The 70801-nt window shown below is 44.7% G+C and overlaps 2 protein-coding genes and 2 long non-coding RNA genes across 6 annotated transcripts in view; 3 read left to right on the top strand and 1 right to left on the bottom strand.

Annotated features, from left to right (window-relative positions):
• Positions 1-10190: 10190 nt before the first annotated feature.
• On the bottom strand, positions 10191-31072 carry MTPAP (mitochondrial poly(A) polymerase). The gene is given in 10 exon segments (XM_054191345.1): positions 10191-16476; positions 16479-16791; positions 19366-19439; positions 19573-19665; positions 20902-21128; positions 23113-23324; positions 27080-27304; positions 27637-27870; positions 28417-28589; positions 30888-31072. Coding segments are annotated over 10 exon segments (1761 nt in total). The 5' UTR covers positions 31051-31072; the 3' UTR covers positions 10191-16429.
• A 27-nt stretch (positions 31073-31099) lies between these two features.
• On the top strand, positions 31100-33334 carry LOC128905349 (uncharacterized). Of its 2 annotated transcripts, none has more exons than XR_008464851.1 (3): positions 31100-31410; positions 32468-32577; positions 32974-33334. It is a non-coding gene; the product is annotated as an uncharacterized LOC128905349 (long non-coding RNA). The 2 variants fall into 2 exon arrangements; XR_008464850.1 differs by having other exon boundaries at positions 31100-31657.
• A 517-nt stretch (positions 33335-33851) lies between these two features.
• Positions 33852-54283, top strand: MAP3K8 (mitogen-activated protein kinase kinase kinase 8). Of its 2 annotated transcripts, XM_054192925.1 has the most exons (9): positions 33852-34037; positions 37140-37264; positions 38189-38549; positions 41312-41476; positions 42987-43248; positions 45776-45882; positions 50050-50202; positions 50840-51086; positions 52620-54283. In XM_054192925.1, exons 2-9 carry the CDS (start codon positions 37230-37232, stop codon positions 52751-52753), a joined length of 1464 nt encoding a protein of 487 aa, XP_054048900.1. In that variant the 5' UTR covers positions 33852-34037; positions 37140-37229; the 3' UTR covers positions 52754-54283. The 2 variants fall into 2 exon arrangements, with proteins under 2 accessions (XP_054048900.1, XP_054048901.1); XM_054192926.1 differs by lacking the exon at positions 33852-34037 and having other exon boundaries at positions 34614-37264; positions 38320-38549.
• Positions 54284-63471: 9188 nt separating this feature from the next.
• The window catches only part of LOC128906335 (uncharacterized), an 8522-nt gene continuing 1192 nt past the window's right edge, over positions 63472-70801 (top strand). The window contains exons 1-3 of the long non-coding RNA XR_008465139.1: positions 63472-63688; positions 68861-69166; positions 69383-70801. The exon at positions 69383-70801 is cut by the window's right edge and continues 1192 nt beyond it. This is a non-coding gene — a long non-coding RNA (uncharacterized LOC128906335). The remainder of the gene's footprint in view (positions 63689-68860; positions 69167-69382) is intronic.

The following is a 70801-nucleotide window of genomic DNA, read 5'->3' as shown; positions in this document are numbered from 1 at the left end:
GCACCCTGTGCCACCCTCTGACAGCTAAAAGCTGCTCTCGCCTGCCATTAGCACATTTTAAAGTCATTAATCTTTCAGGAAAATCCTGCAGTATTCTAAAGCACACCCTGGGTAGCAAGTTAAATTTGTATGTTTAAACAGCGCCATTTCACCTTTTCACTGCGAAGATGCGGCAATGGTACCCCTTGCTGGGGATTTGACGGTGTCAGCGCCGGGACTGGGATGAGGTTAATGGAAAACCTTCACCAGAGCTCTCCTCTTCTGGAAAATGAAACTGAAATTTTCAAGTATACACCACAGGGGTTTAAGCGGACAACCCTTGTGCCCCTTACACAGAGCGGGAAAGGTGAGCCCATGGCCATGCTGCAAAGCCCATCTCCTCCTGCAGGCACTGAGGAAGGAGGAGGACCTAGAAATAAGGAGCTGGAGGTGAGGAGGAGGAAAAGGGAGGGAGGGAGGGAGGGAGGGAGGGAAGGTAGATAGATAGAGGTTATAATTACACGAAAATATTGCTGCTGAGGTCATCTTATCTGTAGAATACAGTAGAACTGAATGGGGAAAAACCCAACATGCTGTGAGAGCTGCAGAGAATTAACAGAAAATTACATCCTTGCTACAGGATGCTATGGACTCCCCTGACATCAGGGGGGAAATCAGGAGCAAGGAAGACTTACCCTCAGTGGAAGTGGATCAGGTTAGGGAACATCTAAACAAACTGGAGTTACACAGGCCCATGGGACCTCATGAGATGTGCACCCACAAGTGCTGAGGGGCTCGCCAATGTCACTGTGAGGCCATTCTCTATAATCTTTGAAAGGTCATGGCAATCAGGAGAGATTCCTGAAGACTGGAAGAAAGCAAATGTTCCTCCTTCTTCAGGAAGGGCAATAAAAAGATTGGGGGAACTTTGGCAAATACCAATAGTACCCTGGGCTGCATCAGACAGAGCATTGCCAGCAGGTCGAGGGAGGTGATCCTTCCCCCTCTGCTCAGCACTGGTGAGGACACACCTGGAGTGTTGTGTCCAGTTCTGGGCTCCCCAGTACAAGAGAGACATGGACATACTGGAGTGTCCAACCAAAGGCCACAAAGATGATTAAGGGACTGGAGCATCTCTTAAAGAGGGGAAGCTGAGAGAGCTGAGAGTGTTCAGCCTGGAGAAAAGAAGACTCAGAGAGGATCTCACCATTATGTTCTACCTGATGGGAGGGTTTAAGCAAGATGGAGCCAAGCTCTTTTCAGTGGTGCCCAGTGGCAGGACAAGAGACAATGAGCACAAGCTGAAATGCAAGAAATTCTATTTCAACACAATAACAAACTGCTTTACTCTGAGGGTAGTCAAACACCAGATCAGGTTGCCCAGAGAGGTAGCAGAGGCCCCGTCTTTGGAGACATTCAACATGAACTGGACATCCTGGGCAACCTGCTCTAGCTGACCCTGCTTTGAGCAGGAGGTTGGACTGGATGATCTCCAGAGGTCCCTGCCAAGCTCATCCAGCCATATCAGCCTGTGATTCCAATGTTACACAGCTTTTTGTTAGTAAGAAGCATCTGATTGATAAACCGGTCTTGATCAAATCTCAGCCCAAAGAAAAAAGCCCTCACAGGGATTAATGAATGTAGCTACTTCATCTAAATAACAGGGTTTGAAAGAATTACCCTGGAATAATGAGAATTTTGTTGGAAAATGCCACAGAACAAATGACATTGTTATTCTGGTTCATGCTTACAAGAGTATGAACCTTCTGGGAAGACTCTTTTTCAAGTTCAGTTTTAGAGGAATCTGTGGAGGGATGGGGAAGGTTTCCCAGCCCGCCTGGGACTTCAGCAAAGCCCCTTCTACTCGGTGGCCCCATGCTCCAGCCTCGGGAGTGAAGGCCAGGCAGGTTGGTTCAGAGCTTGCAAGGAGTGCTTTGGTGCCTTTGATGTTTGCTCCTGCAGAAGCAGCTATTCCATGGTAAAAATACGTAATTTTTGCACAGCAGCTCGCAGCGTCACATTGCGAGAAAGAAGCTGAGCCGAGGGAAGGAGGTCCGATGCCGCAAGGTCAGTGGCAGCAGAACAGATGCATCATTTCATCCTGAAAGAAAACACCTCCTCATACGCGCTGCCCCTGTTATCCCTCCCACCACTCACTACTGGTGGCATTTGCCTTTCTGGAAAGTGAGCCCACCGCAGAGAAAAAGTAATTTATCTTCTTCTTTTAGGAGATGTTTTTGCTGGCAGAGCCAGACACCAGTGAACACATGCCAGTGAAGCCCATCAACACAGTTGTTGCCTGTCTGGGAGCACACAGCCCAGCAGGGAGATGTGTTGGGCTGCGGCAGCCGCTTGCACCTCAGCTGGTGGATTGCCATGTACCCGACGGCGGGACAGCCGGCGCCCCGTGGCACCACGTGTGACTTCATGGAGCAGCGAGGAGGAGGCTCGGCTGTGGTTCAGCTAAGCAGCAAATGTTTTTTGACAGGGAACAGCAGTGTGAAGTTTAGTCTGCTGTGCTGGGCTGAAGTCATCCAAAATTATAATCTGCAGCATCTCCCCACCCACCGAGTTGCTGCTCCTGGGAGCAGACCACCCAATCTGTCTTCCTCTGCATACCACAGGCTACTGCAAGGCCAAGTCCACGTGTCGTCCCTATGCACTACGGGATGAAGAGCTTTCCAACTGATTACCTTCACCATCATCAGGGACTGGTTATGGTTAAATTCCATGCAGATATTTTTTTTTTTTATTAATGCTGGGGATAAACCCAAAATCAAGATAGGAGGTGGTGTTTTGCTGTCTCCTGACAGGATCTGCCTTTCTACCGTCTGTTGAACATGCAGAAGAGGGACAACATTTGTCCGGGACATGGACTTAATACCAGAAAGGTGTAAGTGATGCAGCAGCCCATCACTGAATAAGCTGGTAGGTGAGAGGGAAAGCAGACAGAGAGCAGAAATTATTTATCACAATAAAGAACCCACCCAGGGCTTGTCCCAGCACAAGGGACAGGGGAGGGGAGGGACAAGGGGACAAGGGAGAGCGGAGAGTAAGGTTCAGAGGCAGGTGTGAGGAGACCAGAGGAGGGGGGAATGGCACACAGCCCAGACCCTGACTTGTGTGCTTTTATCATGGTGAAAAGCATGACGCAAAAGGCAAAGAAGCAGAGGGGATCGCAGGGCAGTGCCTGCCTTGGGCTGCCACCAGGCACCCCATCTCTCAGGAGGCACCTTCTGCAGAGCAGCTCAGAGCAGGATGCTCTGCCCTGACCACAGGGGAAGCCACAGATGCACCCAACCATTCGGCATATCCCTACCTCCCTGCTGGGCTCCCATAAAACAAGTGGCAGGTGTGTACGGGGCGGTGGGGGCTTGCAGGGACACTGCCAGCAGAGGCTGAATGGCACGGGGCAGCCGACGCGCTAAGGTGGGCACTCGCTTGTGTAGGCACCACATGTGGGGTACAGATGTGGCAACATCTGCTTGAAACGTCACCGGTCCGTGCACACAGGGCAGAGCAGGAACGGTATGGAGAAGGAGAGAGCTGCTGGAGACCCTGAGGACCTCGGCCCGGGGGGAGCAGGGCTCCAGCTTGCCAAGCACTGGCATCTCAGGTGGGTGATGGATAAATGGCCTGTGTTTATCCAGTATGAATCTCATTACTTCCAAAGATTAAGCTTCACATTTACACGCCTCAATCTCACAAACCTCCCCTTTGAGTCTCGTGGGATCAAAAAAAGAGCCCCTCTGAAAGGCAGAGGGGGTTTGCTCTTTTCAGCCGTCCCGCAGCACATTCACAAAGAAACTATTTTCCACAATGGAAAAATTTCTCCTGTTTTGAACTGGATGACCAGAAAGTTAAATCACTGCAACCTGTTTTGAGCCCCAGGTGCTGGTAGCAAGTTGGTCCTCACGCCGCGTCCATCAGCCGTCCCCGCTTTCAGGCACACGGCTCTCTTCGGCTCGCTGCGGTACGGAGTCACTCGGGGGCTGGCAGCAACCACCCGCCTGCCTTTGCTCACTGGTTTTGAAATACAGACGAAATTTCTTCAAGCTGTGCAAATGCCTTAAAAGGAAGAAAACAGAATTAGCACACTTCTCATGCGGTCCGTGTAGGAAGGGACTTCTCCCTCCAGTGTTATACCAAGAGAAAACGTGCTCTGTGTTGTATCCCGAACAGGGCTGAGCAGCACAGGAACACTCTCATGGACTTTGCAGGGGAGACAGGCAAAGGAAGGAGTCAGTCCCTTTCCATGTTAATAGATCTATTCACTTCCCTGGGCCAGAATTTCCATTTCCAGAGAGAAATGGATCACTTTAGCCTAGTGTTTTGGAATTGGAGCTAAACCCAGGAGCATCACAGCAATCAGAATTTTCTCTCTCCCTTACTGGAAAGTCGGGGGTGATGTTCTCTGCCAAGAGAAAGCAGGGCAGCCAGCTCCCCCACCCCCAGGGACTTTGGATGATTTGGGGAATGCTTCTGTCCAGGGGGTCCCCCAGGGAGGGACACGGGGGGAGGATGCTGAGATGGTCTCTGTGAGATACGGCACGTACCCTACAACTTCCCAATAGAGCACGAGACATTTCAAAATTCCCCAACCAGAGCTGCAGCTTAGTCGACCAGCGAAGCGTAATTGCTCCCAGCTCTGAAGTCACGTTGGGCGAGGACAGAGCTTTCCACGTTACCTCTTCTCCAGCTAGAAAAGCGAAAGCTGCAAGGTCCACCCGGTTGCACAAGAAGGGCTCGCTTACGCAGGGGGATTTCCCGAGGAGGAGAGCAGCTTGCTGAGCCCAGCCCTGCAAGACAGACGCTCTCTGCGTCACGGGATGCTGTGTGGGCACGAGGCATGGTACCGCGGTGGTGGGGGCGGTTGCCTTGGGAATAAAGCCCACGTCAGTCTTTTTTCTGGTGATTACAACATAAAGAGAACATAAGTTATTAGAAGCTGCTCTGATACTTAGTGCTGACAGGCTGCAAGAGCTCATAAAAGCAGAAGAACCATAGAATCATAGAATGGTTTGGGTTAGAAGGGACCTTAAAGATCATCTAGTTCCAACCCCCTGCCCTGGGCAGGGACACCTCCCGTAGACCAGGCTGCTCAAAGCCCCATCCAGCCTGGCCTTGAACACTTCCAGGGATGGGGCATTGACATCTTCCCTGGGCAACCTGTGCCAGTGCCTCACCACCCTCACAGTAAAGAATTTCTTCCTAATGTAGCTTCCTATGCTCATGAAACAGGCGGAGGAGCGGGGGGAACTGGGGGCTTTGTTGGGGGTCACCTTTAGGGCCCCTCTTCCATGGGTGACAGCTGTGTGGCTGCGCGAGTGCCTGTGCCCACACACGAGGGCAATGCAGGAGCAGGGACTGGGTGGCAGCCGCAGCTGAAAGGGGGTGCAAAACTCAGCCGAAGGGTGTGCAAAGCTGCCGCCTTCCAGCAGGAGCTCAGGAAAGCACTGCACAAGTTTCTTTGCCGAGACAGGGGAAAATCCAACAGTTTCCACGATTTTCTTGTCTCAGCCTGTGCTGAGCCACCACAGCACGTATGTGTTTTGCTGTCGACATTTTCACTAGAGGTTGAAGTGGTGTAGCCACAGTCACTCCCTGGTACCGCTAGAATCCAATTCCACAGCAGAATTTAATCCAAATTGTTTTACTTTTAATGACTGAGGGTAAATTGCCCTACTCTGCCTCCACTGATTGCCTATGCCAAAAAAATGAGACTGATTTTTCCTTCTGTCAGCGCGGTAAATATACTAAAAAAAGGCTTTCAGTCGACTTACATGACTATTGTCACATCTGATCCACATTAATCTTTTAACAGCCTTAAGCTTGCTCTTGATTCAACACCAGACCTCGCGAGGGAGGAAAGCGCTACTCTCCCCCTGAGTTATAACAGAGTGATTTTGCAAATCTCAATACATTTTGCTCGTTAAAAACAGGAGCTTGTTTCTGCAAACTGTACCAGTAGGGACAGGCTGTTATAGCCCAACAAGAAGCTTTCACGCTGATGTGTATAAAATGCCTTAGAACTGTGAGGGAGGAACAAGAAAACTTTCATGAACAACCGAGAAATCCACCCTTGAACTATGGGGGGTTTTGAGCATCTTGTCAGCTGCATCCTTAGTGCTGATGGAGAAAATCAAGGTGGGGGGGGCCTTGTTTCTCTTAATTTTTATAGGTATCAGACCAAACCCAACACTTTTTAAAAGTAGCTTTATTTAAATTAGTGCATTAAATAGATGCATATAAAAATGGCCTAATATGACAGTAATTATTACACCATACAAATCTAAATATAATCTTTAAGCCTGACAGTCAAAGGGTATTATCAAAAGGTGTTTTTTCATCCTGTCATGCTACTCCTTATCCTGGTGTTACAGATATTTAAATGGGAAGATTAAAGTGTGTCTCAGGATCTATACTCCTTTTTTTCTGCTTCTTTCAGCAACGAACAGTAGTGTCAGTGTTAAACGACGTTATAATATCTTGTTTAGTTAAAAACATCACCATTATTTGAGCATTTGAAATAGTCAGCTATGCTTTTATCACAGCATCAACTGAGCTATTTGTTGGATCAGTTGGATCAAGTTTCCAGACGACTTCCCATTCTTCCAGATACACACTGGCTCATTTACAGAAACAAAGACTGGACTGGAAGGGATGACTGGCTCACCAGACCTACTGACCGTTCATCACAGCGTGATGCTTCAACAGAAGACATGCTCCGTTTCTTCTTCCCAGCATAAACTGCTGTGTAATTGATTTTTCAGTAATTTTTCAAAGATGCCGAAAAGATTTGGGATTCAGCATAGAAGCCCTTTAAAAATTCAAGTTGCGTTTACACACAGATGGTTCTCTGTATCAGAACGTGGTGTTCTGCCCTGTGTTTGCATGCATTTCACGTATGAGCGCAGTAGCGGAAATCAAAAACCCCTTCCTTTATTATTCTTTATGCCTTTATTCATAACCAAGAACAATCAAGATCCTCAGCCTTCTGTTGAAGGCTTTCAACTTCTGTTGAAAGCCATTAAGCTACAGACATATACACAAACACTAGCTAGGGCTTCAACCCTGACTAGAAGAAAAATCTGACCTTTGGGCAGGTAGACAGAATATCCCTGGCTTTTTTTTTTTTTAAATTAATCTTCACCAGCAATAAAATATATAGATCAAATCAAATCCTCGTGATGAGGCTGAAATAAAAATATCAGTGTTACCACCTGCTTCCCTCCTGAATTGTGTTGCAACTTAAAATCTTTGATAGCACAAATCATTAATTCAAATTTATTATCGCCTGACTTGATAGCTTTCCTGTATGAAGCAGGTTTTCATAAGATAATTAACTGAACCTCAGAGAAAAGAATTGCTATAAATGGTTAGGAGTGATAGAAGGAGGAGAACAGTCTCACAGAAGTCCACATTCTTCTAATAAACATGCCAAGAAAAAATACAATCATTAGACAACATCATGTCCAGCCATCAGGATTTATTTCCTTCTTTCCAGAGGAAAAAAAAGGGTACATGATCTGATCTTGGAACACGGCCTCCAACTGCTTCAAAAATATATTCAGCTCTCAAGATATGGGACAAAGAAAGTAAATTTTTCCTTGAATGTGTGTGGTATGGAACCTAAAAAATTATGGGTTTGGCTGTAATGTTTGCCATAACATGTATTCGATCGATGCTGTAAGGCATCACACGTTCTCCCACTGGTATGAGAAGAAGCTGACAGTCAGTTTCAAGAAGATGCATCATTTGGGAATGAGTTATTCTCCCAAAAATAGCAAGGTGTGATACACGCCTCAGCTTCTCCTGGCTATAGAGCCGCATTAGCTCTAGTGCTGCACTTTATGTAGATAATGGTAACAGAGGATCAGAGGGACAACCCTTGAAACTAAAGCTGACGTGCTTGCATGGGCACATGCAGAGACAGGCCATGGTCTGAAGAGTGCATGGTAACATCCAAACCTACCAAACAAAAGCAGTCCCACATCCCACCCTTTCCAGGTCCTGGGAAAGAGACACAAGCTTGGGTCTTCATCCTCAACAAGCAGAGGCTTTCCTGGAAGGAGGAGACATCAGGGGAGAGCTGGTAGACTCCCACAAGAAGACACATCGTCATGATGTGCAATGGGGTGTCCAATAAAATGTTGTAAAGCTTTACACAAAATTATGTCCCCAACAACTTCATCTCTTGCCAATTTGCAAAGCCCGTGTTGAATGAATAGGCAAAACCCAAACTGACAGGTGAACAAGTTTCCGAAACGCTATTGCAGATGCCATTACAGACATTAAAAAGGCGCAGGGCTGTAAGAAAAGTCCCGAGCTAACCACGTTACCTGCCAATTTCCCCTGACTCTTAAGTACATGAAATACCTACATGAACATAAACTGCTGTCAGGAACTCATGCTGCAACAGCGTGACTGAGCATTTCTAAGGACCTTCCCCTTGACACAGACCCAGACTTTAATCGCAGAGCTTGGGTAAAGAGTAAACGAGCTGTTCAAGCTGAAAAATTAAACCTCCTCATCTACAGACAGCGTCCAGCCATGCCAGCTAGACAGCAAGTATTTGACGGCAAGCTGTTTATAGCCTACCTCTGCCAGGGGAACAATTTGAGTAGTATCAGAATAGGGTTTTTCCTGTCGTGCTTCCCATTCCCAGACTTCTTTGTAAAGTCTGCAAACAGAGATGCCAACATACCCCATTCTGACCTATATAGCAAACAATTGGACGTGTGTTCCCGCTGCGTTATCACCGAAATGAATCATTGTCGCGACTCCTCCACGGCCTGGCAGGACGGAGAGTTTTCTGCTGGGAAGCGTCAGTTGAATCCCGCACCTACTGCTCTCATGACACCAACCGCATATTTTGTGTTTATCGCAGAAAAGAAAAACACACAGCAGAAAAAGGCTCAGCTTTAAATTCTGCTCTTTGCCAGGACAAACATGGGAGCAAGTGAAGCACAAGTCTGAAAGCTCGAGCTTATTGAGCTCCAGGGAAAAAAATTAAAATAATTTCATCAATCTTTTTTGGAAAACAGAATAAAGATGTTAGATAAAAATGTCCATCTCCCCCAACAACATAAATTGCACAAATCTGAGGAATAGAAATGGCCATGCTATAACGTCGTTGACCACTCTTTCTGTATTGGAGAAGAATTTTAGGGTTGTGTCCTGCTGTTATGGGAATCAGGAGGGAAAAAACTTGCTGGGAATGGGGCATGGGGATGACAAACTGTTCTTTGCCTTCTCAGGCTTCACAAATCCCTGGGCTGGCTTGGCAATGGAAGGTCCCCACTGAATCAGAAAAATTAACTTCAGGGGAAGGCATCCCTACTGGGAGCGAGCAGCTGGCAGTAGTTAATATTTATAGTCTTCTGCCGCAATGGTGGGTGGGGTCTAAAAAAGTGTAGGAGATTTGGACTAGGTGTCTTTGAATCAAGCCTGCATTAACCTATGTGATCTGAAGCTTCTCTCTTACCAGCATTTGGAGCATAAAATCCTATCACTTATGCCTAACTGCCACATACCTGTAACCCTGTACATGTGGGATAAAATTAAATCAAGACAAACTGAGACACCCTTATTCTCTCTTTATAATTTATAAGGATAAAAGGCGAGTTTTTTGCCAGGGCAGGGTTCGGGAACTTTAGATATCCTGCTAGAAAAAATTTCTTCTCTCCCCATTAAGACATATCTTTCAGAGTTTGTCAGACATCCAAAATATTACTTCTTCTCTCTTCATTAGAAACCATGTTTCGTAAGCGACAGAGACATACTCTTCACAGACCACCATTTACTTAAACAAATTATTCATCATAAAGTGATGCTGGAATGCAAGAAATGCTACGTCTCTGACCATGACTCAACAGCAGTTGGTTTGACCTTTGTTTTGTTTGGAAAATTCCCAAAGCTAAAGACCTCTGTTGGGTGAATTTAAGCTGGCTGACAATCAGGTTGGCTTTCTCAGGGTTTTGTTTTCTTGCCTTTTTTTTTTTTTTTTGGTGAGCTCTACAGACATAGTTCCCCGGGTGCTGAGGGGCTCAGAGGTCAACAGTTCAAAACCGTTGCTCTACGAAATGCATCGTCATTTCGGTATGCAACAAACCCCTGCCCGCACAGCAGGAAGGAAAGCGCCAGGTATCTTATTCTTTATCTTGTCAAAGACTTCAACAGCACAACGGAACAGCAACTTACTGAACAAATACAGAGGAGATATTTTACTTTATTATTTATCCCCTAGAAGAAATATACAATTACTTGCTGCAAAACATTTCAAAGATTTAAAATACTGTCTACAGTAAAAAGGGGAACTAAAATCATCCAGCCCAAGTGGGAGAAGTGTGAAAGTCCGTTGCTATCCGTAAGCATTTGCATTTTTAGGATAACTGAAAATGATAATATTCCACATTACTAAGCCAACTGCAATGCAAACCCTCTTAAACATGAATTTTAGTGCAGAACTGTAATAGCTAAGGTCCTTAGTGTCACAGCAAAACAGATCGTGGTCATTTCAAATGAGACCTTACTTTGCAAGCTCAGATACCAAGTAATTATAGCAAAGCCTCTTTTGATGGGTGTCCAAAGATAATTTTCAAAAGGAAGAAGTATGAATTACATAAAGATCCACAAAACAATTCTCTATATTGTATTTTTGGAGTCACAAAATCTCTGAATCTCATTTCACAATGGAGTCAGTAATGCTTCATTTTTATTTACTGTTGTGGCTAAATACGCATCCTCCCGTGTATTGGATACTGTAATTTCCATTTAGTACGCTCTCCCAAATCCCGCCCTTTTTTAAAAAGTAGCGCACCACTGGGAGGATGACAGAAAATTAAGGGAGGAAAATTGGTTCACAGAGACAAGGCAGCGTTCCTTGTTATTGCCAGATTGTTACATGTACTACTTTCCACTATACAATTATTTTTGATATTTAATCTAATAGTAATTACCATTTATCTAATTACTTGAAATATGAAGCCTCTATGGATTCTCCCAGTTCTTTCTCTCATCCTGAAAATCTCCAGTAATAGCTCCTAGAGGAGGACTTCAGAAAACCAAAGTTAAGCTGTAAATATTCAGGAAGTATTTTAATTAAAACTGTTTTTCAGCCTAACAATCCAACTTCTAACATATGTACCCTTTCTTCTGCAGGATAGCACAGTTTTGCCTGTGTTCAATATGAGAAAAAGCAATTCAGAATTACGGGAATTGTTCCATCCCGTGGAGTCAGTAACACAAATGGGAGGTTATGCCTTAGTAATTCATGGGGCCTTTACCTCCCCTGTCGGGCTGCGAGGATAAAACCTAGAAGACATATTCTGGGAGTTGTTCCATGCAAGATTCCTGTGCAGGGCTGCACTGTTTACATTGACTACAAATCTGTATGCACAAGAGAGCTCAGCATGGGAACAAAAACCTATCTCTGAAGTCTTTCTGTGAAACAAATTGAACATCGTTTTCTCCATAACGACAGAGGAAAACAGAAATAATTTTGAGGGGTAAAGCGTCTCTCAAAAAAATTTGCAGGGAATTTCTGCTTTCTAATCCTGCAGACTGTGTTAAACAAGTCTCTTAAGTGAACAGAGTTCCGAAAAATACATGGTTAGTATAGGTGAGGCCAATCATGTCCAGCTAATTGATCCCTCTACAAGCTAGGGAAAAGGCAGTATGGAGACTCATAGAATCATAGAATGGTTCGGGTTGGAAGGGACCTTAAAGATCATCTAGTTCCAACCCCCTGCCATAGGCAGGGACACCTCCTGCTAGAATCAATCTACACAAGAAATTTAGCAGTTGAAAAAAGTTGCATTGCAATGTGAGAGCCACAGTTTAAAAACTATTCGTGTCTTGAATGCAGCTGTATTCACTGTTGCTCCACAAAATACTCCGGGCCAAATGAAATACTATTTTTTACAGGCCAGATCAATCAGATATGATGAAAAGACAATGGGGAAGGGGGAAAGAAGCAGGAAGGTCCTGCAAAAGAAAGCAAACCAACCCTCTACTTAACGAAAGGACAAGAAACAAGTCTGCAAAAGCAGTGGATCAAGACTTTCAATTCAGAAGACTTATGGAGGAAGAGATTTTATCTCCAGGCAGAGGTTAGCCTTGTATAAATCCTAACCCTTGTTTTAGACAAACTGACCCCAAATTACCCGTGACGTTTAGAAGAATTTTGTACTAGAAGAGAACCTTGGTGGTAATTTTGCGGTAAGCAAGACAAAGCATTTGGAAGAGAGAGCTTTCCAGTGAACAGGATGATTTCACTTCGAAAATCTTCCGAATTGTTGATTCATCAGATCTCCAAAGCAGCCCAGGCTGGAAATCCTAAACTTGCTTCAGTTAAAATTGGCATGGACCTTTAACTAGTCTGTTGGCAAAATTATTTAAATAAAGGTTCTTTGTCTATCTTTCCTTTTCCCAAAGGTACAAAATTGCATCAAGTAAAAACATAGCCCGTGCCCCCCAGAGAGTATAAACTAAATTGGACTTAGAAATAAATCTGCAAGAAGGCAGACATGCTGTTGTAAGAACACCTTTCCTCAACGACCACAGACCCAGCACGAGCGTGGAGTACAGCTACGCTGCACCCGAGAACCCAACTGCTCTGGACCCACAAGTAAGAGAGCATCAGCCACGTGCCAAATCCAAGCTGACAAGCTCTGCTGGGCAGCAAAGTCCTCTTCCACACCTGCACGAGTGTCATGTCATGGGACCTCATGAACAATAAAAAAGGATGAACAGATACACACCTCAAATGTGCAGATACAAATGTGGCCAGCCGGGGAACAAGGAGGAACTAGAGCTCCACATGCCACTACTACAGCACTGTTGGAATAACAGATACAGTGGGAGAGCTCACGTGTGGTGGGAGCAGTGCGACAGTCGGATACAAGCTCCTCGGGAAGACAGGGAAGGAAGAAGGGAAAGACTGGAGGGGGCTCTTTACAGGAAAGAGCAGCTTGTTATGGATGGCAGTCTGATTGAGAGTGCGGGTCAGGATCGGAAAAGAAGCGGGTATGAGTGATGAGGACGTGGCAGTGTATCACAGACCAGCCCTTCAGGGTGATGAGGACAGTCAAGCACTGGAACAGGTTGTCCAGAGAGGCTGTGCAGTCTCCATCCTTGGAGATTTTCAAGGCCTGATTAGCTAAAGCCCTGAGGAACCTGGTCTAATCTCACAGCTGATCTTGCTTGTGCAGAAGGCTTGACTAGGACCAGAGGTCTCTCCCAACCTGAATTATACTACGATCCAAAGTCCAAAGGACAGAATCCCCAGGCAGGAACTATAGTTTTGAAATAGAGGCAGAGGAATACAGCATTTGCTGCCAGCCAAGAAGTCTCAATTTTGTGACTGTCTTAGCCATGAGTATCACACATAGGCACTCACCCAGCAGCTAACTAGAGACCAAGGCTGCAGATTCCCAGGAAGCTACAGAGTGATGATGGAGGAGTAGCACTGCAGCAGAACCCATCCCTGCAACTCTTGTGAACATCAAATATCTGGGAAAAATAAAAAATAAAAAATAATCCCTGGCAACAAATGTTAACTTGAAGTTAATGTCCCAAAGAGCATTTTCTCAGAGCAAGGAACTTCTAAGTGTCTGCAGTTTCCCTAACCAGTTAAGAGACAGGGAATGTGAGACTGCACTAAAACGCATTCCCAGTGAGGGGAAGGGGCAGGGGGGCAAAAACGTGTTTAATTCACTGATGTTCCTTACATGCGTCTTCCCCAACAATCTGACTCTACAATATAGCACCAAGTTTGAGAAGTAACTTAAAACTTACTGCCTTACTTTTGCCAAGACACTGTTTACATGCTTTTGGATGAGATAAACAAGCTCTCATTTACAGACTGTCACTACGGTCCTTTCTTGACAAATATCTAACCCTTGTTTTCACTGACAGAACCACGTGGATTGTTTCTAACCATCTTCAATGTGATAAGGCTGCTGCCCTCAAGAAATCAGAATCACGCCATCTCTCTTGATTTGCGAAATACACCCCCTCAAATCTTGGTCCTCCTCTTCTCTGTCTGGTTCTCTTCCCACAGGTGGCTTCAGTTCCACCAGTGTCACACAGCTTTTCTCCCAGACGCTGCGCGTGCTCTAGGGAAGCTCACGGTCGGCTCTGCATCCCCAGCTAGCAGCCTCCTCTATGAAACCTGCCAGTCGGGCTTATTTATTTCACCAATGATAGCTGCTCCTTGAAGTCTCCAGGCTTCACTCAGCATCTGGTCTCCAGCTCCCTGGACTTGCAGACATCTGAAACAATCACCTGCGTGTTTCCATTGCTACAACGCTGCTTTTGGCTTCTTTCTGTTCTTTTCAGAAATTGGCCTGTAGCCATGACAAGGGTTCAGAACTATTCCCAAAAGGGACAAGCAATCTAAACAGAAAAGTGATGCTGAAAGGCGCTGCGTGTACAGTAACCACTTTCTGCTCTGCATTTTAAGGAATACTAAGCAGCTCGAATGCCTATATGCATTTACAGCGTGGCTCGACTGTATAACCAAATTACAAAGTTCATTGGTATTTGCCTATAAGTGTCCTGTGTCTGTGTGTCAAAATTCTTATAAAATCTTTCCTGTCTATGTCAGAGTGAACTACTGTGAATATAATGACACAGTTCTCTGCTGTATGCTTCTGTCCCTGATAAGCCATTTTCTTATTATTGCACAGCAGTATTACCTGTTTTGTTTAGCTGGAAAAAAGAAAAATCGCAAGTACTCAAGTAGTGCCCTAATCTTCTTCAAAGTCTATTGCTGGAGGAACAGCAGAAAATGTACCTCTAGGTTCCATAAAGATTAAAGTAGCAACAAACTCCTTACAGAATCAGTGCCAAGCTTGCTATCAAAGGCTTTAGGTGAGCACCAATAACAAGTTACAATAAACTTCATACCAGCCTCCAAAAAGAAGTCCACACACTAGCACCAGGATGACTACATGAGTCATTATTCGAGAAAACATCAATGAATCAGAAACGGACACATATGAATAATATTTTAAATTCCAAATAAATTAACATGGAATTGATCTGTAAGTGGGTCTTCCTGCCACTCAAGGTCTAACCCTTTACCAACTGCTGGAAAATGCTTTTCCTTGCCCAGTTCTTACAAGTACTTTGGAAGTATGCATTACAGCCCACAGTATTTCCAACAAATAATACCTCAGGGAAAAGAGAAAACATACTTTTTAACCGTTCAGACTACGCCGTTAGAAAGGAAGTCTACACAAAATCATATACCACTGCAAAGAATCTAAAAATACTGAAAATGAAACAGTAATCATCAGCATCGATGTTGCATCTGTATGATAATCTCTTCAGTTACAGTAATTTCTTGTATGGCATTTCTGTTAAGAATAAAGACAACAGTCTGTAGAGCTCTTACGACCATTGCCATTTAGTTTTAATGCACGTGAGGCTCTCAAAGTAGACAGGTAGAATACTCACAAATGTACCTGGAAAAATCTATCTGACATTTATCTGTCCCTGTTCTGTTGAATATCTGAAAAACAGGAGAAGAATAGGAACTCGACTCTAGCACGATACATGATTCCCTACAGACTGCTGCAAAGAACAACAGATCCCTCTGCAAGGAAGAGAGAGATAAAGGCTTTGGTGTTGTCAAGTAGGCAGCAACTTTGAGGAGAATGATGAGGCAAGAAGGGCATGCAAAAGCCCCTGCCTGAACCTGAAATACAGGTTTAAAGTGAAGTTGAAGGCAAAATGAGAAACATAAGTGTGTATATAAATGTGGGTGGGAACCAGTCCTGTGGGTACAGAAAACAAAAGAGAGTTGACTGAAAAAAATTGAGATCAGGTGGCAAACACAAGAACAAACCCACTTCTCCAACACAAACTAGATGCGCTACCCTTGGAGAGCAATGCTTTATGAAACTGCAAACCTTACTATCTAATTCCATTCTCTTTATTTTGTCTTGGCACTATCTACATGAATGGAAAACAACTGCAAAAACAGATACATGCACTTTGGTTTTACTGGCTTCCAGAACACGACTGGAATGGAAGCAACGGTTCTAACAATCATCTTCTTTTAAACTGTGGTTTCACTGAAAGGTGGTTGTTTCTTGAGCTGTTACTTAGCATATCATTTGTATGTTAGCAAACAGAATTCCCAAAGGCTTTTTCCCATGCTGATCCTGTTAGTCTTTTTCTTTTTTTTTTTTTCCAAAGCATGCCCAACTGAAGGCTAATTCCAAAATCTATCTGTTGCACTTGAATGCTCTTCATTCATAAAACACATGGAGAAGTAAAGAGTAAGGAGAAAAAAGTAGAGAAAGAAAGCAGACCTGTACAAAAAGCATCACGATGGAAAACAAAGGTCATTTGACTCTCCATTTCACCATAATAGAAATATTAAAAGTAATGTTCTTTGGACTCTGTGTCACATTCAATTCCTAAAACAGAATATCAGCTACTGTGTTTCTGTGCTGAAAGTCACTTTCCCACCGCTTTTTGTAGACTGTTTGCATTATTTAACTTTAAAGAGTCCAAGAGGCTTCTGATTGTTTCACTTCCCATTCCTTTCATCCTATTCTTCATCTTGCTGGGATTACTTTTTCCAAATGGTATCAGTAGGGCTGCCAGTCCCCAAGGCTCTTTATTGATCGTTCGCTGAGTTTTCTCTTCCTTCTGCAAAATCCAAGCACTTTCTCTGGCCATAGCTACAAATTTCTCCAGCTGCGGCTGATTAACATTCTTGCTGATATTAAGGTCTTGTTCAAAGGGATTCCAGATATAAAGAGGAGACGACTCAGGTTTATTTACTTCCTTTCCCTGCAGACAGTATAAAGAAAAAGCCAAAGTTGCATACATGCATTATAGGCTAAGCAAATAACAAATCACTTGAGTTATTATGTTAGCATTAAAAGTATTTTGACCTAGTAGAGAACTTTTTCTGGAAAAAAATAAAGTTGTCACTATTAATCAAGTTAATTTTGCTGTTAACTTGACTGTATGACTCCTGTTCTCTGAATCCTCTGAGTGGTGGTTTTCCTTGCAACATTCAGCTTAGATTTCCTTCAAGGCAAAGAACACACAACTACAGCTTAGCCTGGCTTTTTGGCCACTCTCCCATTTGTTTTTCCACAAGTCTCAGACTTCCCACATTGCAACCGCCTACTCCTATCTCCGTTTGTGTATGTGCAGCATAAGTGTGTCATATTAACCTGTATAGCCCAGTCTGATAAACTACTACAAGCACTTAAACTGTTCAAACCACTGCTCTCAGTGCTCATTAAGAGCTAGTATAACAAAACAAGATTACTCACTTGGCTGAAATTCCTCACGGTTCAGCCTGTCTTATAAGTACAGAACTATTCAGGTCATGGTCCACTTTTGGACACTTGGTATAGTCCAACACAAGTTGTTGACAACTATGTAGTTTGCTATTTAAATGCACTTCCATTTCAGTGCTTACCATGCTCCTTAGGTGACCTGCTCTGTATTACAGAACCTCAGCAAGCCTTCCACTGCAAGCTCCAGCAGGAACCTACCAGCTAATGCTAGTCCAGCAAGCGTCCACGTACATGCTACATACTCTTTCCCCAGAGGCAAGAGGACTGACTGGCTAGTTAAACAGAAAAACATCAGACATTTGCCGTGACTAGCTCAGGCTCCAACATGTGCATGCTTTTACTTGCCTTTTTTAAGGCTTAATGGCAAACAAAAGTTCTGCAGCTTAATGAATAAGTTTCTAGGATCAACCTGCAGTGGCAGAGAGAGCTCTTATGCCAGTAATCCATAGTGCCCAAGAAGGAAACAGAACACAAACAAGAGTGTCCACACAGCAACATGGCACTGAAACCCCAATCCTGTAAGCAGCCTGGCAGGAGCAGGTGCTGGTTAAGGTAGTTACATTTATATATATTTCTATTATGTGTGCATGCATATACACACGTATCAATAAATAGCATGACTTAAACACGCAAAGTAAAGCAAAGTGATAGTGCAGACCTCTCGGCAAGCCCAGAATGATCATGTTATCTGTCATGCTTACTGAGATGTAAGTATGCTTACTGTAGGCTGATGCAAACTGCAGCAGGAAACCCAAGTACCAAAAGCCAATTTCAGAACTCAGTTTTAAGTTTTAATGCAGACATTGTTTGGGTCTCGATTCCCAACTTTAAATGCAAAGCCTGTTGGTGTACAGGGTTTGTCATAGACTTTTGCTATGACATACACCAAGGCATTTAAAAAGTTTTCCTCTTGCTGAAGCAAAATAGCTTCTACTTTTTAAAAATGCCACTTTTACTGCAGGGTTGTCAAGAAAAATCATACAGGCTTAGCATCAGAGTTTGTGCTTGCCAACATCTCTAAGTAATGACACTATAATGTTCTTAATGGTGCTGTAAGTGATCTGGATCTGAGAGGAAAACTCTCTTTCACAGAAAGGACTCAGTTTCTGGATACAAACAATTTATATGTACATTGTATATACAATTAAAAATGACAGAAATTGTTGCTTAGCATATGTAGTTTGTCAGACTAATTCAGGCAGGCAGACAGAAATTCAATTGATCATAGAATCATAGGGTTGGAAGGGACCTCTGGAGATCATCTAGTCCAACCCCCCTGCCACAGCAGGGTCATCTAGAGCAGGTTGCACAGGAACACATCCAGGCGGGTTTTGAATGTCTCCAGAGCTGGAGACTCCACCACCTCTCTGGGCAGCCTGTGCCAGTGCTCTGCCACCCTCAAAGTAAAGAAGTTCCTCCTCATGTTTAGGTGGAACTTCCTATGCTCAAGTTTGTGCCCATTACCTCTTGTCCTGTCCCCGGGCACCACTGAAAAGAGCCTGGCCCCATCCTCCTGACACCCACCCTTTAAGTATTTATAAGCGTTGATAAGATCCCCCCTCAGCTGTCTTTCTTCCAGACTGAAGAGACCCGAATCCCTCAGCCTTTCTTCCTAAGAGAGGTGTTCCAGTCCCCTAATCATCTTGGTAGCCCTTTGCTGTACCCTCTCCAGCAGTTCCCTGTCCTTCTTGAACCGGGGAGCCCAGAACTGGACACACTACTCCAGGTGCGGCCTCACCAAGGCAGAGTAGAGGGGGAGGATGACCTCCCTCGACCTGCTGGCCACACTCTTCTTGATGCACCCCAGGATGCCATTGGCCTTTTTGGCCACAAGGGCACATTGCTGGCTCATGGTCATCCTGTTGTCCACCAGGACTCCCAGGTCTCTTTCAGCTGAGCTGCTCTCCAGCAGGTCAGCCCCCAACCTGTACTGGTGCATGGGGTTATTCCTCCCCAGGTGCAGCACCCTACACTTGCCCTTATTGAATTTCATAAGGTTCCTCTTTGCCCAGATCTCCAACCTGATAATGACGACAGATTAAAATTCATTTACCTTTCGAAGATTTATGGAATTCTTTCTGAAATCAAAGTTTCCAAAATATTCAAAAAAGTCACTCAGCAATGCATCTAAGGCAAAGAAAAACAATGGCCATCAGTAACATTAAGGAAAAGTTTATTTTCAATATGGTCATAAAAATAAAAAAGTTGGTATTTAAAAATTAATTTTTTTAAAAAGTTGATATTTAAAAAGATTACCCACCCAGTGTTTCTGTATTTTTTGTAGGTTTAATCTTGCTTAAATCACTAACAAATGAGCAATCATATCCTCCAATTATATGCTTGTCTTTTTCATCTGAAACAAAAATCACAGACATATTTAGAAGTGATAAACAATAAAACACTATTGTATTTAGTAAAATTCAGGTAACAGACATGACTGAAATCAGTGAATGCCACCATATTGAGTAAATCAAATTGGGAGTTAACAAGTGAACTTTCAGGTTTAAGATTCAACTTAAGTGGTCAAAGATTTAAAAAAAAGTCTACAGATAGGCAAAGGAAGAGAAACATGAGTAAATGGAATATTTTCAAAAGCTTACAGGAATAAGTTATATGACATCTTTGTATTTCTGAAGTTCCTTCTTTTAAGTAACAAACCTGATATCTCTGCAAACACAGCCTTATTATATACTAAACAGCACAAATCTCTGAGGTAAATACCTATACAAAGGTTTTAAAAAAAACCCAACCAAACAAACAAAAAACAACAAAAAAAAAAAACCCAAACAAAACAGACCCAAAGCTTCCACTGGCTTTTTCTGGAAAACTTAACAGAACTAGGAATATTCTTGTAAAATTTCAGGACAGGTGTTTTATGTTTTAAAATTCTATAGAATTCTGATTGAAATGCTTAAACTGATTTTAAAGCAACTGAACATAGCCTTTTTTCTCCAATTAAAGCACTCAAAGCTTCCAAGTAAGCATGTCAATAAGCAGAAGGTATTAGCGAGGAATCAAGAACCTGGGGTGTCATTCTCTATGCTTTCATTAGATTTACTGAAGATAATACACCCTACAAGCTATGTATGAAACAGGCAGAACAGCTTGTTTGCTAAGATATAAGAATTATTTGCAGATGGGCTGAACAGTCTCAAGGATATTACAAATTGTAAGGGAAAAATATAACCTTTCTTTTAAACATTTGGTTTCTGTAAAACAATACACATCATATCAAGCTGCACAAAACTCTTATCAACTGCAGAAATTTGAGACCTTACAAGTCTTCTAAAAACCAAAATACAAAATAAACAAAAAACAGCCAGCACGGGAGCACAGAGCAAATAAATGACTTTTAATTATCTCTAAGTAGAATTTAGTATTGTATTGAAAATTATTTATTTTGCCCTTAAAAATGCATTATTTTCACACACAAAAATTCAAGTAAAACTTGCATATTCCCTCAAACTTAAGGCATACATAATATGCATTAGTATTTGAGAAAATAAATAAATTGCTTGGGTTTATTGATCACTTCAGAGAAAACAAATGTGAAAGTCACTTCAATAAACACATGAACAACTGTCCTTACCTGCCAGTTCTTTAAGTTGGTCTAGTGTTGGAATGATAGGTGGTGATCTCTTTTGCAGAAAAAACATGACCATCATGGTCAGAGAGAAGTTTGTAATCCAGGTACCAGGAACACTATTTGTAAGTCCATGAACACGGGCCCAACATCGTACAGTGAACACTAGCGCTCTTACACGGGGATCAAGACAGCCATAGATATACAGGAGTTCTGAACTTTTTATAGCAATGCTGAAGAAGAAATGAAAAGTAAAAGACATGTAAATAATAAGAGAATTGTGAAGTCCCAGATGCAATGTTTGTTGTTCAGTCCTAGAGCGTCAGTTACATGGGAAGAGGGTATCCATAAAAAAAACATTTAACTTCTATGCTTTTGAAAAATGTGAAGAGAATGCCTGAAACTGTTCAGGATGAAATAGCTGGTAGTTTTCCAAAGTAAGAAGCATACAAGTATGGGTAAATAATAATACTGCATTTGCACCGTTTCCTTTTTTCACACCACAGTGGGAGAAAAACAAAAATAAACAAAAATAAGAAAAACATCATCAAGTACACAGGAGTGAAACTACGCAGAATCAAGGCAAAAAAGCACAATTTAGTCACAATTGCCTTTGAAGTACATTAGATAATATCTCTACCCCAATACATAACAAAAAACAACTGGAACTTCTTTTACAACTTTAATCTAAATAAAGTAATAAAATAATGCACTTAAAAATACATGAAGTGCAAAGACACAATGAAATCTGCAAAACAAGTCTATTTGGTAATTTTCAGACGACTAATTTTTGGTCCTGATGAGAAAACAACTAATCTGGAAGGATGAGGATTTTCATACGGATCAGTTTTTGATCTGCTTCATGATATGGTTGTACAAACATCATGTAGTGTACAAACGGGAGGGCAAGAAAAAGCAGGAAAAAAAAATGGAAGCACAATGTGAGAACAAAACTTACTTTGGGGTCAGTTTTAGTCGAAAGTGCTTGCTGAACTACAGTTGCAGGAGTTTCTACTCACAATCTTGCACTGAATTCTTCTAAAAATCCATGGCATTTTGGGGAAGTTTACCATACCAAAGTTTTGTAACACTTGGACTTCTAAAATTTCAACTGTGAAGTGCTTCCTTGCGTCCACAGAGGTTTGTTATTGCTCCAAACAATAAGAGGACAACACACACAGTCCCAAACAGCCAAATCATCAGCAGAAAATTACAAGGAAGCTTGCACAGAACTCCATGCTGACTTTCATGGTGGCTGCATATACAAGAGTAATTTTATTCTAAGACATTTACTTAGTACTGCCTTAGCATACTTAGAATATGCAGTACTCCTGCATATTCTGAAGCAGAACTTTGGAAAATTCAGAAAATTCAGTCTAGGATCTGACTGTATCTGATATAGAGAAATCACAAAATCTGCACTGAAAGCCATATCAAAAGTATTCTGAAAGATAATTACTCATACTTTACTATTCCCTAACAACAATGAAAAAGGTTAGTAACTCATTTTCGATTACATACCCTTATTCTGGGGCTACAGATGTACACTGGATTAAGGTGGGTATTTCTTAATAAAATAAGTGTCAGTAAAACAAATTATATCCTTTACTGTCAACCAAATGAGAGCAAGCTGGAAGAGGAAAAATACACGCAGAGAGAGGTATTTCTAAGAAGCCTGCTCCCTCTGTTGGGCACTGCTGTGAAAGGTCATTAAAGGCAGAAACACTTCAGACTCCGTTTTCTGATGCAGTGAGTTAATTTAGCATTCAAGATACCTTGCCAGCAAACAGGTGCATGCAGGCCCTTAAGAAGAAAAAAAGGACACCAAAATAAGTAGAAGACCAATTGCTAAAAATTAACACAACGGAGCTGCTTAAAAAAGCAATCAAAAGGCTGCTGTGCATATACGCATATACAGGAAGGGAAGTAATGACTAACGAACACTGCCTTCTTTCAATTCCTTATAAGCTGACTTTATTGTATAGAGTGGCTTTCAGGTCTTCGGTTTCAGCTAGCAAGTATTTCCTATGCTGGAGAAAGATATTAAGCACATTAAAACCTAAGCTCTAGAAGTCAAGAATATCCTTTTTACTTTCAGAGTCAGCATTGACATTTGTTAAGAACACAGAAACGAGCAGGCTGAACAGTATTCATTACAGGTTTTCAGAACATAAGTACAGTAGCATTCTTGCTATACTTTTTAAAACCAGGCCTCACCTGTTGCTCACTGACAGATCACACTGGAATCCTGTTGGTTGATGGGAAAACTTCACCAGCGGGCAGCGAGCATTGAGTATTTTCTGTACGCTCACATATCCAGGACCAAAATTATCAAGGCAATCACCAATCACAGAAAGAATTTTCTGAGTTGCTAATCTTTCAGATGGTAATCTTTTCATCTGATACTCCATTTCGAAAGGACCTTTTTTCTAACACAAAATTTTAAAAGTAAACTGTTAGTTCTGGAACCAAAGAGACATTTAAGAATACTTCTGAAAGACTACACCAATTTGCAAAGGAGTGTGTAGAATGACAGACTGAAGGACAAGAATTATTCAAAGCAGCGCACAGAACTTAAAAAAGGTAAAAACATATTGCTTTCTCTGTTATTTTCTTTTTCAGTGATTCAACTTTTCCAGGTTAATAATGACCAACTTACTGTAAAGTGACTTGTTCAGATGAGGGTGTAATACTGCTATACTCACTAATGCCTAAAACAAGTAATTCTGGAATTTCTGAGAGAGAATTTATGCTCTGACTGAAGAGAGGAACATACAACTAAATAAAAAGAGGACCATAACACAACCAATCCATTTAATTTCAAACCACCAGTAATTCCATTTCAAATCCTCAAAGAACAACGCATTATTAGTGAATCAAGTAGCAGTGTAAAGGAAAAGGTCTTTTTCATTTAAAAAAAAAAAAGTTAGCATGCAAATTACTTAATCCTTCAAAATGAAGGTAAGTTTCTGTAAGACTTAAAATAATCACTTCACATCAGACACGTTTTTTCTGACAAAAAAAAAAGCGTAGACGCATTTTGACAACATCAGACATGAACTTTCCTATAGGTCTTTGTATTTTGAATTATCATATTTGTAGTTTATACCTCAATAAAATAACTTCATACGTATTAAATCTCTGTTGTCTTTATAGTCTCTCTCGGCTTTTAAGCCTCAGCTGATTTTGCTTGTTAATCCAATACTCGACACTGACTTAGCCTCCCCGTTGGAACATGTCATGGGTGAAACGCATACTATATAAACAGCATTGTGCAGTGACTCAACTAGTCCTCTGAGACACAGAGGCGGCTACTTTTGTTGTCACCAGGTTGGTGCAAAGAAAACAAGCACTCACAGAGAGGCGAAACAATTTAGGAGTGATGAACCTTGCCACCTTTCCCACAAACTCATTTTAGGTGCTGAATTCTGAGTCGCTCTGGCAATCACCAAGGTGATTGTTCCTGCTCACCTCTTGCCAACAGTTCTCCAGCCAGCTCGTGTGTTTGAACATACCAGGACAGAAGTCCCTAATCCCATTTGGCTGCTTAGCTGCAGGCTACAGCAGGGCTGGCTCAAAGTGAAAGGAGCCTCTAAATATCAACACCAAGGTAGGTAACAGGAAAGAAAAAGACGGGGACTTGGCTGACATGTAGGTGTGCTGGTGTTTGGACCTTTAAGTTTGTGACAAAAAATCACAATGTGCCTTCCCAGAGAGCAGCTCAATACCTCTCAAAAGCTGAATGAAGACTCTTTTGTAATGGTAAAACAGACACTCTTAATAATTGAAGTACCTTCATATATAGCTTTGGTGCCGGTTGGGGGGATGATACACTTTCCCCAACCCTGTGGTTCTCCTATTCTTGCCATGTTGCTCAAAACAGCTAATATAAACTATTACTTTGAGGTAAATTGATAAAGTATGCTAAGCAAGATGCATAACTGTTTCAACACAAAAAACTGTTACTCTAACAATATCACAGAACTCTGTTTTAAGTCATTCACTGATGTCCCAAACTGCCTGCACATTAAAAACACCTTATCTGTGGTCAAACACTATACTAATAATACACTCTTGGTAATACTCCCACTTTTGCTGCTTTTTTAATTCCCAATTAGTAATCAGTTTGCCATAAGACTCAAAAAGTGTTATTTATTGTAAACAGGTGCTGAAATGCCAGTCCTCCTCCATTACTGGTACCTCCTGAAAGGCTGCAATAGCGCAAAAATCAGAGCGTGCCCTTTCCACTGCTGCTGCATCATCTTATAACTCACGCTACTTGCCCTTGTCTTCACATGTTCCAAGACAGTCAACTTATGTATAGTAGTACCACAATTTGCCAGGGAGAATGTCATTATCCCTATAAATCACATTGCCAACTATATGAGACTTCTGCCTTCCTCTGAAGTATTGTCTGTTGCCTATCACAGGAGATACACCCAGCATCTTATTTTCCTACTGTATTGGGTTTACATGTCAAGGTTGTGGATGTAGGGGAGCTGCAGGGGTGGCTTCCGTGAGAAGACACCAGAAACTGCTCCTTATGTTGGACAGAGACAGTTCCAGCCAGCTCCAAGACTGACCAGCTGCTGGCCAAAGCTGAGCCCACCAGCAATGCTGGTGGCACCTCTGTGATAACATATTTAGAAAGATTTTCCCCTCAAAATTTATGCGAGAGCTTTACTGTTTAAATGTAAAAGGTTCCTAGATTTTAACACTTCACACACGCGCACGAAGACCCTACTGTTGAACCAATATATTTTCTTTCATTGTGTTTGATCACTGCAATAATACTAAAAAACTATATACATTTGAAGGGATATTCCTTTAAAAGTAACATACATGGCAATATACAAGTTGTACAGAAAAGCTGAGTGAATTTTCAGTCTTCAAAAGCTGAAGCCCATTGTCTTTTGCCTTTTTTTTTTTTTATGGAAAACAAAGCTAGTTCTTCCCAAACTGTCTGTCACCATACAAATAAAAAGTACATGTTTTCAAAATGCCAGAATCACTTACTTAATAACCCATTCAGAATCCATGAAGAATACAAACTTCTCCACGGGGCATTTCTGATCTAACTCTCCCTCTTCCTATCCTGATTCTCATCTCCCTCTTTCATATTTCGTTCTCCAATCTGAAAGGATATTTGCACTGTCAACAATCAAAAAACAGCAGCAAGAGATAAGATCCTTCCAAAAATGCCTTATCTAGTCCTTTCCCATTCTTATGATAGTCAGCAAATTCAAGTGAGTGTGTTTCAATTTCAAGCCTCTACACTTGTTTAGTAATCACCACTTGTCTTGTTGCTTACTGTTGTATTATCAATGAGGCATGCGAATAATTATGAGCTATCTTATGAAAAGTCCAACAACTGAAACATCTGCATTATTGATCTGGCTCAGTTCCTGTTTTGCTCCTGGGTCCTGGTCCCCAAAACATCTACAGTTTACATATACCACATTATGCTCAGGTTCCTTTCAGGAGTAAGACAACTAATTCCCTCCACAATGAAAATGCTGTTTTCATGATGATGCTGTTAACATGATCATTCTCTCTGGACAAACAATACAAATATGAACATGCGTGCCACCTGCAACTATTCACCAACACTATCCCACATCTTAGACTTCCACACCTCCACACACTCTTACGTGTGTGTGCGTATATATGCAGCCCAGTACCGAATTCGGTAACTTTTCTGCCGCATGAAGTCAACTCCTTAAACTAAGGAAAAGAACCTGACAACCCTCCCAAAATGCACATGCACAAAATTATTAAGCTTTAGAACACGGAGAACCCTAAAAATCAAAGACAATCTTTACTTGCACGGATGAAGCCCAGCAGCTCCAGAGAAGAAAACACAACAGTAGGATGGAAAGGTCTGACATTGCTGAACCAATTTTGGAGGACAAGGGGTTTTTTTCACAGTGAAATTCAACCTAACAGTACAAAGTCTAAGTAAACACTGAATCACTTCCTTCCCATTGCAAGGAAGATCTTTCTGTCACATCCAGATTTTGAAAGTCTTCAAATCCAAACATTTAAATAAACTTGTTCACAGTCAATAGTATGAACTCATGTAAAACCTAAGTATAAATGCACTGATTCCCATGTCTGTGAAACAGCAAACGAGCTGCTCTGTTGAAGAAATCCAACAGACTGAAGATGCAGAGCATAATCTTACCATTTTTGTAGCATGCTTTCGTACATCATGGAAGTCCAGAAACATGTCCACATCACATCCCAATTTGCCAAAGGTGTTGACTGAAGAGCCAAAAGGCTTAACCATGCTGTCTGGAAAATATGCACGTGCGAAATCCCGAACCAGAGAACAGGCCAGAAATCGGAGCTTGATATTTTCTTCCGTAAGCTGAAACTCATTCAGTAGAATGTACATCTGATTGCTTATCTAGTTAAGAAAATAAACACTGTAAAAATACGATGATCCATCTACCATCTATTAATATATGCTTTCATCTACTTCATATCATTGCAATTAGAAGATTTCTTTTAGTCTTAAACAGGTTTATTTCATACAGAAAAAATTTTTTTGACAATTGACTGATTTCATCTATTTGTTTCAATGTAGGAGAACCATTCACACAAAAGTCTAACAGAATTTTTTTAATACTTCTTTTTAGATGGAAATAAATGTCTTTGTAAGTTGCACATGACCACTTGCAAATCTGAAATGGACATGGGTCATTTTTAATTGAGAGAGATCTAGAATCTTCTACTTACACTGTCTGCATGAGAAAGCTTTTGAATAAGCTCTTTCACTGGAATGTGAGACTGAGGAGAGAGGTGAACCGGTGTCTCTTCAGCAGCTTGACTCACTGGGTTTTTCAGTGTGAAAGTAAAAAGTCTAGATTTAAATGGGACAACATGATGCTCTGCAGCACTTGGGATTCCAACAGCATCCTGCAATGAAGCTATACTGTTCTTTTCCGAAAATTCTATTAAAGCATGGATACCCTAAAACATTAAAAATGGAAATAGACAAGGTTAGATAAACGCATACAAGCCCTGAACTGATCGTACTGATATTATTCAGATGTTCCAGGGAATACTGAGACAGTTTAACATGACAGTCCTGAAGCTGAATGCTAGGTTCTGTACCTCAACACTTCTCCACGAGAGGTCAAAAATATTTAAGATATGCTATTCTTGGCAGAAAGCACTAAACGTAAAAATTCTAAAATCCATTTATCTTCACAACTGTAATGTTCAAGAAACACATAAGAAAACAGTTCGAACTATTTTTAGAACAATGAACAGCGCTACGTACAAGTTTCAAAAATTCAGTGCAAAACAGGTTGCTAGCTATCCCTTAGAGGCGTTGTTTAGCTGACTTATAAATAAAAATCTGATGCTCAGCACAGCAACTTGTAAACATTAACAAAGATAAAAACTAATTTAATACACTAATTATAATAATTAGCTTAACTTGCATGCATGACCAAATGATGGTATTTCTTTTTGTCTAAGTCTAGATTTCAGTTTACATTGTTAATTACTTACACGATTTTCAAAAAAGAAATGACTCCTAACGTTTCCATGACTGGATAAATACTGCAATAATTTCTTTTCATTAAGTTTTGGTGGGCACTTAATTAAAACAGTCCGTTCTGCTTGCTCCAGTCGTTCTGTTTGGACCTCAGTGAATGTCTTCTTTCTGGTATTGACTTCAGCATCTGTGAGAAGAAATAAGTATCAGGGCTTTTCTGTATAAACATAAAGATGTAGAACTGATTTTACTTCACTTAATCTCTTCCTCTGGATTGAGCAACTGAACAAAGGTTTGTCCTGTCTCTCTAAAAGGGTTACAGCAAAAGAGAAAATGATCAAGAATGAATGAAAGACACAAACATAAGTGTATTTCTCTCTCAAATGCATACATTTGTAAGAACAAGGAATAGGAAATGTAAGAAGAAAACAATACTGACTTCCCTTGATGCCACTGGAAGCTTGAAAATACATGGAATCTTTGCTCTTCTTTGATTTGCTGTTCACTGTCAAAAAACTCAGTGCGCACAGTCGCGCTCTACATACGAGTGTGGAAATACTGGCTAGAGTATGAGGCAGAGCTAGACCTTTGGCAAGCTGCACTGAAAAGATTATCTCTCTCAGCTACCACAAAACCATCACTTTCACCTTTGGAACAATTCAACGCTCACTTATTTTTGCAACACATCATCTTCTTTTACAGTAAACTCCTACTCAAAATTTTCATTTAATCCTATACTTTCATCTGCTTTACTACAATAAAACCACAGATCAGTCATATCTCACCACACTACTGGCAATCTATATTGTTGCTGACAGCCTACAGAATTACAATGAAAATGAGACATGCTGGAACATCCACAAACACAGAAGCTTTTTTCTTGATTGCATACAGGCAAAGGGGCCATGTCGTAAATTTGAAATAATAACCACTTCCCTGCATAACTCTCAAACTAATCCATTGATCACATCACATTACTATAGCCTGCAAAGCTGCTGCCTGTTTATGCTGCCATTCATAATTCAGACTGGGAAGCTGGAGAACATGCAGTTATTTTCCTGCAGCTACTATCTGCTACAGAAAGATTCACAGAGGTCTTTATTCTATGTTTTTGATTTTGAGGAATCCACAGGCCTCAAGAAAATCTTAACTTGTATTTGTTATTATTTTCAAAAACCCTTTTACGTTACAAGTTTATTGAGCTCTCATACAGGCTTGTAAATAATAAATAACCAAAATAGTCATTTCAATAGCTTAGTTTTGTATTAGCATTTTTCATCAGAAGACCAAAGAAGCACTTTATGAAGACGACAAATGGCCTATTTTCTGTAGGAGCAAAGAAGCATGAAGTGACAGATGCAGAAAGGACAAGTCCCATGGACAAGTGACACGATCAGAAGATGAACCCAGATCACCACCCAGGGTGGTGATGTGATTCTTGACAATTTACTACCTGTATGTGCCTAGTTACTATAGCAGAAGATGTGCTCTGACATCTCTTCCCGGTTCTGCTGTTGTTTGCACAGTCCGAGCACAGCACAGATGCAGATGATCCCATCCAAATGGTGGCTCTAAGCATTTTAAATGCATGAGAGGCAGCCCGCTTTGCTTCCAGACAACATTGCCAGGGTTTCACAATTATTTTAAACAGGTACGCACCAGCACCGCTGCTGGAAGAAACAGCCCTATCCTCCACATGGTGCTTGTACATATTCTACTGCTGCCCTCTGCATGCTGATGCTAACGTGAGCAGTCACGTAGCAAACCAGGTGAGACTAATGACCAATTTACACAGCAAAACAAAAGCTATTAACTGAAATCTGGAATTGTTCCATATTTGTTAGTACGAGGATACGAACAGCAGAAGACTGCTGGTTTTGTGAAACTGTGATAATACAGCCTGATCTCCTCCTCTCTTTAAGGAGCGCTTGCTACCTAATGCTTTTCGAGCTCTGAAACATGAGTGTAAGTAGAAGCACAGGCCCCAGGCTCACAAATGCATTAGCCATAAGTTAACGGTACGCCCAAGTTACAGCACATCCGCAGCGCACAGTCCCCACTGCTTCTTGGCCTGTGCTTTGTACTAAAGACACAGCACCATCAAACGTTTCCTACGTCTTTTTAAGGGGGTCTCTCGGAACAGCCACTGTCATTCCATTCACCTCTAGCTGATACCTGCGTTTAACAACCCAAGTACTCGACAACGACAGCGGATCCTGCCCTCCCGGACAGAAAAGCACAGGCTACCCCGGCCGCCGCCGGGATCCCCCCCGGACCCGGAGCAGCTCCTCACGGCCGGGACGCCGTAATGCCCAGCCGCCTCCCTCGGAACCGAGCCGCCCGCCGCAAACACCACAGGCGGCCGCTCGGCTCCGCTCCTCACGCCCTGCCCAGACCCCACTGCCCCCCCGGGAGGAAAAGCCGTGCCGCCCCGGCCTCACACGGCAGCCAGGCCCTGAGGGGACCGCGGCGCGGCGACCCCTACCTTCACCCGCCTCCTCGGCGCCGGCTGCCTGCGGCGCCCTCTGCACCGCGGGGCCGGAGGAACCGAGGCGGGCCTGCCCGCAGCCGCCGGCCGCTGCCGGGCCGGGGAGGCGCAGACGGCCCCGCAGCAGGGAGAGCGTACGCCCGCCCGCCCGGTGCGCCATTGCCGGGCCGGCAGCCGCCTCTGCGCAGGCGCCTTCCGCCGCGCTCGACGGCGGCCGGCGAGGCTCAGCCTTCCTCCGTCCGGCGCGGAGAGGCTCCCCTTGCCCCGGGCCGGCCCTGCGCCACGGGAACGGCGTCTCCCGGGCCGGGAAGGTCTGTTGGTGCCGCCGAGGCGTGTGAGAGCAGGCGGCTGGCAGGAGGGAGAAAACCTGTCCAGGCCCGAGGCCCCTGGGTGCGGGCAGGTGCCCGCCCGGTGCGAGGGATCGGCCCGGGCCTCCTGCGTGCCGGGCTGGCAGGGCCTGCGGTCAGCCCTCACGGGAGCCCCACCAGGCCGGGGCAGGAGGGTAATGGCGGGTGTGCAGGTGAACCCCGAGGGGAAATAAAACATTTGTCCGGTCCCATGGCGGGGATGGGAAAGCGGGGTGACAAACGAGAACTGACCTGCTGGAAAGCAGCGCTGCAGAGAGAGACCGGGGAGTCCTGGTGAAGTTCACCGTGAGCCAGCAACATGCCCTTGTGGCCAAGAAGGCCAGTGGTCTCCTGGGGTGCATTAAAAAGAGCGTGGCCAGCAGGTCGAGGGAAGCCATCCTCCCGCTCTGCTCTGCCCTGGTGAGGCCACATCTGGAGTACTGTGTCCAGTCCTGGGCTCCCCGGTTCAAGAAGGACAAGGAACTACTGGACAGGGTGCAGCAGGAGGCTACAAAGATGATCAAGGGGACCTCTCTTAGGAGGAAAGGCTGAGGCCTGGCTCTGTTTAGTCTGGAGAAGAGAAGACTGAGAGGGGATCTCATTAATCCTTATAAATACCTAAAGGGTGGGTGTCAAGAGTATGGGGCCACATTCATTTAGTGGTGCCCAGTAACAGGACAAGAGGCAACAGGCACAAAGTGGAACACAGGAAATTCCATCTCAACATGAGGAAAAACTTTCCTTTGAGGGTGGCAGAGCACAGGCTGCCCAGAGAGGCTGTGGAGTCTCCTTCTCTGGAGATATTCAAAACCCGCCTGGATGCGTTCCTACCCAGCCTGCTCTAGGTGACCCTGCTTTGGCAGGGGATTGGGCTGGATGGTCTCCAAAGGTCCCTTCCAACCCCTACCATTCTGTGATTCTGTGACGAGACGGCAGTATGCACGTTCTGCAGGATCAGAAAGGCAGAGCTGCAGGGCGCCCGGGAGGTCTTTGTGGGCCTGCTGTGTGGTTCCTAGGGTGTGGAACTGAGAAGACATCCTTTTCTTTAGTATTTTAAAACAGTAATTTATGTAAAACTTGTGGGTACAGCTGTAGTGTATGTTAGGGGTCATGCATCACCTTTGTGCATTAGCAGGTCTTCACTGCAGGGCTACATTCCTGGTAGCCTCCAGCTAAGTCAGGGTCTGTAGGTAATTGCTATAACCTTATTATCTTTGTTTTGTATCCCAGGATGACCCAGGAGACAGAGAGTAGATTGTTTTTAAAATACTACATTTCAATTTATATCCTATGTACACGTGCCATGGAGCAGAAACTTGTATTTCCTCCATCTCTCCGTGGTAAGTACGCAAATTTCCTCTGGAATTCTATGACTTGTCCTTCCTAAATTCATTGATGTGGAGAGAGAGAAACTCCTCCTCTTTTTCCCTTTGAAGCTGGTCTAAAAAAGGAAAATGGTTTCATTAAAATTAATTGTGGGTTTAGTAAAACTAATAACCCAAGCAAGTTCCTGAAAGAGGATACCCAAGGTATCCTAGCGTGAGAGCTGCTGCACGTTAAGGATGTGTTACTCAGCGTTAACCTCCCACTTTCAAGGTGTTGCCAATTCCACCCTCTCCTACGTCTGACCTCTCTCCTTTTTACCTCTGCTCTACCTTATTCTTAAATCCCTTTTATTTTCTTCCTCTGTTTTTTCTTGCTTTAATCGTCTTCAATTTTCTTACATTTTTTCACAGATGTTTCTTAGCAAATGCACTGAATAGTGCAAGCGAACAAGATCAAACTCAACGAAGAAGATATGGATTCCTTTATGGAGATTTGCCAATGTATTTATCATCTGTGTATTTTGGAGAAGAAACCATGAGGTTAACACTGCTAGCAGTGTTCCACATGCTAAATTGTGATGCTAAGGAAAACAAAATCAGGTAGTGAGTCTGTCTGAATCCCTGCATGTTTCAGAATGTCATTTGTGCCATACTTTGGACAATTTTGAACAGCATAGGAGAGGTAGCAAATGCGTAACCTTTAAACGAAGGAGTCAGTGCGTCTGGATAATATAAACAGAAAAGGAGTTGTATGTATTGATAATAAACACAGAAGCCTAAGATGAGTGTTTGTCCTGGAACTTTATAATGAAAGTTTGGCTGTTGACTTCAATAAGCAAATAGTTGTTACAGTGCAGATAATTATCAGAAAATGCAGCTCGTGTCTCATGAGATCTGGAGACAGGTTCAACTCAGGCTCACGGCTGCAGCAGCTGTTTTTGGTGATCAAGAGGTGCCACTTCTCTCCTTAAAAACTAATTCACTGAAGAGGAGCTATTGGGCAGCACGGTCCTGCAAGAGTTACTGCCTTTTTGTTTGCCAAACTCAGGCTACTGCCTCCCGGAGTATTTTAATCTGCTGCCACTGACAAATCCTTCACATTGTTGTCCTAAATTCCACCAGAGTTTCAGCTGAAGTTTTACTCGGACAACGCTCAAACTAAATGCGTGTAGGAGGCCGGTGGGATCGGCGGCGGGGGGGGGGGGCGTGGGAAGGGGTTCGCCGATGCCACCAGGAAACGCCGCCGCCAGGGAGGCGCTGGGGCACGACGAGAGGGCGATGGCCGCGCTCTCTCCCGCCTTCCAGGAAACCGAAATAGAAACGGGTGCTGGAGCCGCCCCCCGCCCTCGGCCAGGGGCGGGCGGCGCTACCTGCGCCCTTCCCCGCCCACGGGAGTTTCCCGCGGGACCCGGCCGAGCGGCCCCGGCGCTGGCGGCGGGCGGACGGGCGGTGCGGCCTCTGCGGGAGCCCCGCCGGTAAGCGGGGACGGGCGGCGGGGGGAGCGGGGTCGGGCGAGCGGGGAGAAGCGTCGGGAGAGCCCCGACGGGACGGGACGGGGCTGCGGAGGCGGCTCGGACGCCTCTCCGCTCGCCCGCCAGCTCGACCGGCAGCGGGGATGGAGGTGCGGGGAGCTGTCGGGGTCCGGCAGCGGGGATGGAGGTGCGGGGGGCTGTCGGGGTCCGGCAGCGGGGATGGAGGTGCGGGGGGCTGTCGGGGTCCGGCAGCGGGGATGGAGGTGCGGGGGGCTGTCGGGGTCCGGCAGCGGGGATGGAGGTGCGGGGGGCTGTCGGGGTCCGGCAGCGGGGATGGAGGTGCGGGGGGCTGTCGGGGTCCGGCAGCGGGGATGGAGGTGCGGGGGGCTGTAGCTGGGCAGGTTGCTGGCTGTCCTCAGCCTCCTGGTCGTGTTTGTCGCTGGAGTCGTTTGATCTCCAGCACCTGTGCTGCCGCCGGGGGGCTGCAGGGCGGGAAGGGGGGCACTGGAACACGTCCCTGCAGGAGGGGAGCTTGTTGCCACTGTCAGTGCTAGGAGCTTCTGTTTTCTTTTCTTTTTCCCAAGTGAAAATCTGAAATGCTGTAAAAGTGAAATTCTTGGTACTTTTTGTCCTTTAACAGCAGAACCTTTTTTTTTTTTTTTCCCAAAGGGATTTTCTTTTTCAAAGTCTGTTGATAACTTTTCTTAAAAGCAAATAAGGACTTTTTTTCATCACTGATGGACAAGTACTTGCCACTTAGGCCAGAAAATTATTGACTAAAGCAGCACAAGAAATCTTTATGATGGGTGTATGGTTGTGTTGAGCCAGTTGGTGCAGTTTTTGATTAGGTTTGGGGTTTGGTGGCTGTAGCTGATTTTGGTTTTTAATTTTTATTGTAGATTTTGTTCGGGTTTTTTGTTTTATTGGTCCTTAACACACAAAAAATCCCACAGGAGCTCAGAAGACTGTTACTGTTATTTTAATATGGATATAAGGATGCTCTCAAGCAGCACACTTCTCAGAAAAAGGAGCTTAACGAAAAGCTACTCTTGATAAATAAAGAAATAAACTCTTGGCTCACAAATTACTCATGTGATGATGTCGAAATAATGGCAGAACTGGAGAAAGAGTCTTGTGCTTTAGCAACTGACTTAAGTGCTTACAATTAGTTTTGTTTCTCCACTGTATGTAAAACCAGGTTTTTTAACTGACAACCGAAGTACAGCATGCTTAGTGATGTAATTTCTTCATGTACCTGGATTGTATAGAATGATTTAAAACATTACGTGAGCGCCCACCACAGATACTAGTACAGGATTTTAGGGATGAAAAGGAAGAATGAATTCCCTGTTGGCAAGTGGACACCTTTTTTGCCAGTTGTGGAAATATAATACATAAATTGCTGCATAATTTAAAAAATCAGCTTTATATAGTCTAGACACTGCGCTCATTATGCAAACATTTAGTGTTTAGAATTTGCTAGATATAGGGAAAAATGAAGGGTCTGCTGCTTTTCGCAAGCACTGAAAGCACAGAACTGAGAATACGCAGGTTATAGTCACTTTTCCTTGTTATTCAGAGCTTTTTGGATAGTAGTGAAACTGCCAAGAATATTATTAGTATTGTGCTGTAGTTTGGGAACATTTTGAGGAACAGAGCAGAGCTGGCACTTATGGAAAGCTGCAGTTGGTCTAAACTGTACAGCTAGCTGTCTTATGCATGAAAACATTATCAGAGAGGGAATTAGTTTAATTATGGTACATACTTGTCTTTATCCACAAAAGACTAGAGCATCTAGAGGCTCATGTTTTTCTCCAGAAAGTCCCTCAGGACTAGTTTCTAACTTTACCTGACTTTACACATGCAGTCTCTCGGTTCCATTTATGACTGGACTGTTTCTTTTCTCACCGCCCCCACTAATTCAGCACCAAAAAAAGAGCAATGAATGAAAGTCCTGCTGTGGGGAAAAATAGACATCTCCTTTATTATAAAGCGTAAACACTTTCCACCTTTGTTAACAGCCTTTATCTTGGGCATAGAGCAAGAAGATGTGATGTTAGGGGTTAGAAAACACCCTTATCATGTTTTATTTTTTGTATAGGTTGGAAAAACCTGACCTCTCTGAGCACCCCGGATACAAAGCCTGGGTGCTCGAGTAGTGCTAGTGACCACAAGGTTTCCTACCCGGCTGCCCTAATGCTAGGGGTTGACTTGAGGCTGGGTGAAGCGGTGTAGAGCACTGGTGAAAGTCTCCATGACCGTCCCGGGGGGATGGGGAGGCATGGTGCTGCTCTGCCACCGTCACCCTGGGGGTTTGAAAAGGAGCGCGTTGCACCGCAGGCACTCCCCTTGCCTTTTCCTACACTGCATCTGCTGAGCTGTGCTCCCCTGCCTTTCGAACTCGCAGCACGTGGTCTGAGGTTCTTTGCCAAGTCAGACGCGTCATTTTACTCGGTTTTCTTCAACGTTAGAGCTGACGTAAATACTCTAACCCATGAGAAATATGTGCCACAAAGCTTCCACGTCCTTGCGGGGAGGGTAAGAAAGATAATGATCATAACTAGAAACTGTACCTGGGTAAACGACATTGCTTCATGGCCTCAGGGGACCGAGTCTCCTGCTTGTCCTTGAGATAAATAGGTTGTGCTTGCTGCTTTTCTTTTTTTTTTCTTTTTTTTTTTTTTTCACCAGTATCTTTTTTGTCTGGTTGTTATCTTTTGCCCAAAATAGATGCTTGCAGTGGATTATGAAAAAAGGAAATGAGAGCTCTCTAAATAGGGCATGCTCTACTCAGTTCTGCTAGAGGAAACGGAGCTCCTTCTCTTTGCTATTAGCAAGCATGAGGCAGGGAGAATAAGACTCAGGACCTAACCATGGAAAAACTATTTTTCACTACTACTTGGAAATCTGGATGATCATACAGTACTTTGATTCTTTTTTGAGCTGTCATCTTTTTCTGCAGAAAAATCCCCTGTTATCTCAGCCTTGTGATTACCAGTTTTTCTTTCCGTGAAGCCTGTGAAGCAAATGATCATATGAGTACAAACCAGTCCTTCTGCTTGAGCTGGTCTGCCATGGCTTTATTTGTTTTACTTTTTTTAATAGACTGCTACAGAACGCTGTGAAATTATCATCGGTGGTAAATACGGGTTCAAGAAACATGACGACTTTAGGGATTATATTGAGAAGTTTTTGATGGTTTTGTGTGATGTAACCAGGATAAATACAAGGTAAGTGCCTTGGACGTTTATGTGTTGAAAACTATTTGTTAAGTATTTTAATGACTGATCACGTATATGTGTTTAACTTGAACAGAGTAACTCTCTCTGGCTTGAAGTAGGAACCTGGGATGGGAAGGGACTTTTTGGGATGTTGAACCCAGTTTCTTGTAGTGAAAGTCCACTTCAGCAAAACGGTGAAGATTTATCTTAAAAAGTTATTGTTAGGACTAGCAAGGGCAGAACAAACTGCTGGAAACTGCTTCAAAAGCTCATTGCTTTTATGCTAGCTCAATTTCTGTCTTTCTTCTGAAACTGGTGAAAATTTCAGTTCAAGTCTAGTTCTGATCAGTTATTTGCAAAAAAACATGGATTGTGTATCTCAGGTGATGACTTGCTTGTACTTTATGCAATGATACTAACAGGTGCTTATTATTAGTGGAATGATCTTGCTCCATGACCTTCTTTTCTTTCTGGACACATCACATAAATTGCTCCTAAAAGCTTGGCGATAAACTAATTGAGTATGTTTATATGTCTCTCTGTCATTCATTTCCAAATAATAAATTCCTTCAATTGTATTGAGGGTGCTCCTTCATTTTTGCATGTCCAGCAAAATATAACTAATTTGTGCTTCCTTACTGTGCCAGTTCCTCTAACGAAAAGCTTTATCATAGTAAATTCCAAGAATGAATGACAGGGGAGGTTCGCTAATAACCTCTAAATAAAATTTCACTAGCAAAGACTTTTCCTCCATTTCCTCTTCACCCAGTCTACTAACTATGATTTTCTTCGTAATACAAATTAATAATTTTAAATCTATCTGTATAATAATGAACTATCATCCTGATCACTTTTTTTTTTTTTTTTTTTTACTTTGCTAAAACAAATTTAGGTGAGAAGTGTTTTCAGGTTTGTTTGTTTCTTTTTTTTCAGGAGTGGTTTTGCAAAGTGGACAGTAATGGAGTATATGAGCACGGGTAGTGATAGCAAAGAGGAGATTGACTTGTTGCTAACTAATTTAAATATGTCTGAGGTGATAGACATCATGGAAAACCTTTATCCAGGTGGAGACCTTGCAGTCTATGAAGACAGCTTAATTGCAATGTGTGAAGAGGCAAATCAAAATGAAGAACGTGCGGAATCTTTACTGTTTTGTGAAAGGGAGGTTTCTTTGATGTCCTCCGTCAAATACGGGACTGTGGAAGACCTGCTTGCTTTTGCAAATCAGGTGTCCAACACTGCAAAACAGTTTAAAGGATGCAGACAGCAAGAATCTGGAATCCTCTTGAATATGGTATGTCTCTTTTCTTTTTACTTGCAAATTAGTAGACCTTAGGAGTCAGAAGTTTTTAATGAATGTCAATAAAGGTCACCCCCAGTCCCTGGAGTAACAGTTAGGCTGTTGTTCCCTGTGCAAACCTGGGACTGAGGGGATCTCTGAGGTCATCAAGTCTGGCCCCTGCAGTCTCAGGCAGCTAAGGAGAAAGGTCTGCTGTTCAGAAAGATCCACACTATGTTGCCTCTTGGTATCCCTGGAGATTAGAAAACATTTCCCAATGTTGAATACAAACTTGAGACCCACAGTAAAAAAGCAAAAGGTACAACTATGGTGGCTTACAGGTTTGGGAGACGGTAAGGGTATTCCAGTGTTATGCAAAACTCCCAAGTAAAGGTCTAGGATCTATTTTGGTATTCACCCTATCTGCACAAAATGTAAAAAGTAGTAATGTAAGGAGAAAAGTGTATAGTAACAACTGTGGCTTTCAGAATTACAATATTACATAATATCACACACTGCTAAATTCAAGTACAGATGGCTTGTTTGGAGATATGTTCATTTTTTCCCTAAAATGATTTGTGTTCTATAAGCATCTGTAGATATTGGTGTCATTGGACTTGTTTTTAAAATCAGTTGCTCTAGAAACAAGCAATTGTGAAATGGAAGTTTGTTCATATATTTTTGTGCTGCTGCTTTATTTTCTTAAGATAGTCTACATCTATCATCTTAAATATCTTGCATGTAATATGTTTTATATGTGAACATTGGTTGCTTGAGGCTTACTGGTTGCTCAGGTGTGAAATAGCACAGGGTATTGCTTTATTCTGATTTGGAGGGAGCATTGCAGTGTTGCAAAACAGTCCCTTTTAAACTCTAACATTGAAATGACACTTACTAATATTAAATGTTTCCTATACTTAGGGTAGACACTGTTCTACATACTCGTGGTTGTTTTGCTTGCATATTGTTTCTACAGATGCATACAATTGGTATGAACCAAGTACTATTAGTGCACGTGATCCCATTAAGCAACTGAGGACTGGAGACAGGGCATTACCTGTACATGCATTTCAGCAGGCGCACCTGCATCGTTAATATCTACAGCAGTTTAGTTAGGATCAGGAGTGTTTCTGATTGCCTGGTGACCCCCACTGACTGCACTGTGGCTTGTGTCACGATGGGTCTTGGATTAGTTTCAGTTGAAACTAAACTGAAGGATACCTTACAGCCACAAATGAGATTCATCCCACGGGACCAGGCTGGAAACTAGTCCTGAAAGCCTCCTGAACATGTGAATAGTGCGGTGGTTGTTGCTCTCTTGTTCTGCAAACCCGCTCTGCTCGGTCTGTGTTGTGGTTTCCTCAGTTTCCAGGAGAGGTGTAACCCATGCGGATTAGGTAGTCTCAACCCCTTGAAATGCAGAGGCGAGCAGGCAAGATGTACGGATTGCCAGTCTTTACCTTGGTCCTGATAAGTAGAGGGGAGGCTCATTCTGGGTATCCTAAGCAAAATACTTTTTATTAAAAGGCACATACCCCCAACAGTTAAGAACTTATCCTCCCCAAAATGAAGAACTTTGGAGAATTAACTTATTTTGTGTAGATACTAGTTACAAATGACAGTTTTAGCAGCCAAGAAGACACTTTCCTAATTGAAAACCAGGAGGCAGCTAAAGCACAGAATGTTGTGTGTGTTATATCTTAAAAAGAAATCTAAACCAAATAATCTTCCTAATATGCTGTTATCTTAAAAAGAGTAGTTGAAGAGCTGAGTACATGAGGCCATGTGACAGACATGAAGTGATAAATATCCTTGATCTGCTTTTACATATCTTCAAGAGTCTCAATAAAGTAGCAGTAAACAGGTTAATGATATTCCAGATACTGACAGTACTATATATCCCTGAATTAATTAGAAGCATATTCACGGGAAACATTACTAATTCTTTAGCTGAGAGAATATTAAAAGACTGAAGAAATAATGTCAAACCTCAAGCAGTACCGGCTGTAGTTAGGAGTTTGGTCTCTCTCTCTCACGTGCAGAGGGAGGGAGTTGTTTCAGAGAAAGATTTAGAGCAAGATACTGCCTTAGATGCTCTGAATCGCTTCCTGGAGGAGCCCTCCTTGCCTCGTTGACAGTATAGAGAACCAAAGCTCTCAACATTACCCACCTAAAGCAGACAGTGTGACTCCCGCTCTTTTTTTTTTTTTTTTTTTTTTGAACTACAGTATAAAACTAAAAGAAGGTGGCTGGTAAAATCGCAGCAGACTTATTTGACCTTTTACTAAGCAGCAGAAACTCTGATACAAGATAGAAAATTCAAACGTGTTCCCCTAGCCATACGTGTGATATTAGGAAATGCTGAAACTCTTGCTCACATCATGTAAGATAGCCTGTGAGTAACAGGTATGTGGCATAACAAGTTAGCAGATTACAGGAAGGACAAACATGTGCAGGTAAATCTAATAACAAGAGGTGGGTAATTTCATTAACCCAGCTGCTGTTGTTGTTGTTTCACGACAATTAATTGCAACTTACACTTTGTAAGTTAGTCACTGGAGAGAAACGTGGATGCCTGGGCTGTGAATGAATGCCACACCTCACATGCTGTTCCCATTTGGTGTTTCTAAATAAAGACTGCTGAACAGATCACATACATCATGCACATATATAAGTGATTTGGTTTTTTTTCACCACTACATATATAAAATGAATTAGGCTTGAACTTCATAGTGATTTTTTTTTTTTGTTTTTGTTTTTTTAATTTAACTCTACAGATCACGCCCAAGAATGGGCGCTATCAAATCGACTCGGATGTGCTCCTGTTTCCGTGGAAGCTGACTTACAGGAACATTGGCTCTGATTTTATTCCTCGGGGAGCTTTTGGGAAGGTGTACTTAGCCCAAGACAGAGAAACCAAGAAACGAATGGCATGCAAACTGGTATGTTAGTTCAGTAGTTTTATCTCTGAGCAAATATTATATGACATAGTACATACAGTATATTTTTAAATATGTCTGCATAAAATTCCACTGTTAGGCTGATGATCATCTTGGTTTTGTTGGCCTACACAAGGTAGAAAAAAATGCACATTTTTAACTGTTAGCTTGTTTAAATTTTTGTCTCTTAAACTGCAAAAGTTTCAGCATTTTGAAAGTATCTGGAAGTCCGTGTAAGTGCCACATGGGCAGGCTTGCTGCAGTGCAGCAGTAGAAGAATTTCTACTTGTCCTGCTGTACTCGTGGTGGTAAATGACCAGCATGAGATCACGTCCCTGCTGAAGGTGATAGCAAAACCCTGTTGCTGCAGATGGTTTTGGGATTTTGTCCTTTAACTGGGGTCTTCAGATATAAGTTTTCTTTACTCCAGTGCTATAATGTCCCTGAGAGCTCAGCTTATGTGTACAGCTCTCGCTGTGCTTTCAGTTCTGACTGAGCACAAGGTTGTGACACGTCTCAAGAAAACTGCTAAGCACACCCCTATTTTTATACAAGCCAACGTTTTCTTTCAGCTTTACCTTTTGATATACCATTCTAAATAGAGCAGTAAATATTTATTGCGAGTCAAAGCTCAGCTGGGACGCTGCTCTATATCCCTCAGATCATGAATAAGGACCTGCATTACTTCCACGTGTGAAGGAGTTGAGAAGGCCGTTGTGTGTCCTTCCCTTGCAGCCAGTGTATCCCCACGTGGACAGATTTAGTTTGCCACTCCTGCATAGCCCACTGCAGAATTAAAGCTTCCTAATGTTTCTGAAAATATAAATGGTATTTCTCATTGCAATAAAAATATTAGCCCCTTATTTGGTTCACAGCCACAAGTCTGAGGGAAGGAGAATAAAAAGAGCGGTAGTAGCCTTTCCGTGTGTAAGCAAACACTGCTTTTCATTATCTTAGCAATCTGCCATCAGTACTTTTTAAAAAAATGTAGCGCTGCGGGTGCTGGCTTTAAAACAAGTTTCATTTTTTGTAAGCCATAAGACAGCGCTGATAAGGGTTGCTCGGTAAGGACCCGAGCGTGGTCAGTCCCTGGGCTGTGCTGGGCGCTGCCAGCACCGATCCACGTGTCAGCCAGAGTTCTGGAAGAGCAGATGAGACTGCGCAAAGCTAATGGAAAAGGCAGCGGGATTTCTATCTCCTTCCCCAGGAAGTTTGCGCAGAGCTTTTGCGTAACCACCGGATTTTGACGGGAATAAGTTGCTACGCTGTTTTTTCTGGAAGATTGCACTTTTTTATTTGGGCATGGTTCCAAAAACTCTCTCAACTTTAAACAGGATGTGTCTCAAATGGAAAGGAAGAAAAAGTCATGGCATCAAAATAAAGCTCCATATTTTAACAAGTGGATAGGAGTGCTTTGCTTCCTTCTTCTGTTTTAATCTATAGGATAACTAGTGTTAGTACGGATAACTTGGTTTTTGAGCTGCTTTTCTGTCATTTTGTTTCAATGTCCCAGGTGCCAGTGGAACAGTTCAAACCATCAGATGTTGAAATACAGGCATGTTTCCGCCACGAAAACATTGCAGAATTATACGGTGCTATTTTGTGGGATGAGACAATCCATCTCTTTATGGAAGCTGGAGAGGGAGGATCTGTCATGGAAAAGCTGGAGAGTTGTGGTCCTATGAGAGAATTCGAAATCATTTGGGTGACGAAGCATATTCTGAAAGGACTTGACTTTCTCCACTCCAAGAGGATTATCCACCACGATATCAAACGTATGTGTGTGTGATTCCTTGGAGTGCTTTCTGGTCCAGGCTGGGCTGGGGCTTAGGCTCCAGTGGAGAGCCTGGGACTGAACTGGGAGAGCCTGGGACTGATCTGGGGCGCATAGCCTTGCATCTCTGGGTGGGAGGCGTGGGTAATGCTCCACAAATGATAAGGTCAGGTTCTGCAGATAATCGTTATTTACACTATTTATTAGTTCACTTCAGTGGAGAGGGTGATTTGAAAGTCCTATTTCCTTTGCCTTTCTTGAGCAACTCAGTTTGAAATCAAAACCTAAAGAAAATGAGTGAAATTACCAGTCTGTGTTAAGCCAGAAGTTTCCCTCTTTCCATGTAAATTCAGCCTGAGTGCTTCCATGCCCCACCTTCCACTTGCACCTTCTTTTAGATTTTATGTTTCTGCGTGGCTCTTCCTCAGTTTGAGACACTTTGGAACTAAATATGTAATTTTTACTGTTTTTTTTTCTTTCAACAATTACTGCAAATTTTAGTATATATTTGCTTTTAAAAAGCTCTGGGTATTAACACATATAAATAATCAAAACATATTGATATTAAACCTGAATTAAATATATTAATATTAAATTGCTTCAAAGTTTACTTTTAATGCATTATGTTTAGTTCAATATTACATACTCTTTCTCTCAGCATCACCTCTTCCCGCAGACAGTTAAATTCTGCCTTTCTAGTAACAATGCTTTTAATGAAAATGTATCTCTTCTGCGAGTTATTTTTTGATAAACTTGAGGGTTTAAAATAGAAATGTTCAAACCGAAGTGTTACAGTAAATAGTTGACAGAAGACAATTATGGGCAACGGCTAAATTTTTATCTCGGTTTTGCCTTTTTTTTTTTTTTTTTTTTTTAGTTAATGTGGGTCAGTACTTCAGATGTAACCCTTTGAGATTTTGACAACTATAAAGCTGCTAAATTTTCCCTTAGTTGTGCTTTCTTGCTTGTAGTAAGAGTTTCCTATGGGTTTATTGTAATTGGCAGTACCAATGACATTAATTAAAAGGTTTAAAAACCAAACCAGCCAAAACCCAACCCACAGCATCTAGATAGTGGATAGGAGAACCAACCCATTGTGAATGTGGTGGATGTGGGTGCGTTTCGCTTTTCCCAGCCTTTTTCTGCCTTGCTGAGTGAGCTGGGGAACCCGGGCCCTTAAGGGCAACCAGGACTCCGCTCCAGGGAGCCGAGGTGTGTGTTTTCCCTTGCCAGGCGGAATTGATAGAAAAAGACTGTTCGATGCAGGAGAAGATGGGGTGTTTTGCTGAGATAAAGACTGCCCTGAGCCTGGAAGGGGAAGAGGACTTTCTGTTGGCTCTTGGGAGCAGCTCAGTGCTGCCACGCATTTTAACCCTTGGTTGAAAAGTGGTTAAATATAAGGTTATTTGGTGGTGGGAACCTTAGTCCGAAACCAGCCAAAGCTGGGACTGGGTCTGGTCCCAAGCAGGCAGCAGAGCTTGCCGCACTGTGGCGGTGTGGTCCTCTGCACTGTCCTTTATGTGGTGTTTAAAATCCATATCTTCAAAGGTATCCCTAGAATTACCCATTTATGTAGGTAGTTTCGTAGCACTGGTAAGGTGGCAGGTACTTGAAGGATTGCTTCAGGAGCCAGTACCACTGAAATCAAGCCTACATCTTGGTGGACAATGTCAAGATGGAAAATGACGCACAGTTTCCTTTGGGAGAAGGGAAACATGTTTCTGTAGTGTAACTTGGAGACTCCGTTTGTCCACATCTTCTGAAACAGCAAACAAGAATTTCTCAAGGCTTACACAGAGCACTACCTTCATAAATATTTGATCAGAAATACACCTGCAAAGAAAGCCACTGAGTACGAAGTTGTGCCTTGGGCAGAGTTTTATGAAGGAGAGTGAATTAAGCTCCTAGATATTGCTGCAATTCAGTGGGAGTTTGGACCACTGTCTTTTATGACTTTTGCAGCCATAGTCTGTCCTCTCTCATCATGCTGAGGCACTCTCGCTGACCAGTGCAGGAGACCATGTGGTTGCTCTTCAGGGGCCTTGATTCCTCTCTACTTCTGTCTTCATTTAAATCGTTAGTGTAGAGAAACCTCTTGGTAACCAACAGTTATGTTGTTTGTAGCCAGACCTGCAACAGCATGCTCTCCACCTTGGAGGCCATCAAACATCTTTAGAGTAAGCCTCGCTGTGCTGAGGCGCCTACCAGTTTCCCACTTTCGTCCCTTAACCTCAGCCATTTTTCTCTCTCTCTCTTTTCTTTTTTTCTTTTTTAAAAGATAGGGAAATGTCCAAACATTGGTTCTCCTTTTACATAAACCAGTCCAGTTTGATTTTTAAGATATGATTTAAAATTGGACCCAATCACTAACAGACCTGTTTTGGCTAGGAGAAGGGCTGTGTTGGCTATAGAGACTGGTTGTGCTAATCTCCCTTTTCAGGCTAACAACCAAATGAAACAGGCATGTTGTAAAATAAGTGCCCAACGTGCTAGAAACTTAAAATGCTGTATTTTTGGTTTTCTTTTAGCAAGCAACATTGTCTTTATGTCAACTAAGGCTGTTTTGGTGGATTTTGGCCTAAGCGTGCAAATGACTGAAGACATTTACTACCCCAAAGACCTTAGAGGAACAGAGGTAAGAAGCTGGAGGGACAAAAGTCCTTATGTTGTATTATTCCCATGGTTGTGGTGCTTGGGCTCAAATTTGGAGCTTGAGGGTAGAAGCTTGGGCAAAAGAGTTTCATAATAACTTATCAAAAAATTATAAACATTAATATAGTCTCAATTATATATTTTTTTTTATTTTCAACTTACTGAAAGGAGAATCAGGTGTCACACTTTGAAAGCCGTGTCACCTTCTCTGGAGTCCCATTTGTTAACGATTATTAAATTTGAAGTCAAAGAGAAATTGGGGTTCACTGAAGTCCAGCAAAGGAACAATGCTCTGAGAAGGGTTGTTTGCAGTGAGTCAGCTGCTTCAGAATTTGGTTCTTTGCTCTAGCAAAGATTTCTTCTGAGATACCAGCTGTGGACTGGGGTGACCTGCTCAACGCAGTAGTTTGACTCCTCCTTTGAAACCACAGCAATTACAGACCTCTGGGTTTCACCCCTTAGCATTTCTGAGCTCTGTTCCTCATCTACATGTAACCCTCTTGTCCTTTGGGGGTTATGTATGGCACAGTTGATGATTATCTGATAAACTACTTAGGCGTTACAGTGACGGAGGTGGGGGCCTTTTTAAATGCTCTCAGTGACTTTGACTCTGAATGTGCACAGGGGTCCTGCACGCCACTTGGGCTACCGTCGTATCGAAGGGTTTCCAGGGCTGGAGCTTTAGTAAACAAGCAAGCAGCAACAATTAGCCTGGATAGCTGCTGCAAATGCGGCTTTGCATGCTTTCTGCCTCTGGAGGAGGTTTTTTGCAGGAAGCACTTCAGCTGAAATGTTGGTGGTTATCATTTTGATAGTCTTCCACAGCCCAGGCACGTGTTTAGAGGAGGTACTTGAATAACTGACAGAGAACATCTCAGTCCTTGGAAGGGCGGGATAAACTAAGATTTCACAGAAAGTCAGGCTTGTTTGTTTACTTGGTTTTGGGATATTTGGGAAAATACTTGGATATTTGTTTTCACTGTCTTCCCAGTCAGGGGAGTTAAGAGCTTAAAATGCTTATTGTACTGTAAGCAACGTGCTTTCTGGCATTTAATGTGCATGCTTTGTGAGTGGTTTGCTTTGGTTTGGGGTTTTTTGTTTGTTTGTTTTTTTAGGGGTTTTTTGTGTGCCGTTAATGAGAATAAGAAAAATGGCAGGAATGAGTTGGAAGCCCTGTTAGGGTATTTCCCAAGGGTAGAGATGTGTGTGAACAGAAAATTTCCAGGTCTGTGGAGTGGACTGGTGATGATCCACTCCTGGCTGTTGGAGGACAAGCCAAGTTCATGTTGGGAAGAGCAACTGTGAAAAACACTTAGTTCTTCATTTAGTAGGCGAGAAATTATTCCACACTGTTGAGCATCTGCAGTCATGTCCTCAGAAAGCAGATAATCCCCACAACCCTGAAACATGGTGGTGCTTGGTGTTTGCTGTCTCAGGGGAGAGGCAGCCAGTCCTCGGAACCAGGAATCCTGCCATTCTGCCACAACACTGAGGGCCAGAAGTAAGGTTGCAGAGGGCACGCTGGGAAAGATTTTCAAATACCAGTCAAAGATTTTTAGGAAAATCATGAATGCTAGTCTATAGGTTTTTCTGCTCACAGTCTTCCTCCTAGGCATCTTCCTCCCCACGGTGTCGGTGTTCAGCCTTGTGGGGTGCCTTGTCCAGTCACTCACAAATGCCCTCCGTAGTCTTTGATAACATTGGCTTCCTTGATTTTTTCAAAGTAAGATCTTGACTCTCCAAAGTCCTCCTGAGTTTTGTGCCCTCTATTATGCAGCCTGAAGAAGTGGTGCAGTTGTCCAGGAGTGCTGTGGCTGCACATAGTTGTGCAACCCCTTCTTAGGGCTGTCACTGCCATGCAGCACTGTGCCTGTGAACTGGCTGGTTTCTGGTACGTCTGGCCTTGGCAGGGACTCGTGTCCGTGAAGGAAGCGGCAGTGGGAGTTACCTTTCTCCTGTGCATGTTCTCCTCTGGGCGTTTAGGATTTTTATTCACTTGTATAGCACAGAAAATCTGAATGTAGTGAATCTGCCTTGTGTTTCTGAAAATGAATGGTTGCAATTCTGGGCAGAATGATGGAAAGATAGTTAAATTTTGTTTAGTTGGTGTAGCATGAAAAACCTGGTTTTTCTGAACAGTACGTGTACAAGGCTTGCAGCACAATATACCATGGTTGCGATGAAACAGCTCTACAGGAAATACTTTTTCTAGGCATTTGCTACACTTTCTGTTATGTTTCCATCACTTTGTTAAAAAATATAAGCTTCAGTGACAACTATTTGAGGGGAGGAAAAAGTTGTCTGCCAAGGTTTATTGAGTGTGGAAGGTGTGATTCATTTGCAGGAATGCTGGACTGAAACTAGCACAGCACGACGGAAAGGACTGGGTTTTAGCCGGGTTGTGTCGCTGGTCTGACTGGCAGGCAAGTGCCAGCCCAGCAAGTAGGAATGAGTTGGGAATGGGGAAGGTACCTGGGGCTTGGGCTGCCTTCTTTGGTGACGACAGAGTCTTAGGCCAGTCTAAATTGGTCTGAAATCACAGCTTGGGTGAACATCTCATTTTTCTTTTTGGCCCTGTGCAATCAGGATGCAACTTGACCATTTTCACACTTTGTAACTGCAGACAGGTTCTTGTTCCAGCATCCTTTTTTCCTCAAGAAGGCAGCTGCTTTTTGTTTATATAGATTTCATTCAAGTTGCACTGTTTTTGCTAAGGATTTTTTTTTTTTTACAAAGGTAGAAATTTTGTTCTTTGCACCTTATGAGACTTAAAGGTGGGGGTGCGGACACGCTTATTCTATCTTAGCCTCAAGGAAAGCAATGGACAGGAGTAAGTGGCAGCTGTAGACACTTGCTGAACCTTTGCACACGCTTCTGGTCTGAAGCTCTGTTTGCAGATGCGTGGTATGTGATTTACTGGGAAATATTCCTTGGAATTTGCGTGAGCCCTACAGCCGTTCTCAATCTGTGGTAATAAGTAGTCAAACCATGTGGTTATGACTTAACTTCCTGCTCTTGTGTCAGTTAATGGCTTTTAATGTGATTCTTTGTGGCAGGATGACTTGAACTAATTAAAGTTCTGTTTGGCTCCTTTAGAGGGAAATTGGGTGAGGGAAAAGTTGAAACCAGAAGCAAATAGGGCGGCCCTCTAACCTAGCGTGCTGTGGGCTGTGCCCGGGTTGTGTTGAAACCTACTGCCTGGGCCAGTGGCGGTGGCGGAGCTGTGGGGGCAGCTCCTGACGGTCCTGGGGTGTGACTCCTCCGTCCTGCCCGTCTGGTTCTCCTCCAGCTGCGCTCCCAGCTGCCTGGAGCTGGCAGGAGCTTCCCACCAGATCCTTCCTGACAAATGCAAACGTTTCAGTGAAATGTTTGGATGGAAGACTCTATTTTGGTTTAGACGAGATTAGAATTTTTGGGGTAAAAAAAAAAAAAGGATGGAAAGGGATGCTTGCCTTAATAGCTGCTGTGGCATAACCTGGTGGAAAGGGCACACAGCAGGATTTAAGGCTTTTAATTTGTGCCTTGCTTTAGACCTGGCTCGTTCCTCACCATCCTATTTCTTAGGATAAAGCCCCAATGTGCATGTTATTGGATAAAGGGGTGAGAGAAGAATAAGGAAGACAGGAAGGTGTATATCTGTCAGTTCTGTCCAGAAGAGTTGTGTAGCATCCAGGGATTTAAGGTGTGGACTCCTACCCTCAGCTGGGTGGCTAGCAGCGGGGTCACCTTCTTCGTTAGCCTAGTGCAGGCCCATGTTGTTCAAGCAGAATGGAGCAGTCCCAGCAGTGCCCGGCAAAACAAACTGGCAATTCAGGCACCTCCTTTTGCTGTGAAGGGATGAGGTTCCTGCTACACAAAGCAGAGCCATGGCTTGAACCTCAGCCTCTCACAGCTCAGCTAAGTCCCCTCCCCACTGCGCTGTGGCTGTCTGGGGAGGGCAAACCTGGGATATGAATTTGTCCAGGTGCCAGACTGAAAAACCTCTGTGATTGTGATAATGTGCAGAGCAGAAAATTGTGATTGCAGTAATGTGCAGAGCAGAGCAGCTGCAGGTACTAGTGGGATGCATCCCCTTAGAGGGGTGTTTCCCGGATCACTTCGCTTGTTGTTTTCCCCTGTTGATTAATCTTTTTTTGATTGTTCTTCACAGATTTACATGAGCCCTGAAGTTATCCTCTGCAGAGGCCACACAACAAAAGCGGACATCTACAGCATGGGAGCTACTATTATTCATATGCAAACCGGCATCCCACCCTGGGTGAACAGATATCCACGTTCAGCATATCCATCCTACCTCTATATTGTAAGTGTCCTTAGCAAAGCCACAGCTCAGTTTCAGCTGAAGGGTTTCCTGTACTCTTGTTGGGAAAGCTCCAGTCATATAAAAACTATCAAAATATTTGTCAGAGAGATTATATCATCCGTTTTGCTTCGGGGGAGGGAGGGAAGAAGTGGGTTTTGATCATTTAGTGAAAGACAGAGGCTGAGCTGGAGTCATCTCTGTGGTTTGTGTTACAGTTTGCAGGCCTTGGGTTTACTGCAAGGACAGGCTTAGAACATTGTGAAACATGATTGAAACAAGCCCATCTATGTTCTGCTTGTCAGTTTTGCTTAGAAATTGCAGATAAAAACCGGAGCCTGGCAAATTTGATTCTCTGGTTCTGCCAGTATGGTACAGAAATCTGGTGAATTTGCATTGCGTGGGATTTTAGGCTTGCTTGGAGTTGCTTTGAGTTTTTAAAATTATGATAAAAACTGATTTTCAAAAGGTGGATTTTGTGCAGTTACATAATCTGGTGTAATTGATCAGCCCAGTTTAGGGAGGTGATGAGTTGTAAGCGGGGAATTCCCAGACCACTCATGTGGTTATCTGTGACTTCCTCTTCCATTGTTTTTGGAATAACTGTTTCAATGGTCTGTTTTTTTTTTTATTCCAACAGATACACAAGCAAGCTCCCCCCTTAGAGGACATTGCTGAAGACTGCAGCACTTCCATGAGAGAGTTGCTAGAAGCAGCTCTAGAAAGGAATCCTAATCATAGGCTGTCTGCAGCAGACTTACTGAAGCACGAAGCCTTACACCCACCCCCAGAAGAGCAGCCGCGGTGCCAGAGTCTGGACTCGGCGTTGTTTGAAAGGAAAAGACTACTTGCAAGGAAGGAGCTGCAGTTGCCAGAAAACATTACAGGTAATGACATCAAGCTTACTTACCTTGCACTCTGTAGACTTTACTTTGTGTCAAAACTCGATTGTTTAGGAGCAAATGAAACTCAAAAGGCTTCTGGAGAGGGACTAGCAAAAATCCCAATCGGATGAGATCAGCCCCAGAGCTCATTAAGTGTTATGTAAAACGCCCATTGACTTCAACAGGGGAAGAACTTAGCCTGAATTCTGCAGCTCCGGAAGGGCTGGCTCATGAAAAAGCCCTGGCAGTCATTCAGGGCTCTTCTTCACGAAGTATAGGCTGCTGTCCCAAATTGCCTTATTTTGCTGCAGTAGTAGAGGTGTTTTATTGATACCAGTGATTTGTTTGGTAACCAAAAAAAAAAGAAGTCCCAACAACCACCACCAAAACCAACATTTTTTGCTTCCTTTAAGACACACACAAAACCATAAACGGTAATGTTGCTTAGTGTCATCAGTACAAGCCCTTTGTTTTAAAACCAGAAAGGACTGGAGGATAGAACGCAGTTCCCTTGTGCATTAATAAGTGCTTTATGAAGGATAATACATGAACCAGTTAGAAAACTCAGTGTGTCCTTAGATAATATTAAGACCCAGAGAGATTTGGTGCCAGCAACATGCTATCAGGCTTCAAAATGCTTTTCTTCTACTTCTAAAATGTTTGGAGGATCCTCACAAAAAGCATTTAAAAACTGAACCCAGACAAGTGGTTTATTTGATTGCAATAAATATTTGAAAAGATATCTATGCAAAGTTTTGGGTGCTGTAATCCATAGTTGTTGCAATGTATCCACTTAACGCTTAAATCAATCACAGCCTTTGCATTTAGAACGGCAGTGTGCCTTCTGGATTTTGCCTTGTGGGTGCATAACCCTCTGACCAGCTCAGGCCATCTGAATCAGTTCTTTTGAAGATGAAAAAATATTTGACCATTTGACCACAACTTTAGGTGCTTGAGATTGCAGGGCGCTCATTACACAACTATTCAGGGGAGTTCTGCCATTGCAAAGGTTTCTTCAGACCTTGATTTGAAAGAAGAAAAAATCGAGACTGACCGTATTTGTTCTGTATTGTCACACCCAGCCACACGAAGAGGATGTCATCTGTTTAGATGAAAATTCCCCTGTAATGTAGGGGAATTCTCGCCTGGCAGAGAGCTAGCAGAATTTTTTAGTGCACCGAAGTCTCCTTTAGCAGTATGGCTCAGAGGGTGAGGAAGATGTGTCCAGCTATCCCAGCTGATGGAGGGTTTTTTTAAAGAGTTGAACACACTTGCTGTTCTCAATAGCAAACTACTTACCTTTCTTTGCCCTACAGTTGTGGTTGATTTGGGATATTTTATTTTATTTTATATTTTATTTTTTATTTTATTTTAATGAGTTTTATGTTGTATTGTCCTTAAAAATGGAGCTTGCTAAACCACAGGTAGATAAAAGCAAATATTAGGCCAATAATTCCCGTAATGTCTGCAGCCATGAAACTGAACTAACGTAGCTATTTGTGCAATAATGACATGCTGTGTCTGTTTCCTTTTTAGATTCCTCTTTGTGTACTGGGAGCATGGAAGAGTCAGACCTGCTAAAAAGGCAAAGATCGCTCTACATAGATCTTGGAGCTCTAGCTGGTTACTTCAATATTGTTAGGGGACCACCAGCCTTAGAATACGACTGACTCAGTAACGTTGTATGTCGGCGGGTCAGAAATGGACCTCTACCTCTTAAAACTTGATTTTAAGACTTTGTTTTCAAACTTGTACATAAAAATATTGCCATTGTAGGCTGTAAAATGTGAATAGTGTTTAATTGCACAGATGATTAAGCTAAACCCTTAGGGGCTCTGATAAGCTGATCCCAAGCAACGATATTTGTGTGTCTGCTGGTCGACCAACAAGAAGACGGCGAAAAGAATACTGCTGGGAATGTCTTAATCCAGGATATCTTCCTGTGCTGGGCCTTGCACTTTTATAAAACTTATAATATATGCTTGCAAATACTGTCATGAAAAAAAAAATAATTGAGCATGTGGGCTGTAAGATTTGGTCTATCTGAGCTGTCCTTAGAGAAAACCTTCCAGGAAAAAAAAAAAAGTCGTTGATCAACCAGTCAAAGACTGGTTCAGTCTTTTTCTGTCTTTGAGACTTGGCCAGTCTCTGGCCATTCTTAACGGAAATCAGGGCCTCCCTTAAGCTGAGCTAATTTCTATCAGCTATCTCTGGAGCCAAAGCATCGCTTGGTTAGAGATGTGTTTTAACTTTGCATCTTCCCAGGGCTGTCAGAGCGAAGCAGGGCGCCGTCCCCCTTCTCCGTGGGTGTAGGGAATCCTTTGCTGGCTGTGTGGGTTAGCTTTGGGAACAGAACAGCAAGCTGGCCCTGACAAAGCACGGCGGTGACTCTGCCAGCTACCTGTCTTACAGCTACTGCAAGGATATCTTGGGTAGTTTTCAAGGGTAGGTCAAATGTTATTCCCTGTTGGTAACAGTGGACAGGCTCCAGGCTCTTGCTTTTTAATACTTTAAAATTGTACACATATATAATTGCCGTGAGTGCTATGGTTTGGAAAGCATGTCATTAGTGACAAGCTGTGTTTATGTTCCTATGGAAATGGAATTATATTGTTCTTGCTGTGCCTCATACATTTGAAACATGATGTTTTGGATGATAGTAAAACTATGTAAACTGCATAGTTCTGTACATCCCATGGGATGAGAACGTAAACTTTTATAAAATTCTCTTCAATGCTTAGGATGACTCTTTATAAGCATTTGTGTTAAAATGGCATACTATGTATGTTGTACACTGAATCTTTTCTGAAGCACAGTCTCTTTTTCATGTGTCTATTATTTAATGCTGCTCCTATCTAACACGTGATCTTAAACAGATGATTTCTAGTTTGATACTGATATGGTCAAATGAATAAATCCAGCTCAGTGCCTTGAGACGTGGTCACTCTGTTCTTTCATCTTTGAAAACAGCGTGGGGCTGTGACCGTGTTTGGGCCAACCTCCCCTACCACGGCCCTGATACACGACACACATCATTCCACTTATTGGGGAGTTGGGTGAAGGTCGTTGTTGATGGATTTTGGACTCTGGTAACAGACAATGAGTGTTTCTGACAAAATCTCACTCTCAGGCTACAATGCGCCTTCTGGATGTGGCACAGCAGTTGTGTACAACATGCAGCGCTTCAGTCCCGATGTTAATTGCTGCAAAAAAATCCTGATGGGAATAACCCACCTGCTCCAGCACTTTCTGCAAAACCTCTAGATGACTGGCTGCTTTGAGGAGAGCTCTGCAGGGGAGCCCTCTTCATAAATCACCTGGGTTCAATTTTCTGGTCTTTGGCTGATGGCTTTTGATCTTGAACGAGATTCACAGAATTAGTAGGAAGCAGCTTTTCAGGTAACTGGAGGTGGGCTTAAAATCTCTTCCCCACCTTCCCTTCTACCAAATTAAGGTGTTTATCACCACCAAATAGTGGCTAGGTGTTATGCAAAGGCTTATCAAGTGCCTAGATACTTCAACAATGAGATCCATGTAGGAATTACAGGCTGCTAGAGGGCTTTTACCATTGCTTGAAAAAAGTTAGACTGATTTTTCTTCTTTTATTTTTTTTCTTTTGTGCCATCCTCCTTTCTCCCACCCAGTTAAATGATTTAGCATTGAAATCTGCATATGGGGACAGACTTACTGTTTAATATTTGTTCTTAGTATATGGCTGTTACGTATCTTCACACTATGCAAGTAATAAGTGACGAGGTTATCCAAAGTAATTACAGTTTAAGTGTTGCCAGACATAGGTGATAAGGTTTGACTGAGCAAACCAATAGCTCTTTATAGGCACATCCACGGGTCTAAACAGCATGAGGCTTCATGATAAACGTCACTTCAGAGGACTAGGACACAATGAACAAGTAGCTGTTCAGGTACACCGAACACCAAGCATCACGACCGGCTCTGTGAGCTTTCTAGTAGCTGAGGACTACTTTCAGGTGAGCCTCAGGCTGCAGCTACGCAGGGATTTCTCTCTGGTGCAATACATCATATCCCAAGTGTATCACATCCCCCGAGCGTATCCCCGTGGCTGATCCCTGTGTTGTGTAGGTTCACCTGTTTGTGCCACCACCTGGGGAACGAGGTCAGGGAAACGAGCTGGGTTAGAAACAGCCTGGGAGGGGGAAGAGTGTTTCTCTAATCTGGTTGCCTGAGCAGCTGTGTACTCGGAGACACCAAGGCTGGAGGTGAGGGTGGGGGAATGAAAAGGGATGGTGGGAAAACCCTGCTGGCACGAGCCCCAGGGGGGTGGCTGGTGTGCACTGTGCCGCGGGATTTTGCAAATGGTTTGCCCTGCTTGTGTTGATTTCTGGTGTGCAGTTTCATTTTCTCTTGGGGGAATACTGAGACTCATGCTAACTGCAAAGGAGAGTGTGTGGAGAACCCCGCCGCTCGCGGTGACTGCTGAAATTGGAGAGCCAGCGGTGTCCTTGTGGGCTTAGCAGGTTTCTGGTGCTCAAATCAGCTTGTGACCCTGAGACCAAGCCCACCACCGTGCTCCTCCGCAGGGCTTCCTGATGTGAGCAGCCCACAGCGGGTGTGGAGATCATTTTAAGACACGCTAAGCTCCCCACTCCTTTGTGAAGGAAGATCGGATTTAGGTCACACCTTTGAAACAGCGTGGGGGAAGAGAGAGAAGTCAAACCCCATTTTTTCCTGTTTTCTTGTATCTGCTGCTTCTTTGCACCTCCTGCCCCAGCTGCTTTCTCCCATGCCTCCTCTAAGTGAGAAGGTTTCACTTGCTGCCTGGTTTCCGCGAGTTTCTTAAACTCCTCCTAAAATCAAGACCTTTTTTTTCTAATCCTGCAAAAATGTCAGCGGGTAGAAGAGACTTGAAGGACAACTTGGAAGAAGCAGAAATAAGGGCTTTCTTGCCTGGGGCTTAAATGAGCTTCCCAGTTAACCTAGATGGAGGTTTGAGAGAAGCCGCGCTAGAGGTACAGAGCAGTTTGCCATGTCTCCCCCCCTGTGGTGCTGGTGGGGATGGGGAGGGAGGCCCTTGGCCGAGTGATGGTCCCTTCATTAGGACCTTGGGGACACCAGTGTGTTGCTCTTCCGGCTAAACAGCAGAAGCGAAGAGGCAGGTGGGGAAGGGACACTGGAGCTGTGACCCCTGCGGCAGTTGAAAAGACGAAAGAGGTCGGTTGGGAAGGGCTGGGGTGTAGGGAGCTGCACTGTGCCATGTGTGGCCATAACTGGGGAGGTTTATATGGCTGCAAACAGTTTCCCTTGGGGCTGTACCAGCTGCTTCCAAGGCAGGGTCAGACACTGCAGGCAAGGACTTTGCTCCCTACGCTTTGCTTTGCATCCCATGCCCAGGGAGGAAGGATTTTGCACATTCCCAGTAAATGAGCACCGAAGCACAGTTTGGATCCTGAGCATCCATTTTTTTTCCTTACAGGAAAGGCCCAGCGAGGTCCATTTCTAAAACTGTCACCAGCCGAATCATTTGGGCAGTGGGAAAACAAGTCTTTATAAATGGTGTGTGCTGGCCAAACTCAGCAACGCCCCAAAAAAATCCAGCCGGACCTTGGGAGTGGCTCATTACAGTCCCACGGGCACACTAGCGCTGCTTCAGGCTGGCCACCAGAAATAGCCCTGCCGACTGATACTGGGGCAGGGTGACTCACTGGGGAGGAGGCGAGCTGCCACCACAGACACGAGCCTTTGCTCACCTGCACCACACGCCTCCCGCACAAGGCAGCACCACGTGCCACCTGCACAATGGGGTGGCACGGCCACGGGGTCGGTTCGAGAGGTGTCCAGGAGAAGGTGGGTTTGACCGGAGGAGGCTGATGCAGGGAGGAAAGCCAGGGATGCTCCAGAGTGAGATGTGCAAGAGAAAATGGCTGTGCACAGCGGATCCTCGTCAAAGCTACGTGCAATAGCAATGTTGTGGTCACCCATAAATCCGGTCTCAAGTGTGAACCTTGTTCCAGCAGGAGCCAGTTTCAGAAGGAGGATGCTGCCAGAGTGTTCATGCACGGAGGGACAATGCCCCACTTGCAGGCCATGACACGAAGCATAGCTTTGTCAATATGAAAAAGTCAAATAAATGGTGGTGTTTGAAAATTGTAAAATCCCTCCTGGTGCTGCTAGGAAGTCACGTGCTGAAGTGGCACGCAGCCAAAGAAGGGCGAGGGGATGGAAATGGGAGACAGGCAGGGAGGGACTCGGTGAGGTGTACGCAGAGCCCCAGAGGAGGGGGTGGCAGGAAGGCGTCCCTCAAACCTCTGGAGTCGAAGTGCCGTGGAGACAGCAAGCAGCCTGGGCCTGTCAAGGCTGTTGGTGGTGCGAAGGGTTGCCTTCTCCTCTAACTTTCACTTACAGAAAGCCAAGGTCAACTTTTTTCCTTACCCTGCCCCCCTCCCCCCACCAAAAAAAAAAAAAAAGAAAAACACAGTTTGCCCAAAGAGGAAGTGTTCAAAACTGGTATGTGAATTCCCAGTGTAAGTTTTTTCACTTTGTCAGCTCCTCTCTCTCCTGCCTAAGCTGCGAGTGAGAAGGAGCTGCTGCATATGGCCCTGGTGCACAAAAGCTCATGGCAGAGCTGACCCTGAGCAGAGCGGTGCCTGTATCACACCGTCACTGAGGATCACTGTATCACACCGTTACTGCGGATACTGCCTCAGGAGCCTTTATCCACTGGTGTTATAAAGATCCCCTCCAGCCACTGAGCTGTTGTGCCTTATTTTTGTGCATAACGACAGACACCAAGCCAAACCTGGTGTCTCCATCACCCGTGCCAGCTTCCCTCCCATCCCACAGTGTTCATTCTCCCTCTGCAACGCCGTCTGGTCCCCGCAAGTCACTATCTGCACAGCACATCCCATGGTGCCAGCCAGCCAGGTGGCCTTCCGGCACAGGCGCAGAGGGATGCTGGAGGAGGCTGGTACCACCTCTCTGCTTCTGTGCTGGGTCACTGGCTCCTTGGAGGTGACTTGACTGCCACTAGTGGCACCAGCAGAGCTGTTTGGGGACTTCGGCTCCTTCAGCTGCTGAGCTCCTGCCAAGGTCTACGGAGGTGGTGGTTTTTGGCTGCTGCCCTGGGCACGGCCAGCAGCATGGACATGTTCTGGAGACGACAGCAGCCCAGTGGCACAGTGCTCCCATCCCCCAGGTGCCAGTGGCCCAGGACCAACCTGTACCCCCAGGAGCATCTGATGGGAAAGTGCTTGCCAGGGGGCCTGGGCTGAGCACTGTTGGGACCACGCTTTCTGGTATATAGAGATGGCAACACCAGGGCACCAGGGATGCTGGCAAGGGCTCCCGCTAAGGGATGTGTTTGAAAAATGGTCCAAAACCCCCGTGTAATGATGCCTGGTCTAACCATCTCCATGCTCAGCCTGCAGACCCTCTGAAGGGGGACAGTGTGATACATCCCTGTGGCTTTGAGTGTAGGTGGTTTTGAAAGAACAGAAAACCAGGTTTCACTGTCTCAGGCAAAGTTAGCCGAATGCCATTTTCATGTACGCACTGGGGTATTTTCAGGGAAAACTGAACCATTTTCTGTGTAAGAAAATGTCTTTTCAAGCAAGCAAGGAGTATCCTTTGAAGTTAAGTTGGCTCTTCCACAGAAATATGAAAACATCTTTGGCTGCAACATATCAGTAACTTATCTTGCCGAAAGAGCAACAATTCAGGGAAGGGAAATGACCCAAATAATGTTTAGAATGTTCAGGAATGTCTGGCTCCCTTTCTGTGTTGTTTTATGCAACTACTACCCCGGTTAGGTTTTATTTTCCAGCCTTGCAGCAGGACTCCTGTATTAGCTGCGGCATCTTCTCTTAGCCTTCCCTGTAGTTGCACGTGAATAAGGGCAGATTTGATAAGAGGTCAGAAATGAGCTGGAAGGAGGCGGCCCCGAGGTGTGCCTCTGAGTGTGCATATCTCAGAGAGAGGTGTGGTATTTCCTCCTGCGCCCTGTGAAATTTGTAAACGGGGCCAGAATCATTCCGTCTTCCATGATGACTGGGGGGTGACTTCCAGTGCTGATTTATCAGATGGACGCTTGGGCAGCATTGCACATTCATATGCCTGAAGCCAGAATTAGCACGTGTGCCCGGCCTGTGTGCCCAGCATCGGCCACCCCTTCACACCTCATGTTCTGGCATGTCAGAGGACAGGAGGGACCACCCAACAAACCCCTCTGTAAGAAGGTTGTGGGCAACCTGGAAACATTCAAAGCCAGGGTTGATGAGGCTCTGAGCAAACTGATCTAGTTAAAGATGTCCTTGCTTACTGCAGGGGGTTTGGACTAGATGACCTTTAAAGGTCCCTTCCAACCCAACACATTCTATGATTCTACGAAGAGCCCACTTGCATGCACACCTCTAGACCACTTTCATCTCCAGGACACATAGGAGATGAAACCAGCATGGTAGGAAGGCCATCAAAAGAGACTTTTCATCCCTCAGCTGCCTGGGGAAAGGAGGAAAATTCTGGATTTAGGCAAGGAAATGTAGTGCTCCTTGCAAACTTCATCAGACTCGAGCTGTTAAAAGGTGGAATTTGCCTTCTCTTAGACTTCAATGTTTTGCATGCCCAGCCTTCATATTTCAGTAGATACTATTCTTCTAGATTTTGTAATAGTGATGACTGCAGTACTTCATTGTGCCTTCTTAATCAGAAAAGGTCTTATTTATATTTAGGGAGTGTTCTTAGTGAATTGGATAGTGCTGCTATGTGAAAAGCCATCACAGCAGAGTCAAGCTTCTCACAGGAGCAACTAGTACCAGAAGCCATGAAGACAGATCATCTTCTCCAAAATGATATTGTCGGTGTTGTATTTGCAAATGTTGTCTCAGGCAACATGACCTATGCCCCTGAAAGATTACGAAATGAGGCAGAGGCTAGACACCAGGGAAACATGTCCAGCTATTGAATATCGGCCTGTTGAGGATGACTCATCTTTGTAACACTCCCTGCTGAGTGCTCCTCTCCCAAGTCCCGTGAGGCTCTGACTAGTAAGCTGAAGTCACACAGCAACATAACAGTTTCAGAACAGAGTTTTGAAAAGCCATCAGAGTGCATAAGATTGCATACACAATGTCAAGTCTAATTTATGAGGTCAGTTGCCTTAGGTTTGTAAATTCTTTTTTTTTACGGATACAGGGGACACATTCAGAGTTGAATGTGATAACCCAAACAACCAGGTGTGACTTTACAGTTGGCGCTGCATAGGCCAGGGGTTGGACTAGAGACATCTTCTGCTCTCTGTAGACCTGAATTTTCGTGGGCGGCAGGCAGCAGGGGAAAGCTGAGCCACCCCATTGCCAGCTGACCCATTCTTTGGATGGAAAGCTGGTGCACAAGCCATGGCGAGCCTCATCTCCCTTCAGCGTCTGCCTGCACCCCCACCTTCGGCTGGTGTCCCAGACCCTCTGCTTGCTTACCTCACCTCCTTTCTGGGTGACAACCTCGCACTGTAAGGTCTCAGGAATGGCTTTTATAATTTCCACCTCCCTATAACACAGTGTCTCTTACTCCCTGTCCCTGCAGCTCTCCCAGGCTATTCCTTGTGCCTGGGAGAAACTGCAGAAAGAAGCCTTTCCCCCATTCAGGCAACTTTTGATGTGCTGCAGGGCAGGGATATCTCTCCATGCTTCCCCCCGCTTGACTCAGTCATCTCCTGTCCCCTCTCCTCTAAGGTCACTGGGAGAGGGACTGCCAGGACCTCAGTGCCTTTCTGAGCAGAGGAGTCCACCTAAACACTAACGCTGTGATATGAGGGTTACTCTCTTCTTCCTGCCAGCCTCTGCACGGGAAGGTTTTGCTGGGAGAGGAGCCAAGCAGAAAGCCTGGAAAGGGAGAAGCCTTTAGCAGAGGAGGAGATTTGGCATAGCTGCGCTGTCACCAAAATGCGCTGAAGAGCAGAGATGGCCTGTGCATCGTGCTTGCCCCGAGCCAGCCGCTGGCAGTGCTGGGCTGGCTCAGGTGTCGGGTACTTTGGGAGACCGACCGCTGTGGGAACGGTCCTGCCCTGCACACACCAGCTGCTGCTGAGACGGCACCTGGCGCATCTCCTGCGGGAGCGCTGCCGTGCCGCTGTAATACAGAGCGGAAAGGTTAAAGATTATTTCCGCTTTCCCAGCAATGTCAGTGCCTCTACCTCGCCTTCTCTCAGGACACGAGACAGTAAATCCAATGCCATTCCACTGCCAACTCGTGAGTCAAAGCTATAGGGTGATGCATGCACCAAAAGGGCACCGGGGAGGCAGAAGCTGACCAGAGACACGAGATGTAGTCTTATTAATTTGCCTAATACATTTTTCCACAACACGCACACAGGTTTCTCTTTTCTTTGAAGTAAATCTCTTCCACACCTTCATCTAGCACACACCTGCCTGTTTTGCAGGACAGTAGCTAGCGGCTCGCACCCTGCACCTCATTGAGCAGGCTCATCTTTTGGGTTTAAATTCCTACTCTCCTCTAAGCAAAAAGGAACAGGCTGGTGTGTGCCCACCCTGCCCTCAGGTACCCTCAGACACTTGCAGCTTTTCTAGGCACTTGAGAAACTCCATACGGAGCACGTCTGTCCCCCATCTGCCGGGACAACATGCAGTCACACATATTTAAGAAGCTATGTTACTGCTAGCGATGAGCTTCACATAGCTCTCCATCCCAGGGCGGTGCACACAGCGTTATTCACAACCTCCACAGCTCTCCCAGACTCACTCCTGGTGTGTAGCTGACTCCCGGCGTCACGCTGCCAACTGTATGGGCACACTGCCAGGGACAGAATATCCTCCTGCACTGGTCCCAGTTGGTAAACGGTTTCTCAGCCATGTGCGCTGGAGCCCTCAGCCTATTTCCTTGCTGTTGAGAGCCAAGCACAGTATAATGTTTATTTATGTGTGCCTGAGGCTCATCTCGCCTTTCAGAGGGTGTGGGAAGGAAAGGCTCGTGTCCGGAGAGCAGCGTGTCCGCGTGCCCCGTGCGAGGCGGAGCTCGCAGCCTGCCGCACTCCGGGGAGGAGAGACGTGGACGCCGGGACCGTGGGAGGGAATGTGGCTGCCCCCGCGTCAGGCTGGGCATTTCGACAATGGCACACTCTGTCTTATACCTTCCTCTGCCGTGGTTCCCCGGCCTTTGAGGTTCTTTCCACAGCCAGGTTTTGTGGAGTCCCTGAGAGGATGGTGGAGATGCCTGTAGATGCTCCCACCCATAGCAAAACGAACTGAGCAAATGCGTGAGATGATAGAGAGGGGAAATGGTTCAGAAAACTTAAAACTGAAAGGGAAAATTATCATCTTGTCTAGCTTTTTGCATAACACAAGCGAAGGGACGCCTCACAGAAACTCCCCCCACTCCTCTGCTCTGCCCTGCTCCCTGGAGCAGAGGGATGGAGAGCCGTGGATGAAGTCCTTCAGAAATATGAGAAGACCCGAATGCCATGGCTGAGTGACACCAGCTGCAAAAATTGGCCTCATGGACGTGAGCTACGTGGATTTCTGCTGCTAAGCGGAGAGCAGCAGTAGCACCGAGCAGGGCCGGGCAGTGTGGGCAGCGTGGGCAGCGTGGGCACCCCTGGGCTGGGGCACTTCCCAGGGTTCTCTCCCATCTCTGCTGGTGGCAGTGGGAAGTTCTATGTTGGAAGAACACGGGAGCTGGCTGCTGTGTCTGGTCCATCCCATGCCCCCAGTGTGGCAGTAGCCACCCTAGGAGACACATCCCTTCCTGTGCCTTCATCTGCCCCATCCAGTGTCTTCACGCCTTTGCAATCCCAGACCCACTCCACTCTCATCCTTCTCCTGCACAGACCAACGAGCCCCAGGCTTTGCCCCCTTCCCTCCCAGGCTGCCGCTCGGTGCCCTGATGGTTTTTGGTGCCCTCCCGGCAGCCGGAGGGTGCTGTGTGTGCTTGCTGCCGGGTGAGTCACCCGGGAGCACCCGTGGGCACCGAGGTGTTGCTATTCCCCTGCCAACCTTCCCCGTAAGGCACCCACCATGGCCCCTGACCCTCCTCGGGCACTGCAAGCCCACCTGAAGGGAGGGAAAGGGAGGTGACCCTTCTGAGGGGGTCTGCTTCCATTTTGCACCCCCTTGACAGCTTGGAAAAGTCTGTCTCAGGCTGAAGTTTCCTTATGCAGGAGATCACCGCAGAAATGAGCTGGCAGTGGGGAAAGTTTACTTTGAAAACCGCTTTCAGACTTCACCTGAATGCAGGAAAAGCTCTTTTTCTGTTGCATTTTCAGGTGCTTTCCTGTAGTCTGGTAAATCTAAGCTAGTTTTATTTTCAGTCCTTCTAGCCTGGGGATTTCCGGAGAGCTTAAATGAGGAAGGTGTCTGGAGCCAGATCCTAAAAAGGACATAGGAACTAAAGTCCAGCACCAGCTGATGCCAGCCCTGGATCATGTCAAAAGGATCTCTATTTATTATTTCTTTATGCCCAGACTTCCCTAGAAACTGGAGGAAAAGTAGAACTAAGGAGAGACTAAGAGTAAAAATACTGCCAGGGAAAATGTCTGTACAATCATGCTAGTTTTTGCAACACCCCGGACACTGCTTCGACACATGCAGCAGACCTTGCACAAAAGAGGAAGAGTTCCTGCGGTGAGTTCTTTCTCCACTTCATTTAACCCATACTTTGCTGTTTGTTTTGATGTCCTTTGATTCGTCTTGCCTCGTGACTGCTCTCACTTTCCCTTGCACTCTGAGATGTCCAAGGCATGACCTTGGCTGCTCAGTCCCTTTTCCCAACGTCTGTAAGCTCCTGCTTACACCTGAAACCCTTACTCAGCTACTAACTCATCCCATTATGGATGGAGCCTTTCCATACCTTCTTCTTTCTCCTAACAGCTTCTGCATCTTCTGCTTGGTGGAGGTTTGGATAACGTATAGCCCATAAGCTTGTCAACACTTACGCCTGGACAGGGAATTGCCCTGCCAGCCCACAGCCCGTTCCCTGCTGCTCTGGCTACTGAGGGCTCTGTGTTTTTTCCTCCTTTGTGGCCTGTGTGCATCTGTCATGCAACCAAATAGAGACCTCTTGGACATATGACAGCTGCCCATCAATACACCTGGAAGAGGTGGGGAAGGGTGCTGCGGTTCCGTGCTAGGCTCATGCCTGGTTCTACAGCGGGGAGGGACATCACACGCTGGCCCTGCCCCTTGGCACATCAAGTCCATGAGCAAAAAACCTGTGGCCTCCAAAATTGTCATTGTTACCCCACCTCTAATAGTACTTGGAGGGTGCTGTCACAATGCAAATTTAACCTCAAGGAATTTACAACAGATTCCTACAACTGCCCTGTTAGCACTTCTTTATGATTGGTTCAACAAATTGACTTCTACACAGATAAAAATTGTTTTCTTTCCTGGTTCTGAAGCGAAGAAAGCTTTCCATCACCTCCCCGACACTATTCTTTCCTGCTCGCTATCAACCCTACAACCCCAGGGGACATTCTGACTGCTGTTATCTCTCTACTAGCATATTTCACTTCTTCCACTGGAAGATCAAGATACTCCTCCACCTGGGATGCCTGCATTTATGTATGATTCTCTTGATTTCCTGTATTTTTTTGTTCTTTATTTCTGTCTGACATCACCATATTTCTTAGCGGAAACAGGCACAGCTCCCTCATTTACTGTAATGTTTCCTTAATAACTGTCCTTATCAGCATGACTACTTCCTTTTCCTTGATGCACATTCTCCTGCCCTCTAGACTTCTTGTATCTCCTACTCTATCTTATTTTTCGCTTCCTGTCTAGTAAGACTAGGCACAGAAAGAAAAGTTTTTTCAACTGTTGAAACTTGGAGCTGAATGGGAAGTTGCTCCGACGATAGGTTGTAGGCTGCAAGAACAATTCCCTGCCCAGATCTAAGTTTTCTATCAACTAGGGTCAGCTGGGTCAGATCCAGCCCCCCAAGGTCAGCCTTTCAGCTACATAGATTTCATGCCGTGAATCCTAAGGTCTCACAACGCCAAATTGTCCTTATAGCACAAAGTCGTGAAACGTTTGTTTTCACTGTGCAGCCAGGACTTTGCACTCCTTTTCCATTGCCAGAAAACTCCACTGGACATCACCTAAAATTTCTTCACTTTAAGCACCTTCCATAGCCTGCAGCTGTAGCCGTGCTGACCTATTCCAGTATGAATTTCTCACAGTCATTTGGTCTAGCAAAGAAAAACCCGTAGGCTTTCACTACTCCCAGACGATCTTTGCAGTTTTAAATCTTCACTTGGTGTCATTACTCTTGGCAAACATGTTTGCACTGCAGAGAAACTTGTCATCCTCCCTTGTAAGAAGTGTATAGGCAGATAAGCAGATCTGGATCTCATCTCTCCATCCTGACCAGATACTTTTTTCTGAGGCCTCTTTGTTCTTCTTTGGTTTCTGGGTCCAGGCCATCTCCACTGTGCTGCAGCATCATACACTCAGTGCTGATTAAAAGCAACAAGAAAAATCAAAGCCTTTCTCTTGGCTTTTGTTCTAACATTTCTCATGATATCTGAGTGACCGAAGAATTCGGTGGCCATAGCAAGACCTGGTACTCCCCACTGCATCCTTGTAGGTCCATAGTAGGAGGACAGCTGGGAAAGGGGGAGAAGTGCTGACGCACGGCTGCGTCTCGGGTTAAGGGAGTGCAGTGTCGTTCTCAGCTCTGCTGCTGCCTCCCTGGGTGGCTAACACCAAATCTGTACAAACGAGTGACTACGAAAAAGAGACAGTTACTGCCTATATCAAAATATGGCCACTTAATGAAGAAAAATGTGAAGAAATATTACCTACTTGAGGAAATAGGATAGCGGGGCTCTAGCCCAGAAACAGAGCATAAACTTGGGCAAGCAATGTAAGGCCTCATGATCAGAAAATCTGTTGTTTCTCAGCTCTTACATTGGCAAAATTAAAATTTTGCAGTTATTTTGAGACCTTCAGACAGGAGTTCTGACTGAACAGCAAAATATTATTACTCATAAACATTTTCTGCTAGGCAAAACTGTAACTGAGCTGTGGATACTGATACCGAGTGAGTATTTCAGAGGGAGGAGAAAGTATGTGGCTGGTTCACAGGGATAAGCAAGTGTCAAAATTTGGTTTTCCTTTAGCTAAGCACAAACCAAATTATCTCATAATGCCCCTGTTTTGTTTCCAAAACCTCCTGACTTTGCTTGAGCCTAAAATACCCTAAGAACAGCTTTTCTTGCTGCTTTTCGCTTCCGCTTTCGGTGGTAACTGGAAACCAGAAGGTCCAGCACACACAAAAACGGTGGTGACGAAAGAGACTTACATTTACTCCTTTGAACTACCAATGGGAAAAAAAAAGGCTAAAACTTCCCAGGTGGGTCTGAGCTTTCGGTGGAGCCCGGAGGGAGGAGGCTGGTGCTGCCGCAGTTGTTTCTGCCAGGGCACAGGGTGGGGGCTGGGTTATCTGCCTCCAGCCTGGCTGGGGGCTGCCCATCCACATGCAGCGACTGAATATGAATCGCTGACATTGGCTACGAATGGCTAAAACACAGCGTGGAGCTTGTGGGAATTTCCCTTTCCCTGTTTCCCAGGTAGACATGTCTTTCAGGGAGGAATTCCCAGGGAAATCCCTCCACCAGGACCTTGCCTTGGCTGTGGAGAGGGGGTCATTTGATCCCCCTTTGTTTTGGCAGAAAACTGCTTGCTACTGTCAGCCTGAGGCCTGCCAGGGTAAGCAGGGATTTGTGAGAGGTTTCCATGGCAGGAGAAGCAGGTGGTGCAATCCCGACCTCCTCTCAGGCAGCCCTCTGCGATGGCGGGGAGAGCCAGGCAGCACCCCTGGCCCTGGCAGGACCCCAGCCCAGCCGGCGGGTGAATTTTTGGTTCATCAGCTCCTGCCTTTCAAGGGAGCCCTCTGCCCTGGCAGCCATGCCAGATGTGCCCCGAGGGCTTTGCCCTCCGTCTCCTCAATGCTCCCCTGGCTGGCAGCCCCCTGGCTCCTCTCCTGCACCCAGCCCTCGTGATGGCCAGGTGGGTTGCTCCTGCCTTTCCACTCCTGTTACCAGTCTAAGCGGTGTGTTGGGAAGGACACAATGTGGTTTCATCCTCTTTCCACAACACCACCTTAGAAACACAGGAATGTGCTTTACATGGCTTCTGTGGTGCTCCAGGATTTCCACTTAACCGCATCCCAGTGAGATGCTGGTGGGTGCTAACACACTTGGACTGCCAAGAGAAAAGAGAAACAGCACCAGAAAAACCCATAAAATTCTCTCAAACAGCCCAGCAGCATGTTTTCTGAGAGACACCTGCCTTATGAACAGTGATGGAGGGTAGGGGAGGTATGTGGTTTGGGTTTCCTCTTCTGGGGAAAAACAGAGCAACTATTGGGGCTGTCACCTGCGAGCTCCAGCCTTACCCAAAGCTCTGCTGATACCAACCTGGCAATAACGGCACGTGCCGGGTTGTCAGCCCCGGCACGGCAGGTGCTCACCGATGCATTTCCCCGGGGTGCTGCAGGGCAGCGTCCTGCCCGCTGAGCCTTGCAGTGGTTGAGCAGTGTTTGCAAGGGGCAATGAATCTTCTCTGCTCTCAGCTCCACCGAGAGACTATTTCTGCTAAAATTGACCCAACCGTGACTGAAAGGGTGGCTCAGGGGCTGGGGTTGGGGTGCAGCACCAGTGCAAGTCCCTCCTCTGCTGCAGGCTCCCAGGACACTGACTGGTTGCTCCTGCTGCTGATGCCTCGGTGCCTGTCTATGTTCTCCTGGTCACAAAGCTCTTGTGAAGATGAAAACTTGGGAGGCTGTGCAGATAGACCCTCTGCCCTCTGGCTGAGAGATAGCAATTAAAAACCAAAAGACTGTCATCTAGAGCATGGCCTCTTCTTTCTATCTATCTATCTCACACGGTCCAATTTAATCCAAACCCTCACTGTGTGATGTAGGACTGCAGGGTATATGAAAAAAGACATGGCATTCAGAGCGTGATACGAGAATGTGAAGTCTGTGGCAAAGTACTTTTGCCCTTGGTTTCACCCTGGCACTGGGAGGACTCATTTTCAGCTGCAGAGAGGCCACCAGGCCCTGCCCATGCCTGCATTCATCCTTGACTCCCAGGAGGAGACGACCTGCCCTTAGCGAGGTGTGTCGTCTCCTGACTCATTGTGGGAATCTGGGGCACAGGCACATGTAAAGGCAGCCAAAAATGTCCCTGCAAGCCCATGAAGATGGTGTTGAAGATGATGTGCTATGGAGACTGGAGAACCAGGGGACAAGTTTCAATGCCCCAACAGGTACTACTGTCCCTGCTGTGAGGCAGAGGGATGCCATCAATTTAGGGGTGCCATCTCTGCTCCTGTAGCAGAGCACAGTAAGCAGCAGCAGAGCAGAGTGCAAACAGAGACATGTGAGAAACCAACATTCTTGGCCTTGGAAACTTCCGTAATACTCCAAAGTAGTTTCGATAATTAACCCTTTTGTGGCTTTACAATTTTGCATCATGGGCCAGAAAACACCAACAATTTGCTCAACCCCTTTTTTAAATTCAGCTGGAACTGAAACTCTGTGCAGGTTGCCTGACAACAATGAATCATAGGGGTCATTTATACAGAAAAACAAGTTAATCGTGTTTGCAGCATGTAATGAGATATGCCTCCCACGGCTTCTCCAGGGAGTAGCTTAACACCCAGAATGACAAGCAAGTGACTTCCTTGCAGAAGACTTTTATTCTATATAAAGTTAAATTTAATTTTTCTTGGCCTCTCCTCTTTTGACCCCCTTTTTTTTTTCTTCTTTTGCTCTCCCTTTTTGCATAGAATAAAATTAAACCCAAACCGGAGCGCAGGATGGAGATATGCCAGGGCAGTGCTGTGGTGATGGCTGACTGGTACGAAGGCACCATTTTTATTCCTGAATGACGTGGCAAACGCCGCTCTGGGCACCTCAGTGTTATTATTCTGCTCCATTGACCAAGCTCAGGTTACTCGTCCACGCTCAGGAGCTGCAGCGGGTGCAATGGGACGTGATTATTTGCATTGCTCCCGTGGCAGACAGAGGCTTTCCAGCTGCCCAACTGCCTCTATCTCCATTTCAGCATGCTGGATTCTTGCCTTGAAACAAAGGTAAGCGTAGTCTAATGTGGTTTGTTGCTTCTCCAAGAGGGAAAGGGGGGTGATAGCTGGAGCTGAAGAGGCCCATCAGCAGCCCAAGGTAGAGTTTCTGCCCCATAGGGTTATTTATAGGTAGGGTAAATTAGAGGATCGTTCTGGCACTGTGCAGAGAAGTGCTAACACAATATTTAAGGTCTTTCCGTCTCTCTGTGACTGACGTTTTTGCAGATCAAGTGGACTCCAGGAGCGGTGCTACCAAGGTCAGCCTCATTCCTCCGGGCGCCGAGAGCAGTTTTGGGGAGTTAAAGCCTGAACCACATCCCTTATGCCTTGTGCCAACCCTGAGGAGACTCCAGCTCCGTTTGAAAACTTCTGTCGCCATCTAGTGACGTCCCTGCGAGAGCCACATTTTCGGCAGCTGCAGGGCTGAGACCCAAAACGAGAGAGGGAAAATAGACCAGCTGAAAGCTGCCAGACCCCTCGGTGGGCTGGGGGGTGTTTCTTGCATTGTACCGGCTCCCTGCTTTCCTCTGGGAATGCCATGTGTCCAAACTATGGCTGGGCCTGCACAGCTGGCTGGGAGGGCACAGGCTGGGAGGGCTACCAGCGGGTACCGTGCCTGGGCCCCGCAGACGGTGGCTGCCACCTTGTCACTCTTGGCTCTCCTGGCAGCCATCAGGTGCCCTATGGACTCAGCAGCCAGCGCTCACCCGCTAAGGGACAGGATTTCAGCAACGCTCAGTTTAAATCCCCAGGCGCAGTGTGAGCTCCCTTCAGTTTCACAGGTTAAGCTAGGGATATAAATGTCCTGGCAATCTGGTGTTACAAGCGTTGTATAGGCAGTGCAGCTTCACTGCCACGAAACGTAGGATAAACCTTTAAAGTCATCAGATGCAAGAATTAATGTGTCGCAGAGAAGAAACATAAGCTATAGAGCACATAAATATCCCCTATGCAAAAGTAAACTCATTAAGCTGTTCATTAGAAAACAGCAAGCACTTGTCAATTCACCAGTGATGTAAATTTAATCCACTGTAGCTGAATTTTCTTAAACAGAAAACTTTTAAGAGACGATCGGAGATATGTGTGCAGTAGGAGCAGGAGGATCCAGATTCATGAGGTATAAAAATAAAGTACATACACAAAAAGGTTAAATAGCACCATTGCTAGCTCACCGGCTCTGTCCTTCCATGCAGCTGGGCAGCAGCCACAGGTTGCCACCGCGTCTGGTGTGGCTTGCCCAGGTGGAGTCACGCAAGCGTGACCCTGCTGTAAACCTGGAATAAGGAGCTCTTCGACCTGCCCCAGGGACTAGTTCCCACCCCCGTGCAGAGTACCTCTCCCTCTCATTCCTGCCTGGGACTAGATCTGACTTAAAAATGATCTCACAACAAAATTGAATAAATCTGGGAGTGAGCAGGCAGGGATGGGGAACTGGAGAGCTTTCTGCTGTGCTGCTGGTGAGCCTCCAATCCTGACCCTGCAGAAGGACACCCTGACAACTGTGGCTTGCTTTCCTTTCCATTTTAAAGCCAAATTCCATTTTCTTTTCATTCCACTCTTCTTCCGTTACAGCCTCTTCCTTCTTCTACTTCCCCATGGGGTACCCAAGTGCAGCTGTGGGCACTCGCTGGTGCTGGTGACCGG

This window comes from Rissa tridactyla, chromosome 2 (assembly GCF_028500815.1).
Source record: "Rissa tridactyla isolate bRisTri1 chromosome 2, bRisTri1.patW.cur.20221130, whole genome shotgun sequence".
NCBI lineage: Eukaryota > Metazoa > Chordata > Aves > Charadriiformes > Laridae > Rissa > Rissa tridactyla.
The sequence above is the reverse complement of the archived record's forward strand: the minus strand, read 5'-3'. Positions and strand labels throughout refer to the sequence as shown.

What these genes read in the sequence shown, in the direction of transcription:
- MAP3K8 (XM_054192925.1), top strand. Translation starts at nt 37,230, where the DNA reads ATGGTTTTGTGTGATGTAACCAGGATAAATACAAG. An exon ending in CTGGAATCCTCTTGAATATG is followed by an intron (nt 38,550 to 41,311) that starts GTATGTCTCTTT and finishes TTAACTCTACAG; the next exon opens with ATCACGCCCAAGAATGGGCG. An exon ending in GTTGCCAGAAAACATTACAG is followed by an intron (nt 51,087 to 52,619) that starts GTAATGACATCA and finishes TTTCCTTTTTAG; the next exon opens with ATTCCTCTTTGTGTACTGGG.